Source organism: Pongo pygmaeus, chromosome 2 (genome assembly GCF_028885625.2).
Source record: "Pongo pygmaeus isolate AG05252 chromosome 2, NHGRI_mPonPyg2-v2.0_pri, whole genome shotgun sequence".
In the NCBI taxonomy this organism is placed as follows: domain Eukaryota; kingdom Metazoa; phylum Chordata; class Mammalia; order Primates; family Hominidae; genus Pongo; species Pongo pygmaeus.
Genome location: NC_085930.1, coordinates 193,763,332 through 193,833,350, shown reverse-complemented (window position 1 = coordinate 193,833,350; position 70,019 = coordinate 193,763,332). Strand labels below are relative to the sequence as shown.

Genomic DNA, 70,019 nt, shown 5'->3' with positions numbered 1-70,019 from the left:
ATTTCTGGGAACAAAATGAATCTTTCTATCCCTCTGAGCATAGCTAAGGGGTTACACAAGTCCATAAACACATACAGTGCAGTGGGCACAATGATAAATGACATGCAAGACACAGCAGTCATACTGAGAAAGGAATCCATTCAGTTGATGCGGGGCAGGGGTTCCGGGTGTCGAGAATAGTGGACACAGTCCATTATAGTGCAGTTGACAGACTCTTTGTCCTGGGGGTGGGAACAGGTCAGAGAAAGCCTCATACAATCTACGTGTGAGCAGAATGCTGCCAGATGAGTAGGAGTGCACCAGGCAAACTGCGTAGGAGTTGAGGGATTCTAGCTGCAGGACTCAACCCATGAAAAGCTATGTTTGTGCAGGTGAACAAATGGTTCAGTATTCCTAAAGGTGAAAGTTCAAGGGTAGGCAGTGTGTGAGATGAGTCCAGATCATTCAGGGGCCTGGAATTTCGATAACGGGGAGCCAATGAAAAGTTTTAATAGGAGACTAATTTAAATAAATACTCACTTTTAAGTGATTGTGGTGACAACGTGAAGGAATCTCAAAAGCATTTTGCTGACTAAAAGAATGCAAACTATATGATTCCATTTGTAAGAATTTCTATAGAAGAGGCAAAACTAACCTAGGGAAGAGATCAGAGGAGAGATTGCCCATGGGAAAGGGTATTGATTGAAAAGGATTCTAAGGAACATTCACGGATAATGGAAATTTTCTCTATCTTTATTGGGGTAGTGGCTACACGGATGCAATATATTTATTAAAATTCATCAGGCCGAGCACGGTGGCTCACACCTGTAATCCCAGCACTTTGGGAGGCTGAGGAGGGCAGATCACCTGAGATCAGGAGTTCAAGACCAGCCTGGCCAACATGGTGAAACCCCGTCTCTACTAAAAATACAAAAATTAGCTGGGGGTGGTGGCAGGTGTCTGCAGTCCCAGCTACTCAGGAGGCTGAGGCAGGAGAATCACTTGAACCCAGGATGGGGAGGTTGCAGTGATCTAAGATTGTGCCACTGCACTCCAGCCTGGGCGATGGAGTGAGACACCATCTGAAAAACAAAAAACAAAAAATCATCAAACTGTACACTTAAAATATGCACATCTTATTGTATTCAAGTAATGCCTCAATTTTTAAAAAGGTATCCTGGTAGATGGATGGTAGGAGAATCTAAAGGTGGGGAACAATTGAGAAGGCTGCAGGCATCACCCAGAAGGAGGACACCATGGCCTGGCTATAGCAGATGTTGGAGCAGAGTGGGGCAGGGCTGGAGGAAGGTGCTGGTACCATCAGGAATAAGGCTGCTTAAAGGGCTGGATATGGAGGTGGAGGCGGGAGGGCAAAAGAAGACTCAAGACAGCTCCTGGCTGCTGGCTTAGGTGACAGGCAGTCACTGAGACAGAGACCCCAAGAGGAGGTAGTTTGGGGGAAGAAAAAGTGAGCTCAGATGTGGCAACATTGAGTTTCTTTTTGTTTTTCCGAGATGGAGTCTTGCTCTGTCACCCAGGCTGGAGTGCAGTGGTACAATCTCGGCTCACTGCAACTTCTGCCTCCTGGGTTCAAGCGATTCTCCTGCCTCAGCCTCCTGAGTAGCTGGGATTACAGGCATCCGCTACCATGCCCAGCTAATTTTTGTATTTTTAGTAGAAATGGGGTTTCACCATGTTGGCCAGGCTGGTCTCGAACTGCTGACCTCAGGTGATCCTCCTGCCTCCTGGGATTACAGGCGTGAGCCACCGCGCCCGGCCACATCATTGAGTTTCCGGTGGAGATGTTCTTTATGCCCTTGGCTATGTGGATGCAGATTTCAGGAGAGACGGGCCAGGGAGAGTTTGGCCTTCAAATCTATGGAACTAGATGGGTCATCCAAAGGAAACAAACTAAATATGACAAGGTGGGAAGAAGCAGACAGGAAGCTGGGAACAGAGGCCTGGAGGATACTGACATCAGTGCTGGTCAGCAGAAAAGTTTCCAGTTCCAGAAACTAAGAAGGAAAGGCGAAATATGGGAGAAGTGCTGGGCTGGAGGACGTCGTCTGAGGCCGGAGGAAGAAAGGAGGTAAATAATGGGGAGTGGTCAGTTGTGTTCAATGCTCAAAAATGCCAGACAGGATGAGGCTCAGCAAGATGTGTGGATGGATCTGAGACCCGCACACATGGACGAAAGAGCCTGCATTCAAACTCACGTCTTGACCAGCGCACTTTCTATACATTCAAAACACTGGCTCCAAAGGAACATGGAAGACGCAGAAGAGGAATCTACAAAGGCCCTTCCTCATTTTTGTTCATTCAGTCAGTGCCCTTCATGAGGCTTCCAGGTTTAAATAAGTGATGGTTCAGCTGCACAGTGGAGTACTACGAAGCTGTTTGGAATAATGGGCTAGATATATACATACTTCTAAAAGATGTCTATGCTAACTGCCTATTTTGTAAAAGGAAATAATACATCTGGGAGGATATACATCGAAATGTTGACAAGGTTAACTCTGAATGATGGGATTATGCATTTTTTTTTTTTTTTTGAGATGGAGTTTCACTCTTGTTGCCCAGGCTGGAGTGCAGTGGCGCGATCTCAGCTCACTGCAACCTCCGCCTCCCGGGTTCAAGCGATTCTCCTGCCTCAGCCTCCCGAGTAGCTGGGATTACAGGCATGCGACACCACGCCTGGCTAATTTTGTATTTTTAGTAGAGACGGGGTTTCTCCATGTTGGTCAGGCTGGTCTCCAACTCCCGACCTCAGGTGATCTGCCCACCTTGGCCTCCCAAAGTGCTGGGATTACAGGCGTGAGCCACCGCGCCCTGCATATGCATGCTTTTTGAAGCGATTTTAACATTTTTACTACTCTGTATTTTCTAGTTTTTCTAGACGTAAGAAATTGAATCTATAATGTAGATGGTGCTTAGCTGGATGCTAGGGGGAAGAGAACAGGGCAGAGTCCAGGGAAGATTCAGAGCGTCCCTATTGTCATAGCCAAGGGGGAAGGGAAGGGACTGGGTCTGGAGCCTCCAGTCAGCACTGGCCAGGCTGGATGGAGAAAGCCTTCACTCAACAGGCAAGTTTGGAGCTGACAGCAGGTGGCTCTGGGAGCCCTGGGCGCCCCTGGGGAGGCACTGAAAGGGCCCTTCCCAGAGCCATCTTGACATGATCCATCCAGACCCGTGGAGGGTTGGAAAGACAACAGGCTTTCATGGGGTTTGGAGACTCTGTTTGCCTGACATGGCCAGTCCCAGACGACCCTCTCTGCATTTGCACATCCTGTTCTGCCTGGAATGCTCCTCTACATCCCCCCTCCTGGCAAACACATTCCTAAATGTAAAGACCCTGATGGAATATGGCTTTTGTGGAGCAGCCTCCTGCAGTACACCGGCAGAGCGCATCGCTCCCACACCACTGTCTACATGCCTTGCACTCACCACTTTCTACGTCATTAACCTGATTTCTGTGTATATTACTAGCTGGTGCACTGCACCAGGCCATTATTGACCTAATATTCAAGAAGGCTCATGTGCCCCGTGAGCCCAAGTGGGCAGGACCCCAGACTAACACAGAGGTTCTGGAGGGAATGAGGGAATGAGGGAGTCTGAGAATGAGCCAATGGATCTGTGAATGGAAGGAGCCCCTTATGGTAACCAAACACTCCCGGTAAGTGACCCCATCCACACTCCGGGCATCAGAGGCCAAATGCAGCTGCTGGTCCCCTCCCCATTCTGGTTGCCCGGTTTCTGAGGCCTTGGGGAGCAGGTCCTGACTCAGTTTGCTACTCACAAACTAAAGACACTGGAGGGCCGGGCACAGTGGCTCACACCTGTAATCCCACCACTTTGGGAGGCCGAGGCGGGCGGATCACTAAGACAGGAGATCGAGACCATCCTGGCTAACACGGTGAAACCCCGTCTGTACTAAAAATACAAAAAAAATTAGCCAGGCATGGTGGCGGGCGCCTGTAGTCCCAGCTACTTGGGAGGCTGAGGCAGGAAAATGGCATGAACTTGGGAGGCAGAGCTTGCAGTGAGCCGAGATTGCGCCACTGCACTCCAGCCTGGGTGACAGAACAAGACTCTGTTTCAAAAAAAAAAAAAAGACTGGGGAATGGAAGGGAGCACTGAGAAAAGCTAGCACCATCTGAGAGAAAGGAAGAAAAGCAGGAACTCAAACAAGATCCAGATATTGGCCCTTCCTGAAAGCGTTCTGCACCAGGCTTTGAGACTCAAGATGAAAAGCACAAAGACAAAGTTTAAGAACCATGGGGACTCTCTAAGGAGAATTGGACATTTCCACATAAGGCAACAAAATTAGGAGAAGAGAATGAAACTATCCCGATGCATAAAGCAGCTAAAAGGAACCCAGCGATTCCATGTTAGTTATGCAGAAAGCTTCCCGGAGAACTAAAATGATAACAGACAAGCCAAAGAAAGCGGAAATCAGGCCAGGTTCCAAAGGAGGGGTACACACAAAGAAATACAAAAAAAAAGGCTGTTGAGATAAAATCAGAAAACTTCTCCAGAAAAGAAATGGGATGTAACTTGCACGAGGCGGCAAAAGAATGAGAAAAACATTTGCTAACTATAATGGGCCAAAGAAAGGGGATAAGGGTATTGCTGGCACGTTTTTCGCTGGGGAGAGAAAGCTTATAAGCAACGACACTGAAAAAGCAGAGCCTTTTAATTTTTTCTTAGCCTAAAAAGGTCAGCTGTGATCTGAAAACTGAAAGAGGCACCACGTGGAATCACGAGCAGGCAGGAAGCCAGGGGGATAAGGAAAGAACTTGTGTATTCCCATCCACAGGCCCTGATGACTTACATGCTTAGGTACTTAAGAAATTGGCCCACGTTGGAATCCAATCACTAGCTCTCACTCTGAGGGGATTTATGGAGAACTGGTGAGGGGCCTGGAGACAAGAGACCCAGGCAGCCGGTCCCTGCCTCTTTCCAAACCTGGGGGAAAGCAGATGCCTCTGCAAGTGCTAGGCCCATCCACCAAACTGCTATAATAGAAAACTACTGGAACACGTCGTCAAAAAATCAATCTGCAAACACTAGGTCATAAGGAATTAGGTAATAACCAGCACTGCTTTCCAAAGAACACATTCTGTCAGAGTAATCCAATTTCCTTCTAGGACAGAATGATGGGCCTGGTAAATCAAGAACGGCAAGAGACACATAATCTTCCTCAACTTCAAGAGCAAGGCATTTCATTTCATCTTCCAGGAGAAGTCTCAAAAGAGAAACTGGAGAAATGAGGTCTATAGTTGGCCTTTCTGGGGTTGAGCAAATGAAAAGAGGTTGAAGGGTTAGCCCAAATGGCAGTTCTTTATGTTATAGGTAGCATGGATGGATTCGAATGGACAGAGGTTGGGGGGGGTGGGGTACTGTGCTGGCGGTGGTTAGACGTGTCAGGGGAGGTAAGGGGGCAGTGGTGGTAGAAATGGTGGTGATAATTGTCAGGAAGGTAGTGATACTGGTGGAGGTGGTGATGATGGCAGAGAGGGCAGTTGTTGGGTGAAGATGCCGGTAGTGATACTGGTGGGGGTAGTTGGTGATGGTAGGAAAGATGGAAGCAGTGGTTATGGTGGAGGTGGCAGTGGCGGTGCATAGTGATGACGGTGGAGCTAGAGGTGATGGTTGAGGTGGAGATGATGGTGATAGAGATGCTGATGATGGTGGGTATGGAGGTGGTGGTAATAGTGGAGACAGAGAGGGTGGTTGAGATGAAGATAGCGATGGTAGAGATGGAAACAGTGATGGTGGTAGAAACGGAAATGTGACAACAGTGGTGGTCGGTGGTGGTCATGGCAGCAGCAAGCAAACCCAGACTAGCGATGGTAAATCTGGGCTTCACAGCCCTCCTGCCTGGCATCTGTGATGGCCACTCACACTAGCCTGTTCTTTCCATGTCTTAGCTGAGAGAAGCGGGTACAAGATTTTGGGCCCAGCCTCGTTCTGGTGGTCACTATCCAGTTAGTCCTGGGGCAGTGATCCCCTCTCTGCCCACACAGGATGACTAGATATGGGCCCTGAGAGGCCTGTGTGAGGGAAGACTTTTCTCTAGACCCAAAGGGGTGAACCCAACCTGAGAGTCCCCCACAGCCAAGAAGAGAAGGCTCCTGGGGCTTGGTGGAGGCGGGCAGTCTGCCTAAGCCTGGAAGCTTCCGCCCCTATTAACTGAAGGCTATCGGAGCCCCGCCCCAACCCCCAAGAACTAGGGGGCTGGGAAGGGTGAGCTAAAGACCTCCCTCCAACTTGGCTTCCGTCAGGATGTGGCTGTTTCCTTGAGTGAAAATCAAATGAAAACGCCCCCTAGGTCTGTGGGCCTGTGGGCCTCAGTAGCCTTGGGGGCAGGAGAGATGGTGGGTTGCAGAGCCTGTGTTAGGCTTCATGGAGTGTGTGGTGGAAGAGGGGGTTGCCAACATGGGCTGGACCCCCCGAAACATTCCTGAGGCTGGGAGCTCAGCTCCAGATGGAAAAACATCTTGCCTACCTCCTTGTTCTCAGCAGGGCCCCCAGCTGGCTGTGTGATCTTGAGGAGGCCCTTGAGCCAATTCAGCCTCCTGACATTCCCCTATATCCTAAAGAGTTGGTTGGCTGAGATGATCTCTCAGGTGCTTCGGCTACAGGTCCAGTTCCCTAAATGTACGTCACATCCTGACTCTCCCCACAAGCCCGTCGCAGCCAGCCTGCTTCACCCACCCTCTCTGCCTGGAGGGCTGGACTCCTTGCCTGCTGTGGCCCCGGCTCAAGGCCTAGCTCAAAGCCAGTTCTGCTGCAAAGCCCCACTACACCCAGCAGGCAGAAGTGACCTCTTCCTCTGCTGGACCCCCATAGCCTTTATCTCCCCTCTGCCTTGAATTGTCAGACAGGAGGGTGCCACGTTTGGCACCTTCACCAGCTTGGCCTTGTTCATCTCCTACCCCTAGCAGCAGTCAGTACAGGCCTGACAGAGAGGATGCTGCAAAGTGGAAAAGAGTGAGCGAATTTTCACGTGGAGAAACTGAGGCACCAGTGGTCAAGTGGCCAAGGCTAGAACCCAGATCTCTGGGTCCCCAGCACCTTGGCAACCATGGCACTAGGGCTGAAAAGGCTCACACCCATCTAGTTCTTGCGTAGTGTCTCCCAAACCCGTATAATGAGCAAACCTCTTGAAAGGAAAAGCAATTCTCACAGATCCCATCTGTGAATTCCCAGAAGTTCACAGACCCATACTGGAGCAACGCCAACGTAAGGAACTGAAGTTCTAGTCTATGAAAATGTTTAACTGCAAAGAGTTCTGTCTCTATAACTGCTAAAATATTTTAACATCATTGAAATTTACATCCAAAATTTAAAACTCTTCAGAGCACTTAGGAACTCTGAAAGTAGATACCCCAGTTTGAGAAACACTGTCCTGGCTGAGAAACTCATTCACAGGAAGGTGTGAATGACTGATACATCCTTTTCACCATGTTGCTAGGTCCAAGGGCAATTTGCACTTTTACATATACCCTTAGAAAGAGCAATGCTTCCAGTATGGGCAACATGGCGAGACCTTTCTACAAAAAATTTACGAATTAGCCAGGTATGGTAGTGCATGCCCGTAGTCCCAGCTACTCCAGAGGCTGAGGTAGGAGGATTGCTTAAGCCCAGGAGTTCAAGGCTACAATGAGCTGTGATAGCACCACTGCATTCCACCCTCGGTGACAGAGTGAGACCCTGTCTCAAAAATTAAAAAAAGAAAGACAGCCAGGTGCAGTGGCTCACACCTGTAATCCCAGCACTTTGGGAGGCCAAGGCAGGTGGATCACGAGGGCAGGAGATTGAGATCATCCTGGCCAACATAGTGAAACCTCATCTTCTTGGGTCAGCCAGTAGGGTGACTTGGGGCTCTTCAAAAGTAGTTCTGTCCAGGATACCAACTCATGCTTTTCTTAAGCTGGAGGTGGATATGGAGCGGATGGGGGTGGAGAGAGGTTCTAGGTTCCAGTAACAAAAGGGATGGCTTCCCCAGACTCCCCTCCCAAACTGCCACTCTGCTTCCCAATCAGCCCTGCTGATAGAGGGGAGATGGTCTCTCCACAGCACTGCATACAGCCCACCGTTCCCCCTTGCCCCCACTTTCCCCCACCACACAGTGCACGGATGCTCCCTCCAGGCTGCACTGACATACACTCATCTCTACAGGAAAGAGGTGTTTTTGGGGGGATGACTGTTCTGTGATTGTGTGATTTCTCTTCTCATGTTGCAAAAGATCCTGTAGTGATATGCAAGGGGCAGGGGCTTTTGATTCATACAGATCTGAGTGCAAAGTCTGGCTCAACTTCTTTTTATGTGGGTGATCTTAGCCAAGGTGCTCAGCCTGTCTGAACCTCACTTTTCTCATCTATAAATTTAGGGTAGCACCTTCTATTTCAAGGCTTGTAAGCATTAGAAACAAAGAATTAAATGTTCTTGGTCCACTCTTAATTAATGGCAGTGGTAATTCTGTTGGCTAAGGAAGGCTGTGAAAAGCCACATGTAAAGTGGTTGGAAGTGTGGATTCTCAAGACCCTGGCCTGGGTCTGAATCCCAGCTTGGCCACTTTCTAGCTGTGTGACCTTGGGTAGGCAACTTAAGCCTATGCCTCCATGTCCTCATCTATGAAACGGGGATCATAATTACAGTTATCTCACAGAATTGTTAAAAGGATAAAATCACTCAAAACATTGAAACACTTAAAGCAGTATCTAGGCCAGGTGCAATGGCTCACTCCTGTAATCCCAGCATTTTGGGAGGCCGTGGCAGGCAAATTGTCTGAGCTGAGGAGTTCGCCACCAGCCTGGGCCACGTGGTGAAACCCCGTCTCTACCAAAATACAAAAAATTAGCTGGGGGTGGTGGCGTGCACCTGTAGTCCCAGCTACTCAGGAGGCTGAGACAAGAGAATTGCTTGAACCCAGGAGGCAGAGGTTGCAGTGAGTGGAGATTGCGCCACTGCACTCCAGCCTGGGTGACAGAGCAAGATTCTGTCTCAAAAAAAAAAAAAAAAAAAAAAGCAGTGTCTAATACACTAAGGCTCAAAAATATCAGTCATTCATTATCATCAATAGGCTGGGATGGATATGCCTATGGGATGGGGGAAGTGTGGCCACCACTGCCCAGTCCCACCTTTGCTAAGCTTAGTCTGGCATCCCGTTCCCTCCCATCTGCCACCTCCTCAAACTACTGACCTTCCTGTTTTCATTTAGCACCCAGGGCCAGCCTGTCCCACCGTGGTGACCCTCTCCTTCCCGGTTCTTTCAGGAAGCTGAACCCATTCCTCTGCCCTCCCTCAAAACTGCCATCTTCTGTCCCATGCAGCCTGTTAGCTTGTCCCTGCAGCCCGTGCGGAGCGGGCATCACTCAGTGTCTGGCTGACTGCCATGAGACTCTAGGTAGCCAGCCATCACCCCGAGCTAGTGGGGTCATGCGATCCTCCTTGGAGCATAAGAATGTGCACCAAGAAAGGAATTCGGCTGCCTCTGTTATCTACGGAGTCAGTTCTTCCTCAGAGCTGCCCTAAATCGCTGCTACTCGTCTTGAGCTCTTCTTCGCTTCTTCACAATGCTTTCTTCAGCTAGTGGACCTTTGGCAGAGCTGTAGAGACTCAGGGTAATACAAATGAAAACAAAAGTGAAAAACTCTTTTTCACTCAGTAGATTGCCCCCCACCCCAAACTTATCTATATGGAGAGAGCGAGAGAAAGAGAGAGACAGACAGACAGAGAGAGAGAGAGAATACCCAGTGGCAAGGGGGTCAGTGGGTGGGAACACTCATAGTTTAATGGAGGCAGAGGAAATTGATAGAGCATCTTTGGAGAGAGGTCTAGTACTATCTATAAGAATTTAAAACAAGCATACCATTAACCCATTGATGTCATTTTTAAGAATCTATCCTTTGGAAGTACTTGTGTCATTACAAAGATATTCTCGCAAGGATGTTCAGTGGGCATTACCTGTAATTCCAAGACTGGAAACAACATAAATGTTCAGTGGTAGAGGAATAGATAAATAAGAAATGAAATATTTATGCAAAGGAGTACTACACAACTTAAAAAAAATAGGCCTATATATATAAGCATGGAAATATTAAGAGAAAAATAGCATGTTACAGAATAAAATATATGGTTTGATCTCATTTGGCTTGGCAGGGCTGCAGCCTACCCTTTCCCCCTCTCCTCTCAGCTGGGTTGGGGGCTTCCTGCTAAGTTCAAGCTGGCTCAGGGCAGCCTGTACTCAGTTAAAAATGCCCAGCCCCTTCCTTCCAGCCAAATAGGTCAGTGCTCCCAGAATGGCCACACCCAGGGAGGGAAGGATTGCTAAGGCCCCAGGGTCAGGACTCTTGCCCAAAGGACCCCACAGGAAGCAGCCTCATTTTGGGAGCAGACAGACCTGGATTCAAACCATTCTTTCATCTCATTATCACTAGCTGAATGATCTTGGGCAAGGTTCTTTACTGCTCCAACCCTCAATTTCTCTGTCTGTAAAATGGAAATAACATAGACCACACTGGGTGGTGAGAATTCAGTGAGACCATGAATCCCAATCAATCTCAGTAAACGCTTTCCCTTTCCCATGAGCTCAAAGGTTTCTCTTACTTTGCTTTCAAATTCCTGTAACCCACCCTCAGTGGCAGCCCTGCTCATCAGCCCTTTCTGTCCAACCTACCCTACTCCTGCTTGGGTCTCCAAGGTGGATTCTTCCAGATCCACTCTTTTTTTTCTTTTCTTTTTTTTTTTTTTTTTGAGATGGAGTCTCACTCTGTCGCCCAGGCTGAAGTGCAGTGGCACGATCTCAGCTCACTGCAACCTCCGCCTCCTGGGTTCAAGCAATTCTCCTGCCTCAGCCTCCCAAGTAGCTGGCACTACAGGCGTGCGCCACCATGCCTGGCTAATTTTTGTATTTTTAATAGAGATGTGGTTTCTCCATGTTGGCCAGGCTGGTCTCTAACTCCTGACCTCAGGTGATCCGCCCATCTCGGCCTCCCAAAGTGCTGGGATTACAGGCATGAGCTACTGCACCTAGCCCAAATCTGCTCTTGGTTCTTTAGTCTGTGAACAACACTGAGGCCTCCTCCAATACTGAGCTGAGTTGAGTAAAGCCAATGGAGAGTGTTCCCTCTCTTCAAAATATCCTGAATTTCACCCTTCTTTCTTCTTCTCCTCTTCCACTACTTCCTCCTCTCCCCTTCCTCCTCCCCACTTCCAACCTGTCTCCTTTTACTTCTTCCAACCTGCACCCTGCCTGGCTCCCACCCACCAGGCCTTCTTCAGGACCTGACTCGATCAGTCATCTCCCTTTTCTCTCCTCGGCGTCTTCAACCCATCCCTCCCCTCCACCCCAACTCTATGATTAAGCTCAAGTCGGTCCCACCATAGAATACCCACTCCTCTACACGCCTCCCCATCCACCTCCCATTTTCTTTTACAGCGGAGCACCTCCTGACGCTCCCTCCAACAGCCGGAGGACCTCTGTTCGACCTCCCTCTACTGCCCACCCCCCACCTCTGGGCAACAGTGAAGACAGTCGCAGGCCCTTGGCAGTGTGCACCCGGCTCTCCTAGGACTCTGTCCCGCAACGCACACCTCCCGCAATTCTGTCCCCTCTCTATCCTCCAAGAGCCACCAGAGGGCTGGCTTTCCATCTTTTTGCTGACAGAGTGACTGAGCTTGGGAAGAAACTTGACCATGTTCTCTCTTTTTCAGAGGAGGAAACTGAAGCTCCTACACGTCCCTAAGTAGCTTCCCCAAGGCCACACAGCGGGTGAGCAGGAGAGCAAGGGTTGTCTTTTATCCTGGAATCAAGTGCTTCCGGAAGTTTCCCGCTCTCCGGAACTTCTTCCCTTCCAGTCCACACTTTCTCAGCCCCCAGAAAAGCCCAGCCAGGTGCATATTAGCATAAAAACGTCCCGTCCCTAATTAGTAGCTATTTCCTCTTGGGTGGGTCAGTGCCCTCGGCCCGCGTCTCTGCGTTTAGCCCCATCCTCCCCACACTCCGCCCAGGGCCCGGGAGTCTCCAAGCACCTTCCCCAAGGGGGGGCGGGAGGCGCCCCCCAGGCCAGACCCCCCACCCACCCTCGCCTGGCCCCGCCGGGACGCGCCCCTCCGGCCCCAATGCCCGCTGCCCCGAGCACGCAGCGCGCGCCTCCGGAGCGTGGGAGGGTTTGATTGACCTTGGCAAGGGGCGGCAGCGCTCTCAGAGACCTCGGCCTCTCGCGGTCGCCCCGGCGCGGGGGCTCCAGTTTCTGCAGCCACCATCTCGGTTCCTCGCCCAGCCAGGGCTCGGGGGAGGGGTGCTGGGATCGGCCCTGTCCGACCCCCGGCAGCAGCGCTGGGCTGCGGGAGACGAGATCTGATGAGAATGTCTTCCTGCACATGAAGCCTTCTCGGGGCTCTCGATCCGGCACCGTCAGCAAGCCCGGAGCACTGGGAACCAGGGCTGGGAGGCCACGCGGGGCGGGGGCGCAGCAGCCGCAGCGAGGCCTCGGCATCGTCCTCCGCTCCCCGCGGCCCGCCTTCCGCCTGCACCGAGGGTCAAGCCGGCTCGGAGTGGGAGGGTGGAGCCCACCTACCTCTGCCTCTCAGAAAGAGTGGCCGCTGTGCCCTCTGCGGCCCAGGTCCGACTACTGAACGTTTCCAAGCCACCTACCTCGCTTCTACCCCTTACCAGCTGGGAGAAACCCCCACTTCCCCAAAGCTCTAGAGGCGAGACCCTGGGTTCCTAGTCCGCTTTGTAGTCCTTGGACAATTGCTTCACCGTTTCCCCAAGTGTAAAACAGGACGTTAGGACCCTTTTCGTTTGGTTGTTGTGAGGATTCACAAAGCACCCGCCGCAGTGAGCCCAGGGTCTCACCCAGCATCAACTAAAGGTTTCAGGAGCTCTAGGACCCCTTTCCCCCTCAACCCATTGTTTGCAAATGTTGCCTATGTTGACATTTTTCTGCGAAAAGCCTTCACCCTTAGATGAGAGGGCTCAGCAATGGTGCGAGAGCTTCAAGTGTATTTGGAGGAGAAGGAGGTAGAATTTTGGAACACAGCTGTATCCTGGAAAAATCAGAGTCCAAGATTTTCCCCAGGAAAACAAAAAGTAAATGCCTCAATGAACACCATGTTTCAATATTGTTTAATAACTATTATTATGCCATTTTATAGATGATGGAACTGAGGTTCAAATGACTCCCTGGAGATGGCAGAACTGTTTAAACCGTGGAGTTAGCAGTTGAATCCAGCTCCTTTCATTCCAAACTGTGTGCTCTTTGCTGCTTTGCGCTGCCCTTGGACATGACTATTTTGTGCTATTTATAGTTTCTGAGCTTATCATTTTTTTTTCTTAGTATTGGTGAATTTTTTTTTAAGGGACTCCAGCCTGTTTTAACTGCGCTCAGGGAGGATAAAGAGGAAAGTGTGTCTCTGCACTTGTGCGGGGTTTCAAAATACCAGGCGGGGTGTTGAGGGAGTTGGGGATAGGTGGAGTGGCAGCGAAGGAGCCTCCAGGGAAGGCAAGATTCCACCAGCTGGAGTGGAGGGTGTCTAGGGAAGCCCCTGGGGATCCCCTCTGGCTCTAGCCATGGAGAGCCTTAAACACAGCTCTCCCACAGCTCCCACACCCAGGATCTGGAGTCAGCCCTCAAGTGCCCAGCCGCAGGCCTGCCCAACTCAGCGGGAAAGGATGCTTGGTCTGGAGGTGGCCCAGCAATAGGTCTGCTCCCCTGGGGGTATCTGCCTGGCAGCCAGGGTAGGACACACCTCTGGGAGGACAGACAGGCATTCAGAGATTGAGACAGGGAGAGACAAAGGTGGGGAGGAAGCACTAGAATGAGAGGGAGAGAGAGGAACACAGAGAGGGAACAAGGGAGCTATTCAGAGAGTCAGAGAGGGGAGGCCGCTAGGGAGAGAGAAAAGACAGAGAAAGAGGGGCGAAAAGAGAGACAGGCAGGCAAGGGGGTGGTGGGCAACAAAGGGAGGAGAGCAGGGGGAGAGAGAGGGAGGAGTGAGAAAGCTGGGCAGGAACGAGAGACAAAGCAGAGATGAAGAAGAAACGGGAGAAAGGGGAGAGACAGAGGTAAAAAAGAGAAGAGGAGAGGAAGAGAAAGGATGAAGAATAGAAAATGGGGGAGAGGGAGAGGAGAGAAGCCCAGGGGCCGGAAGACAGAGGCAGCGCCAAGAGCTGGAGAGAGGGAAAGAGTGAGGGGCGACGAGGAGGACCGAGGGGCTGTGGGTGGGACCGTGTGTAAGCCTTTTCTTTCTCCTTTTTGGGGTGGGCGGCGGATCTCCGCCGAGATAACCCAGTCAAGCCCCCTGCCCCCCGTCCCAGCGAGGGGCCGCAGCTGTATAAATACCGGGGGTGGGGGAGCTGGGCTGCCGCCCAGGGGTCAGCGACACCGGAGAAGGCTTTGCTGTCATTAGCTAATTGAGCCCCAGATGTTAAGAAAAGGTTACGTCCTCCTCCGGAGAGTTTTTCTTTTTAAACACTTTACACAGATTCCCCGGCCAAAATGGCCAGGATGGGCCCGCCGCCCCCAGCCTCCCCTCCCGCCCCCCTCCCGCGGGCCCCAGCCCCGGGGCTCCCCGAAGCCGCCAGCCGCGGCTGCTGCCCTGTAATCCAAGTGGCCTGCCCGGAGGCGCGGCCGCCAGGAGCGGCGGGGACCACCGGCGGCGGAGCCGGCCCCCAGCCCGGGCCGCAGACTGGGAGGTCAGCCCGGAGGGAGGGCGTTCGGGAGCGGGGTACCCCGGGGAGGGGGGCTCTCAGGCTCTTAATCCCCCTGAAGGTTGCAGATCAAAGGCGCTTGTACGAGGCCGAGGCGGGGCGGGTGGGTCGGGGGCTGGCTCGGGCCGCAGCCTTCCCCTTGCTCTGCGGGCTGGGGCTCCTGGGCCAAGGACCCCCAGACCGACAGCCCTCGGGAGGTGGCTCCGGCTGCGGCGAGGACTGTGGGCCTCTCTGGCTCGGGTTCGCCTGCGGGAAGGTGGCCAAGGCGCCCCCATGGGCCTTCGTGGAACTTCCCCCTACCCGGGGCGAGGGAAGGGTGTACGTGCCTGCCTCCCCCTACCCCAGAACAGAACGCTACAGTGCCAGGCACTTGACAGATATTCTTTCATTTAATCCTCACTGCGATCTAATGGGTTTTTTAAAAATTGTTATTATTATTAGCTCATAAACGAGGAAACAAGTTTCTAAGAGGTTAAAGCCGCTTGCCCAAGGACATACACCGCTAGAAAGTGGCAGAGCTAGAATTCTACCGGGCTCAAAGCCCCGCCCTTCCCACCTGGCTACCCCTGCAGCCCCTCCACTCTTCCCTCTTCTCTCCCACCCTCTTCGTCTGTCCTCTCAGGCTCCTTCAGTCCCACAAGAACAAGCCACCCACCTGTGGCCCTGGCGAGTGAGGCGGGGGTGGGGGGAGCAGGGCAGTGCCAAGGGCGCGGCCCATGTGGCAACAGCTACAGGCTAAATGTGAGGGATGGGGCTGGGCAAGCATGTGCCTGGGTTGAATCTGTGCTGAAAGAATGTTCGTATTCCCCCTCCCCAGAGGTGGGGCTCCCTGCTCAGAATAGAACCGAGCAAGTCAGAGCTAGAAGGGGCCTTCAAGACTGTGGGATCCAACCCTGTCTTTGAGATGAGGAAGCTGAGACAGGGAGAGGTAATGAGTCCTGCCCAAAGTCAGAGAACCAGTTGGTGAGAGCAGGAATGAGAGGCCAGGTGATCAGTGAGTGCCTGTGTGGTGCCAGGCACTGGGATAGCTGCCACACTGCAAGGTGGGCACTATCTTCTCCATTCTAGGGATGTGGAAACTGAGGCTTGGAGAAGCTAAGTGTGCCCAGGGTCTCTCAGGTAGAAAGTGGTAGAGCTGGTTTTGAACCCAGATCTTTCTGACTCCAAAACGCCTTCCCTTTCCACCATCCCAAGAACACTGGGCTAAGGAGTAGAGATTGGTTGAGAGAGGATCATGCGCTGAACAGCTCTAGAGGCAGGAGGGAAAGGGGATGCAGGCTGAGGAGCATCCCATTCTGCAACCTGAGTAATCAGGTCCCTTCTCCACGGCCTCGCTGAAATGGCCTAAATACTGGGGTCCTTCTGGAATCCCCTCTTGAGAGTATCGGTGGGAGGGGAGAAAGTGCTCTTCTGGGTTGCAAAAGTCTCCTGGGGTGGTGGCTCTTCTGGATTGCGAAAGTCTGGAGATACAAGAGAGGGCTTCATCCACAGGCTTCCTCTGATTCCTGACCTGCAGGAGGCCACAGTTCAGCTCCAGGAAGGTGAAGGGGCCTTACAGCTTAGCTCCTTCATCCCAGAACCATACCTGGCTTCCCAGGGGCCACCAAGAATGCAGTGTCCCTCCTCCCTGTCCCTACTGGATATGCCCTCCCAGCCCAGCTCCATCCACAGACTCCTGAAGCTTCATCCTCGTACTCCTCCCGTTTCCCAGCCTTCTCCCGTAGTCCTGTCTACCTCTTCTTAGCTTCCTGCTGACTCCATTACACTCATTTATCCATAAGTGCATTCAACACAATTTATCAGGGACCTGTACTATGCGTCAACGCTGTGCCGGGCACCGGGGATAAGCTGAAAGCCAACTGTCCTTTTCGAGCTTGCAGCCCTGGGAGAGGGCAGAATTAACCAAGAAAATATGTGTGTAAGTGTCTAATAACAAATTGGTAAGCGGTGTGAAGGAAAGTACCCGGTGCTTTGAGAAGTTACATCAGTAAGGACACTGTGTGTATGGGATGATTATTGAGACTACAGAGGCTAAACATTACTATTACTAATAATTACCCAAAGAATGCGGCCAAGGCACCCCACTTGCAATCGTGCCCACATGCCATCTGTGATTCCACGGTGGATCTTCAGCCTTCCCCCAACGGTGGACTGCCTAGTCTGTGCTGGAGGGCCCAGCTGATATGGGCGAAAGTGGGGTGATCTGATGGTGGCTTCAATGCCAACAGTCCCCTCCATTTCCTGAGGCAAGGTTTGGGCTGGCCTGGTCCAGAGGTGGTAAGGAGGCTGAGGGAGAGGTTGTTCACCCAGGTAGCAGAACAGGGCCCAGGCTTGGGACTAGGAGGACTGGGTGCTGGGAGGGGGTGCAGCTAGAATGAGGGAAGGTGTCATGCGCTCACCTCATGGGTATTTGGCATTGTCACTCAAGGAGAAATTACTCCCTGCTTTGCTTCCAACCAGATCCTCCCATCCACCCTCACACTGACACACATGCACTCTCTCTGGCCCTTGAGACAGGCCTGCCCAGTATGGTGAGCAGACCTTAGCATGGGAATCAGACAGCCTTGGGCCTAAGTCCCACTCCAGCCAGTTCCTGACCATGTGACCTCAGGCAAGGCTCCTGGTATCCCTGAGCCTCCTGTTCCTTTGTGTTCTTTGAGATGACATTAGCCTGTCATCTCCGTGTGTAGCTGTAAGCATTTGACGAATCCTGGATGGAAAGCACCAAATACAGTACCTGGCCCATGGCTGGCCATTAATAAATGACAGCTGTCACTCTGATTATATAACAGGATAATTAATATATAATGGTAATAAAAGAAACCTCACTCATGCCCTCTGGGCTTCCACCTGGTTCCCCACGCCTCTCTGGGAGGTCACTTCCACAGCCGACCTCTTGTGAAAGGGAGTTTTACAGATCTGTGAAAAATGTCTGGGCAGCCCCAGAACCTGTTGCGATAAAGGCAGGAGAGTCTGGGAGCCCCCCGTGTGTGCTGCTGGGCGTGCGGACAACGCCTCTTGATTTTGAACCCAAGGCCCTCTGAGCACAAGGCTAACATCTGTCCCACCATACTGGGTAGGGCCTGCTCCAGCTCTACAGTTTTCATAGGCTGGAGGGCTGAGCTAGAGAGGACTGGCCTAGCTGGGTCTTCTCAGCCAGCCGGGCACAGTCACAGCCACCACCACTGCTGCCGGTTCAGCCGCTGCAGGGCACAGAGCACACCTGGAACCCATTAGGCCCGGCCAGGAGCTTGTTCCCTCTCAGCATAAATAGAGTGAGTGGAGTTTGTTTTGACTACTTTAAATTGTGCAGATTTTAGAGCCTAAGAATTGGAAGCCCCCAGTGTCCTGATGGACAAACAGACCAAGAGACAGAGGGCCGAGGCAGCAGGAAGAGTCGAGTCCTGGCTAGTTCCTTGTCACCTTCCCTGCTTAGCTGGGCCTTTGGTCATGATCATCGCAGCCACTCTTCGTGGAGTGCGTGCTGTGCGCATGATGCTTGCTCGTGGGCCTTATCTTCCCAGCAACTATGCAAGGTAGAAATTACGGTCGCTGACTTCCAGATGAGGAGGGGCAATGACTTGCCCAAGGTCATTTGGCCTGTAAGTGGCAGGTCTGGATTCCATACCAGACCTGCCTGATGCCAAGGCCAGTGGGGGTCTTTCCAAGGGACCACCAAAGTGGGGTGGGGGAAAGAGCTCTGGGTCACTGTCAGGAACACAAGGCACACAGAGCTGATGTTGCTCAGACCCCGACCCCAGCCCAGAGGACGGGAGTCAACATCTGTGCTGGGCTCCTTCTCAACCAAGTTGCCAGCACCTGACCTCAACCGCCCCAGGCAGTGGTGCCCCCCAGGTCAGGGTCGGGTTGACCTTGGCAGGAGGGAGAGCCTGCGGGCCCTGGGCTGCTGCCAAGACCTCTTGAAATGAAAGGGAACCTTGTCCTGTCCCACACAGGGCTCATTCTCTGAGCACTCTCAAGCCAGCCCAGCCCTGTGGACCAAGGCCTGATCCCTCTGCGCCAGCTATTCATAGACTCACGGAAGAGCATCCGTTGCCAGGGGCAGGGCCCTTAGAAGTCCCCAAGCTCAGCCCCCAAAGTTTACACTTGTGGAAACTGAGGCCCAGGGAGAGGAGGGACTCCCTCAAGGCCACACGATGAGTTAATGGCAGAGCAGAGACTCAAACCCCATCCCTGGCTTCCTAGGCCTGGGCCTTTTCCCCAGGATCCTGGGCCTCACCCCAAACAGGCAGCCCTGCCCCACCCCCTCCCTCATGGAGACATCCACAGCGATGCTCCCTGACCCCCTCTTCACTCCCACAGAGGGACCAGCAATAAATGCTTGTTGGAGTCTCCACTTTGAACTCTTCAATCATCCCAGCTACCCCACCAAGAGGGGGCTGCCTTGGGAGGTCATGAGTACCCATCCCCTGGAGTGGCCAAGCAGAGTCTGGGTGCCATCTGTCATGGGGGTTGGAGAAGGGCTTTCTGCCCCTGGGAGAGGAGTGGGGATGCCACTGTCAGAGAAATGGTCGTCTCTCTGGACCCTTCCAGCTGGCCTGACTGGGCTCCTCAGAGCCCTGGGGCAACAGGTGAGACCTAGAAAGCTTGAGGCCCAGAGGCTCAGAGGCCCAAAGGGCCACCCCCGCATAATGTAGGGACTCCATCCTTGAGGGACTGGTATGCAGTGGGCAAGACAAATCTGGAAAGATTCTATTTGGGAAATTGCGCGCTGCCCACTCTCCTCCAGGGGCTTCTCATGCCTCTCACCATTGAAAGCCCACACCTGCAAACGATGGCAGTTCTGGTCAGCACAAGAGCCACCAGGCATGGTCTCTGATTCCATTGTCCCTTGCATCTTGGGGCATGGATCCTTGGGGCGGTATCAGTGCATGGAAATCCTGGAGGTAGACAGGATTTCCTGGGAAAGGAGACCCCAGCTAGAGGTTTCAAGGGGGATCAGACCAGACCAGCCAAATTCTCCCCAGCCTGTGCCCCAGGTTTGGCCCAGCCCAGTGGGTTTGTTCAAACTCAAGAGTAAGGACCTGGCCGGGTATGGTGGCTCACATCTGTAATCCCAGCACTTTGGGAGGCCAAGGCAGGTGGATCACCTGGGGTCAAGAGTTGGAATATAGCCTGGCCAACATGGTGAAACCACATCTCTACTGAAAACACAAAAATTAGCCAGGCACGGTGGCACGTGCCCAGCTATTCAGAAGGCTGAGGCAGGAAAATTGCTTGAACCCGGGAGGCAGAGGTTGCAGTGAGCCAAGATTGCGCCACTGCATCCAGCCTGGGCCACAGAGCAAGACTCTGTCTCACAAAAAAAATTAAAAAACAAAAAAAAAGAGTAGGGACCTGGAGTGGCCCGACCCGATGCCTCACCACACACCACCTAGGGATTTCTGTGAAGAGAGGACCTGAGGCCTGGAGAAGAAGGTGAGCCTTCGGGGATGGGAGCGGCAGGAGAGGTGGGGGAAGCGCAGGGCAGGGGAAGAGTTGGTTCAAAGTTATCAAATCTAGTTGTGAGAAAACATTATTACCCAGGAAATGAACACACTGCTGCCCTTCAGCCTCCCCTCGGAGGAACAGAACATACCAGAAGCGTCAGCCCCTTCTGCTGGTTGAAATATCTCAGTGTACCTGAATGAGGATCTGGCTGAAACCAGGTAAGGCCTGGGCTGAAGCAGGGACAGGAGGGCAGTACAAAGGAGTGGCGGGTGGCTCGGTCAACAGCCACAGGAACCTGGATGGGGAAGGAGCGAGGGGGCAGGAATGAGACATTGGGAGGGGAGACTAGAGGGGGCGGGCACAGGAAACGGCCCGTGATGGACCTTTGTGGGAGCAAGGACAGCAGCTGGTGAGACTCGGGGGTTGGAACAGCAGTGGCAGTTCATGTTCAAGTGCTCGTTGTTGGCGGCCCGGGGCTGGCTGCATCCTTCCTCCAGGGTGCAGACCTTGGTGATGGCCAGCCAAAGCACATCCTAGCCCTCACGTGGCCCCTGGGGCAGTGGCCAAGTGGGGCAGACACCAGCCATGGCAGGAAGGATGAGTGGGCGCAGGAGAAGCAGGCGTCTCAAGACTTTGGGAAATACTGAGGGAGTGGCTTGCAAGGGTTTCCTATGTCACCAGTTCGGGAGCTGCATCCACTTAATTAGCATCAGTAAAGGACAGAGGGGATCTCTGGATGCTGCAAACACACAAGAGGCAGACACAAAATAAACAATGGCCTTCCACTGAGAATCTGTGGGGCCAGGCACTTTACATACTGGCACTTCACTCACTGGCATAGGAGCCCTGCCAGGGAGCCAATATTATGCCCATTTCACGGATGCAGAAACTGAGGATCCGAGAAGTTCTACGACCTACCCATGGCCACAGTTACTAAATGATGGAGCCTAGACTTCTCACTGTTGTCCTACCAGCTCCAGAACAATATTCTTTCCTCGGCCAAGCATTGAGAGGGGCTGTGGTGTAGTGTCAGAGGATGCCAAAGTGAGGTGGGACCTCTGTAAACATCTACTTCAACCTCATGGCCCCCGCATCCTGCACCCTGGGGGATGGAGACCAAGGCCTGGAGAGGCGAAATAACTTGTCTGAAGTCACAGGGTTCCCCAGGAGTTGAACCAGGCCTCAATCCATGGCAATAAAAGTGTTCTGAATTGTAGACAAGTGGGCACCCCCCTTCCCCATAGATCTGTCACAGCTGTGAGGGCTGGGCTCCCATAGTTGTGAGGCCTAATTCTCAGACCCTTCCCCCACCACACACACACCTGTTGTTTTGGGGGGCTGGAGGCAGAACCCTCTGGGCAGGATGCTGCCCCTCGAATCAGCCTTTCCTCTCCTGAAGTCCATCTGATGGTCTGCGCCCCACCCCCACATTGGCCCCCAAGGGACCCTGGGTCTCTGGTTTTTGTCAGGCCTGAGACGTTGGTGGGATTGATTTATGAGAGGAGCCCCTACCCCCCCTCACCCTGAGCCCTTGGTCCTCCTCCCCCTTCTCCTCCTCTTCCTCTTCCCACTCCTCCTCCTCCGCCTGACTGCCTGCTCAGTTTTCCACAGAGTCAGGATTTCCCTGGGGCTGGGGGCTCCAAGCCAAGAACAACAGAAGACCGGTTCCCCCACCTCTCCTGCCCCTCCCATCCCCCTCCAGCTCACTCCCCCGCCACAGCAGGTCCCCCCTTCGTTGAGAGGAGGGGTTGAGAGTGGAGGTCCAGGTCCAGCCTGATCCTTAAGGAAGGGCCAGAAGGGAGTCCCCTCCCAGCAGGCGCCAGGGCTGGCCACCCACTCCATGGCCTGAGAAGCGTCTTTCTTCCAGGGCTCCCCTGGAAGTCCACGCTGGGGTGTGGAGACAACAGAGAGAATCCTGAGGGCTCGCTGGGGTGGGGTAGGGGTGTTGAGAGTAGTGAACAAGACTGAGACCCACACTCGGAGGGGCAGGTAGCAGATCCTGGGACTCCACGTGGTGGGGAGCAGAGAGGATTCTGGAAGCCTCCACTGGGGCTGGGAGGGGGAAGGGCAGAGGCCTCTGAGACCCCACACTGGAGGTGGGTAGGAAGTAAGGTCCCCTCTGGATGCTTAGTGGGCACAGAGAAGAATAAGAAGGGGAGGTCCCAACCAGTCTCTGGCTCCCTCTCCATGGGGCGAGACTTCAGTCTAAGGAAAGGCTATGGGGACAGAAAGTGGGAGTGCCTGTCGTGGAAACAAGGGCAGAAGCCTGCACGATGAGGGCAGTGTTCAAGGAACGGGATGCCAGACAGACCCCAGGATTGGGGTCGCAAGAGGGAAGGGTCGGGCAGGAAGCGGGAGGTCACGGCTTGTGTCTGAGTTCGGCTTCTGTCTGGCTCTGAGGCTTGATTTTGGCCCTTCAGTCTAGAAGAGGAGGCGTGGGGGCTGGGTGGCTAAGGAACCCTGTTTTCCTCCCTGAGAAGGGGCCCAGACACTCAGACCACTATAGGCAGACAGACAGAGCTTCTCCCTAGAAAGTACTCCCTGGGGCTCTGCCTGCAGCCTGCCAGCTGGACAGGAAGCTGGTCCTGGCCGAGGAGCCTACTGTCCTGCGCCTGGCCACTCCCCACTTAGTCAGTCCATCCCCAGCTGCCTCCACCGCTCCTCCATCAGCCCAGGCCTCCATCCCTCTCAGCGGCGTGAACCTGGCTGACCCTCCAAGGTTGCCTGTCTCACACAGCAGCTCCTTTGATGGGTCTCTGAAGGCCTCATTTTCTTCCATGCATACTCTTGCCTGGCCCCGCAGTGAACCCCTAGTGTCCACCCTCCCCAGTGTATGACCCAGGCCTATCCTCAGCTCTGACTAGGGAGGAGAGGCATTCCCCTAGCAACCCTACGAGAGGGTTCCAGACACCCCCCTAGTTAGGACAAGGAGTGAGAACCCATTTGTTAAGGCATGGGTTAAAGCCTCAGAGATTCACCCCTCCCTCTCTAGCCCCCAGCCCAGTTCATCCCCGGAGCTGCTGGCATGGGACTTAGAAGGGAAACAGAAAAGTGAGAATGAATACTTGCTGAGCTGGGGAGCCACAGGGCCTCCTCTGCTCCATAAAAGGGCAGGGACAGGACTGCGGCAGGGTCACAGCTGGGTGGCCCTGGAAGGTGTCAGCGATGGACTGGATCCCTTCGCTCCAGGACAGGCCAGAGGGTGGCTGGGGCGCCTGGCAGCTCCCTCCTAGGTCATGGCAGGCAGACCACAGAGTGGCAGGAAGAACAGGGATGATTGCCCCCTTTTTCCCATCACAGCCCAAGGCTAGGCTCCTCTTGGGGCCACACATCAGAGTCCTGTCCAACCCCTCCCCTGCTCAGCCAGGGCCCAACCTCCTCCACTCCCCGTGTACTCCCGGCCCCAGGCCAAATCTGGCCAATTTGTTCTGAGACAGGGTTCTGGTTTCATAGCCTCATTTGAATGATTTCCAACCAGAATTCCTGCCTCCTCCTTTGCAAAGCTCTGCCCTCCCCTCCCCCCAGCCTCCCTTCTGCCTGAGCTGCCGCCTCAGCCAAGGCTGGTGTGAAAGGAGAAGGGATGACCCACACACACACTTGAAATGACACCACTGTCCCCACCACTCCTTCCTGGGCACTTCAGCCTCTAGGCAACTTACAGCCCCCAAAGAGAGGCCCCTGAGGGCTGGCCACTCGCACTGTCTGCCTCAGGCTTGAGAACGTGGGAGCTCAGGCTCTGCTGGCCGCCCCTTCGAGTACCTCAGTCACCCTGCCTGTGCCAGGAGCAGATGATCTAGAGCTGAGCCCAGTGTCCAGCCTTGACCACGGGAGGGTTTAGCTGCCACAGCAGAGCTGATCACTATCCCAGGAGCCATGCCTGCCTGCCCCTTAACACATCCTCTATTCCTGCAGGAGCAGATAAGGCTCTGTTTCAGATCCCATAGCAAGGGTACGAAGAGGAAGCTGCTCTTTATGCGCAGGCAGAGCTGTGAAAAAAAAATTCCAGGCAGCCCCCAGGGTGCTGTTTCGTGCTTCCTAACACTCCTTGCCAACGGGCAGATCGTGCGGAGCTCCCGTTCCCCCACCTCTTTCCAGAGACTGGGTTGTGATCCACAGTTAGATCCCCATGGGGTAGGAGGTCTCTTTCTCCAGGCCCTTTGCCCAGAAGATAGACAGAACACATTTTCTCCTTTTGTTTACAAAAGAGGAGTATGAGGCCCAGAGATATTTAGCAAATTGTCTAAGGTCACACAGCAGGACCTGACCCACAGGCCCATGTGCCCACCACACTACACGGCAGGGTCTGGGCCATGGAGGGCACTCCTCCACCCAGGAGGCCTGGGCCTCCTCCCTGCTAGGGGCTGCTGAGCCACCATCTGCAAACCCCTCCCCTGGGAGGTGATGCTGGAGACGGGTCCAACAATCTGTTCTACATTCAGGTGTGTCATTTCCTGAGCCCTCTGGTGGGGGCTGGGGCTGGGTATGGCCCTGTTGGCACTGCTTCAGCATCTTCATTTTGCACACAGAGACCTGGGGCTCCTGGCGCAGAGCTGCACACTGAGCCAGGAGTCCTGCCGCTGAGTCAAACCGAACAGTACCTGGGTCCTCATGCCTCCAGAGCCTCTCACCTCCTCTCTCAGTCCCCATGGGGTCCCTGTCCTCAAGGCCCTCTCTCTAAGGTACCACTCTAGTCAAGAGTCAGACACCCTGGGTTCTATCCAGGCTTTAACCCTTACCAGACATGTGACCTTGGGTAAGTTACTTCCCTGAGCCTCAGTTTTCTTGTCTGTAAAACAGAGTGGCCGAGCGTGGTGGTTCACGCCTGTAATCCCAGCACTTTGGGAGGCCAAAGCGGGTTGATCGCTTGAGCTCAGCAGTTCGAGACCAGCCTGGGCAACATGATGAAACCCCGTCTCTACTAAAAATACAAAAAAAAAACAGAAAATAAAGTAAAATGGAGCAATAAAGTCATCCTTGCAGGATTGCTGTGAAGATGAAATTACATAAAAAGTCTAGTGTAAGACACAGTCTTTCTCCACCTATCCTATGTACAAGGTCAGTACAAGCCAGTTTAGGAGGAGGAAATGCCTCCAGCAGAGCCAAAAGTCCAGGTGTTGAATATTGTCAATATCTGCAAGACCCAAGGCAAGCTTCCCAGCCTCTGTTCTTCCATCTGAAAACATGTCAATGTGATGGAGAGAAAATGAAACAAGGGAGGTAAAAGAAAGTCGTGGGGAGGAAAAAGGTATAAATCCCAGTTCCTGGCTCCCTTTCATCCACATGCTCCACAGCGAGGTCCAGCTGTGGGAGAAGTCATGTTCCTGGGGATGGGCTGGGGGAGGAGTCCTCTCCCCATTTCCACCCAGGGCCATTCCGGGGTCTCCACGACTCATCCTCCACAACAAGCAGCTCTTCTTTGTTTCATACAGAGCTGGGTGCCCTGCCTGCTGGCACCTGGCCCAGAGAGGGAGGGTCGGGCTAGAGGGAGGGGCTCCAAGGCTAGCTCCTGCCCCCACCCGCACCCTGATGCTACTTCCTCCAGCTCTGGCCTTGGGAAATCTCCAAGGACCCGAGCCTGCGGGAGCAGGAAGCAGGACGGGGCTTCTCGAAGAGAACCCTATGAGGCTGTGCTAATGCCCAGAGGCCATGGGGACCCTAGACCATGATACCATCATCCCCGCACACCAAACTCACACTTCTTCCTAAACAGACACAAAGTGAAGCTTCCTTGGTTTATCTTCCCCTACCAAAAATGAAATCTACATATTTTATTATTTCTTGAAGGCATTTGTGCTTTCTTTGCAACATCTTGTTTTATTCTCTCAGTGACCATGTGAGGTAGATGTTGCTGGTTCATTTTACAAACGAGGAAAGTCAGAAAGGTTAAGTGAAATTGTCCAAGGTCACACAGCTCCTAGATAGTAGAACTGAACTGAAGGCCCGCAACTGGGCCTATCAGACTATGAATTAGGGATTGCCACCACTTCTCCAGATGCCTTTGGAGGTAGGTCCTATCTTTTAACTCAGCAAGTCCTCATTGCTTCCTGCCTGCCTGAATGCTACTTCCTAAAAACCACTTTTTTACTTGGGAATAGATATGGCTGTCCTAGCAGCCCCACAAAACACTCTTCCTTCCCCTGACACTTTCTGTCATGCCGATAAGTTTCCCACTCTAATCACAACCCTCCAAACCTGGCATCTGCTTTGGTCCTGGGGTTTCTGGATTAGGACTGTTAAAGAGATTATAACAGGGGAGAGAGGGAGACGCCATCCACACATCCATTAATCCATCCATTTACTCATCCACTCATTGATCGAACCATTCATTCATCTAGGGATCCTGCTATCTAGTCCTTCAATTATCCATCCATTCATTCATCTTTTCATCCATGTTCCCATTGTCTATCCATTCATCCATCCTACCATTCATTCATCTTTCCGTCCATCCATCTATTTATCTACTCATCTATTCATTCACCCATTCATCTACTTATCTTCTCATTTCTGCTTGGGTATTGATTTAGTTTTCATTTCTTCTTTCTTTTTTCATTATTCTTTCTACTTATCCGTTCTTCTATCTATTCATGTATTTCTCTGCCTACCCATCCATCCATCCACCCATTCATCCATGCATTCTCTCATCCACACACCTGCTTGTCTATTCTTTCATCCATCCTACCATTCATTCAACCCTCCATCCATTCACATGTCCATTTCCCTGTCCACTCACCTACCCATCATCCATTCAGCCAACTATTCATCATTCATACATAGTTTGTCTATCTACTCCTCTACTCATCCTTCCAATCATCTTCTGATCTGCCCATTCATTCACCCATCAACTTACCTACTTGTCCATATGTACATCAACATATACATATTTTACTCATCCATCCATCCAGGTACTATATCCTCACATCCATTATTTCATTCATCTATTAATTCATTTATGTTAAATGGAATAACCTAATAAGGTTCTTAGCACAGTGCCTGACACGGTAAGCGTTCAGTAATGGTAATTGTAGTTGTTCTTATTCTAAGATCTCGTTTGAGAAGCTGATGGTGTGGGAGTAGACAAACAGGAACATTTACAATGCGGTGTGGTGAAAGCTCTTGGAGAGGCATGAACAATGCCTGCATGAGCAGCCAGGAGGCATTCCCTCATACCTACCTCGGCTTCAACTCTTCTCTCCACAACTCTCCCAGGCAATCCTGCCCACTATCCATACTTCATCCCGGGCTTCCATGCTGTGCCTAGTGGCTCCAGATCAGATATTCAGTGGCTTATGGGGCATCTCTCCTGGCAAGCCTCAAACTGAACTCATTATTCTCCTTCGCACTTACCATTCCTTCTCCTGAACTTTCTGGATCCACAAGTGGTGCCAAAGTGTGCCCTACCGCCAGTCCCCAAAATCATCCACGCTCAGACATCTATTATCTCTCCCCTCCCGCACCCCATCAGTCACCAAGCACATTGCTACTTACCTTTGCAAGATCATTCACACCCGTCACCTGGGCAGCACCTCCTCCTCACCCCATCTCCAACCAGGACTTTCTTACCCTTCACCTAGACTGTGGCATCTTTCTCTGCCTTCCTGCCACTATCTCTACATCCTCCAGTCCCTCCCACACCTGCCTCACTCCTCTTCCCTAAACACTGTCCTCATGACGGCACTATCCTCAAAATCCATCAGTGACACCAAGAATATTCCTATATCACCCTGTCGCATTTCCTTCTCCTCCATTGGCCTGTGGGCTCCTTGAGGGGGCTCACTTATCTCCATTGCCTGGCAAAGAAGTCTCAGTGAGTGTTTGTTGAGAGGCTGCATTATTTCAGTACATTTGAAGGTGAGAAACTCCGCTGAGAATGGAAGAAGGTACAACTGGGGCCTTGAGTAGTGTAGAAAAGCCTGTACCAGCTGCTGTGGGGGAATGTTCCTGGAAATTAGCAAAACAAGAAAAAGATTATTCAGAGAGATGGTAGGGGGGATGTTTGGGAGTGGGAGTAATCCAGGTTGGGCTGGGAGAGAAGAGCATCTCAGAAGGTCCACAGGTGGGGAGAAGAAGGGGTTTGGGGACCAGATTTTGAAACTAGGCAGAGAGGAGGAATGGATGAGAGCCTGCAGTATCTGACTTGCAATCTTGGAGGAGATGGTTACGTGATGACCAGGCTCAAAGGGTAGCCCAATGTGCTGTCAGGAGGCCAACTAGGAATGGAGGAAGTCACGGCAGGTGAGAGGTCAGCATCGGGTAGGAAAGCCAAGAGGCTGGAGCCAAGAAGAATCTGGTCAGCCAGATACCAAGTTTCAGAAGCCGGAGTGTGAGCTGACCTGGGCTTGGAAAGGCCATGGGAGGTGAGGCTGGGAAGAAGGCAGGAGCAGGGAGTATAAAGGAAGACCTCTGTAACAGAGGGGGCTTCGAAAGGAAGTGTAGGGGATGTTTGGAGAACAATGGCCGGGAATGGTGCTGGGGTGGCTGTGGGGAAGGAGTGGCAGGGTGTGTGGGAGGCAGTGGTGTCTGGCCAAAGCCAACTCCAGTACCCCTCACATTCCTGCAGACACACCCTTTCTGGTCCCTTCAGGCAAGTGCCACCTTTCTTACCTGTCCCAAGTTCGGTGCCCCAGAAGGGAGAGGGATTCAGGGAGAGTTGACTCTTGCCTTTCTCCTTCTCTCTGCCAAGCCAGGACAAAGTAGGGAAGGAGGTCTCTTCAGCCCCCAGTAGTCAGGGTCAGGGCAGCCACCTCTGGGCTGATGTCACCGAAGGCCTCCAGCCAGATCCTGAGTCTGTTTTCATTCCTGCTTTATGAGATGGGAATAATGAATGAGAAACAGAGAGGGGCAGGGAGAGACGGTGGAGGGAGAGAGCCCCTCGTCTGTCTGCCCCACCCCCAAGCTAGAACCTGGGCTGTGCTCTTCACAAGTGCCTTCAGTGTCTGGGTGCCCAGCTTCCCTCCAATCTCTCTGCTCCCCTCTCTGAAAAAAGAGAAAGCTGAGGCAGCCCTTAAAATATGTGCAACTGAGGGGCAGGAGGGATCACTCCAAAGTGGACAGGAAGGGCCTGAGTGTGTCATCCAAGTGGAGCACTTCTGGGTTCCCCTGGACCCCCTTCCTAGGTATCCTGATGTAGGAGAAGAACACAGAACTGGGGACAGGGTAGATGGGATCTGGATTTTGTCTCTGTCAGGGACTGTCTGTGATCTTCAGCAAGTCATTTAACCTCTCTGAGCCTTTCCTTAGAGGCACAGAGTGCATCACGTATTCAGAAACCCTTGTGGACAGATGTGCCTTGCAGCAGGGAAGAAGTAGAACAAAGGGCTGAGGAAGTAGCAACATAGAGGGTGCCCGAGGAACTCTGTGGAACCAAGAACTGCTGAGGCCAGAAGCCCAAGACTGCTCCTCTGAGCTGTGAGAAGCGGGTGGCTCCCGCCTGGGGATGACTTATGGAAAAGGGAAGGCTTGGGCAATATCATATGTTCATGACCGTGTTCCTTCCTCATCCTCTGAGCTGGAAAGAGGGCCCCTGGCCTGCCCTGCTCTCATCAGCCCTAGGACCTCTGCATATACCACTCCCTTCTCTCTTCTTGCTAACTGCAGCAGAGCCACCAAGATTGAATTCAAGAATTGGGTTCAGCGGCTCACGTCTGTAATCCCAGCACTTTGGGAGGCCAAGGCAGGCGGATCACTTGAGGTCAGGAGTTCGAGACCAGCTTGGCCAACGTGGCGAAACTCTGTCTCTACTAAAAATACAAAAAAATTAGCCAGGCGCGGTGGCAGGCCCCTGTAATCCCAGCCACTTGGGAGGCTGAGGGAGGAGACTCGCTTGAATCCGGGAGGCAGAGGTTGCAGTGAGCTGAGGTTGCGCCACTGCACTCCAGCCTGGGTGACAGAGCGAGACTCCATCTCAAAGAGTGGAAAAAAAAAAAAAAGAATCACCTTCTTGGGCAGCCCTTTTTGACAGTATTTTGGCCTAGGTCCCTTCCTTACAGCACTTGGAATGCTTACCCAGGTATAGAACTTACCCTGTGGCACTTACCACATTGCATTCATTGGTTTATATATCAGGGACCCTCTCAGCTGTGCACACCTCCAGGGAGTGGGGGCTGTAAGCTGGTTTATCCCCACATCCCCAGCTCCTTACACTGGACCTGGTCTATAGAACTCCCCAGTTAAAGTATGTTGAATAAATGAATGAATGAGTGGGGGAGTGAATGAAGATATGCTCAGGGTCAGAGACTAAAAGGTTAAAAGGACCTGGAGGGTAATGGGGGGTCCCAGCTCCCTCTGCTGGGCATCAAATAACTGGTCAGAGAGCCCCCAGCCCTGCCCAAGACTAGCTGAGGTCCCTAGAACTGTGATTTAGTTCCACAACACTCAACTTGGTTTCTATAACATTTACCTCGACCTGTAATTAGATACAATTATCTGCATGTATATTTGAATCACATCCCTGTTCCCTATTAGACTTGAAGCTCTTTGAAGCATCGATCTTCTATGTTCTTGCTCATTGCAGTATCCCCAGTGCCCAGCACAGTGCCTGGCACACAGGAGTTCTCTAGTACACACTTGAAGAATGACTATCGGAGGGAAACAGTTCCATTTCCCCAAGCGGGCCCAGGATCAGTGTGCCGAGAAAAAGCCGGGAGCCTTGAGCCACACTTGCCCTCTCAACAATGAGCCACACTCCTGTGGCCTTCAAACGATCCCCAGCAGCCCTACCCCAGGAACTGATCCAGGGCCCGGGCTAGGCCTGCAGCAAAACATCCAGCAGCTCTACCCCAGGAACTGATCCAGGGCCCGGGCTAGGCCTGCAGCAAAACATCCAGCAGCCCTGTGGGTGGGGCCTCTTTCTCTGCCCCTGTAGCTTCCTCACCCTCTTCCCTTCCAGAGAGACCTGAACGGAGTTGGTGGATTTCTCCTAGCGCCTTGGTTTATTCCGTCCCTGCTATGTGCCAAGCACTGTTCAGCATTTTCCTACTTGCTTCTATATTTTCTTCAAACTTCATACAAATAAAAAATAGCTAACATTTTTGAGCACTTACTACAATCCTGGCACATACTTTACGTGTATTTACTGATTTGACAATCTCATGATATAGAAATGATAACTATATCTTTTTATAACTGAGAGCATTGAGGCAGAGAGGTATAGAAACAAAAGAGCTGGGCTTTGAACCCCGGTCTGCCGGTACATAAATAGGCAGCCCTTCCCATGGCACTATCCACATTTTCTGGGTTATAATCCAGGGTCTGGCCACTCAGGCTTAGGTCTAAGGACTGCTATCCAGGTCCCTCTCCCTCACCTGCTGTCCTGGGGACCTCTCCCTGTGCTCAGGGGCTGAGCACAGACTAAAGCACCTTTGCTCCCTAGCTGTTCCTATTCTCTGAGCTCAGGCATAGAGAGGGCAAGAGGTGGTTCCTTTGCGGCTATAACTGCCCCCCATGGGGCAAGTGGAATGAGGGAATCAAGGGGGAGCAGCCCGTTCCTAAGCCTCAACAACCCCTCACCCCCACCGACTTCCTTTTAGCCCTAACTTGGGAGATCTAATTTTCTGCCCCCAGGACGTGTGAAAGTAACCAACACTAGGCCTACTAAAATCTCATTCCCTCTCACTCCTTATCTGTCCCCAGAAGAGCCAGACAACTCCTGAGGCGCCTCTCTCTTCTGTCTCTTCCTCTGCTTTAATCATAGCCCTCCCTCCTTGCAATCCTGCTGGGGGGTCTGAGGACTCCTCCCGGCCCTTTCCAGTGAGACACAGGTTAGCTAGGTGAAGCGGTTCGGGTAGGAAGTGCGCTGGGGGCAGGAGGCGCCTTCCAGGAAGTGGATGGCTTTTCTTCCCTCTCTGCAACCCTTCCCCTACCCGTTCTGTCATGGGAGGCTCTCAGGGCGTGTGGACTTGGAAGGTGAGGCCTAGAGGGTCAAGTGACTGAGGACGAATGACCGTGAGTGAGGGAGTAAGGGCTGTGCTGTGGTGTAGCTTGGGTCAGTGAAATGTGCCCTTCAGCTGTTTCCGTGGGTAAGTGGCAGGAGAGGGCGCGCATGCAGGCGAGGATACCTGGATACAGGAGGAGCGAGGTATGTGTAGTGGCTGCATAAGGCACAGCCGACAGAGTACCTTACTTCCCCCAGACCTCTGGGCTCAAGACGTCCCTGGAGATCCTCGGCCTGGGGCGCACAGTCCAAGAGTTCCCCTGATTGTCTGGCTTCCAGGGCCCCTCCCGCCTTGGCGCTAAACGACCACGATCTTGCCCTCCCTGCGGACCCAGTAGAGAGCGATGTCACACTTATGCGGGTGGAGCCCCCACCCCAGCATCTCCGCGCCCTCCACCCAGACTCCCGCTATAAAGGTCAGGGCGACGGCACAGGATGGCGAGGGAGGCTTCGCAGGACTCACGGGCCACGGATCCCTCCCCATTCCCTAGCTTCGAGAGTAGGAAGTGGATTCTTGAGCAGGAGCTCCGCGCGCCCCCTCCACTTTATTTGCGCCTGCAGCCGGGGAATGCTGAGCGGCTGTGCAGGAGGCCACTCGGCACCGCGTTCCCTCCCCCGGCCGCCCGCCCGCCACACCTCGCCCCGTTGACAGCTGCGGCGCCTAGTCCAAGGGCCACCTCGGGCCCCCTCATCGCCCCCCTCCGCCCCCGCAGAGCCCCTTCCCCCAACTAGGGGAGGAAGGAGGCCTCGGCCGAGAGGCTGCTTCCCCTCCCCTCCCCTCCCCGAGTCCGCCCCGGGGAACGCAGAGAGTGTAGCCGTGCGGGGCGCCCCTCCCCCGGGCCGGCTGCGGCGGCGCGACTGGGCTCCGTGGGGGGAATACTAAGGAGCGGGCGTCGCCGAGCAGCCCCAGCGCGGGAGCGCGCGGTGAGGGACGGGGGCGGCCTGAGGAGCCCGCGCCGCCGCCAGCTGTGCCAGGGCCGCTCCCAGGCTCCTCCGATCGCCGCCGGCTTCCGGGGCCGGGACTGCGCCACGCAGCAGACCCTGCAACCTTCGCCCGCGGCCTCCTCCGCGCGGCCTCCCTGGGCCTTCACCCCAGAGCCTGAAATCACGGTCGCATGCTTCCAGGCCTGCGGCTCCGCCGACCCCTAGGTGCAGCCTCTCGCTTAGATTTCCCCTGGGAAGCTCTGCGCTGCCTGGACGCGTCCAGGGAGAGGTGCGGGGCCGCGACACGTGAACAGCTCATCTACATGGCGTGGTGTCTGTCCATGCCTCTGTGCCTACCCGGGGACCCTACCCAGGGTATGCAGGTCTCTCGGAAAGCACAAAGGTTTGCTGCCCAAGGATGCCTCCCGATACTGGGAACATGACTGTACTTCCCCCCTCCCCCGCCTGTTCCTGCGTCCGAAGGGCCTCTGAGGGCCCCCCACCACGCTTTCTCCTTTGACATTTCCAGAAGCTGTTTTCCTAACCCTCTCCCCGGTTCTTGTTATTTATCCTCTGAACCTTTCAAGTATGCAGGCAGTCTCTGGGTGGGAATCACAGCCGCGGGCCTCACTTACTGGCTCAGCGACTTTGGGCAAGTTACTTAACCTCTCCTTTTCCTCTTCTGTAAAAAGCAGTTAAAAATACTTCTTTGCCTGGCTGGGTTGTTGTGAGATTAAATAAGATCCGTGTATAAATGGAGCATTTAGCCCAGCGCCTGGGCATAGGAAGCCTCAGTGAGGAGCAGCCGAACTTCCGGGCCTCAGCCTCTGAACACCAGTGGCTCTCCTTCCCTTTGTCCTTGGTCATGTGACCCTGGGAACTGATCAACCCCCTCTACCCTCAGCTCCCTTAAAGACAAAGGCTGGGAACCGACTCAGTAAAACACCATCCAGACACAAGAGCCTGCCCCCCACCCAGGAAGGCCTCTGCCTTAGAAGGAAGGAGCTCTGGGGTAGTTTGTTCTCCATTGCCACTGACCCACTTCCAAGAAGTGTGTTAGATGTTCAAAGCAGTGAGGTCCAAGCACAAAGGGGAAACTGAGCCTGGATGGGCCCGGATCTCGTTTCCCAGTGCCTCCAGGGAGTTGTGAAGGGTTGGCAGCCAGGGACTGTGAACTCTGAATCGGGGAATCTTGCTTTGGGAGGAGGAATAAGAAGGGGCAAGAGAATCATCTTATTGCCTTTATTCTGCTGTCCGCCCAGCTGGCCCCATTGCAGGGCACAGGGCCAAGCTTTTACACGCTCACCCATGCTCTCTGTGCAGGCCAGTGCGTGCACACACACACACATGCGCACACACACACTCACACATCCCATCTCTGGCTCTGAGAGTCAGTCTCTGGGGGGCAAAGGGCAACTCCTCAGCCTGCCCCTGCCTGCCCTTTTATGACAGCACCAAGGGCGGGGGTGGGGACAGGGCCCTCAGCCCCCAGAACAAATCCCTGTGCAAACTGGAGGTGCCAGCTGGCTTCAGGATGGGGGTATCACATTTCCCCATTCCTGGAGTCCCCTCCTCCAGTTCCTGAGGGAGGGACTGCTCTCCGCCTACCTGGGGGGCCACACCCCTGCCAGGGCTGGGCCCTGTGGTACCCCGGCTTACCCCAACCTGACCCTGCCAGGACCTCCAGCACTGAAGAACAGACAAGTGTGAGGTTGTGGGGATCCCCTGCTGGACAGCAGGAAGGTCTGGGCCCTGAGGGGCTTGGGGAGGGGTCATCACCCCCTCTCCTAATCCATCTTCAATATGAAGAGGTTTGGGGCACACTTCCTGGGGAGGGAGCACAGGCCTGGAGAAGTCCCAGCTTGGGCCTTTCCCAAACTTCCAGCTTCTGGGCCACAGCCTAAGGCCAGGCATCCAAAAGTCCAAGAGTCCGAAAGTCCAGCCGGCTGCTTGGCATCCCTGCACGGTCCTCAGCGTCCCCGTGGGAGCCGGTGTCAGACCTGCACAGGCAGCGTCTGGTTCATCTGCAGCCGCATGTCCTGGATACTGCTCAGGATCTTCTTCTGGTGGCCGGCCAGGGTGACCCCAATACGGAGCAGGTCTCTGCAGATGGAGCAAAATCAGGATCAGTCCCTTGCCTTGTGCCCTCAACTCTGGGCCCAGCCTAGGGCCCCCTGCCCTGCTCCTCCAAATCTGAGGCACACTTACTCTGCCGTCATCTGGGCCACCAGGTCAAATGATGCAAACCCCGCACTGACGAAGCTCTCCTTGTACCGCCCCATCTTGATGGCATCCAGCCAATCACCAACGGTCGTGAAGGTTGTGTAATCTGGGACCGTGCGGTCCAGGAGGGGCTGTGACATGCTGTGGGAAGAAGAGAAGGACCTGGTGAGTCTTGAGGGCGGGAGATAGGGCTACTGGCTTGGTGGGAGCAGAAGCAGAGGTACTAACCCAGACTGAGCGCTGGCGATGACCTTGAGGCTGGCAGCATTGCGGATGAGCTTGTCTAGGGTATTGACAATCTGGGAGAATTTGGGCCTGAGGTTCCGGTCCCGCACCCAGCAGTCCAGCATGAGCTGGTGCAGTGCTGTGGGACAGTCCATGGGTGGTGGCAGCCGGTAATCCTGCTCCACGGCATTGATGACCTGGGCCGAGGGCAGGGAAACCCAGAGTGAGCCGCTGCCATGATCCCCAGCCAGCACCCACCTACCCAACCACTCTGGCTTAGCCTCACTCACATCCTGGTTGCTCATGTCCCAGTAGGGTCGCTCTCCATAGCTCATGACCTCCCACATGACAATTCCGTAGCTCCAGACATCACTAGCAGAAGTGAACTTCCGATAGGCTATGGCCTCCGGGGCAGTCCAGCGGATGGGGATCTTCCCTCCCTGGTGAGGGGGGCATAGGCCCTTCACCCTGTGACTCCAGGCTGCCCCCCAGGCCCGAGCCCCTGGCTGATAGGCCCCGCCCCCAGTCTCCCTCCCAGCGGCTTCCTGTACCAGGGAACTGGTGTAGGTAGGATCGGAGGGGTCATCCTCCAGGAAGCGGGAGAGGCCAAAGTCTGAGACTTTGCAGACCAGGTTGCTGTTGACAAGGATGTTGCGAGCAGCCAGGTCACGGTGCACATAGTTCATCTCGGACAGGTACTTCATGCCAGCAGCAATGCCCCGCAACATGCCCACCAGCTGGATGACCGTGAACTGCCCATCGTTGAGCTGCAGGCAACAAGCAGGCTCAGGTGAGCCCACTGCCCCCATCAGCCCATGGCCTGCCCACCTGCCTTCCCTCTCCGAGTACTCAGACTCCACCTCGTCTCTCCTGCAACCATGTCCAGAGTGCCCTGAGGGTAAGTGAGCTGCCCTACTATGTGTCAAGTATCTTGTAGACAACATCCCAATTAATCCCCATGACGACCCACTAGCTCTTACCACTCCCATTCTACAACCAGGCAGCTGAGACTCAGAGAGGTTAAGTCACTTGCCTGAGGTCACACAGGCAGTAAGGAACAGTCAAGATGTGAACTCCCATACTTATGGCTATGAAGGCCCTGCCATTTCCCTGCACCAAGCCACCTCAGTAAATGCTTATGGACTTGAATAGGGGCTATCTGACTTGTGGGAGGGGATGGTGAGCCCAATCCAACTCTCTGGGGGAGGGAGAGGGCCTGGGGGCTGGCTCTTACCCGGAGGAAGGAGTCCAGGGCGCAGTTTTCCATGAACTCAGTGAGGATCATAACTGGCCGACTTTTGGTGACCACGCCCTCGAGCCGGATTATATTGGGGTGATCAAACTGACCCATGATGGAGGCCTCACTTAGGAAGTCCCGCCGCTGCCTCTCGGTGTAGCCCACCTTCAGCGTCTTGATGGCCACAAACACCTCTCGGCGGCCAGGCTGTTTCAGTCGACCACGGCACACTTCTCCAAACTCCCCTGCAGGGCACAGGGCACAGGGCACAAGCTATGACTCACCCCTGTACCCAGCCCGCCTCAGCTTCTCATCTCTACTGTGCCCCGGGAGGCTCACCAGCTCCGATCACCTCCTCGATCTTGACGCAGGACACGTCGATCTCCTTGGCAAACTCCCGAACAGCCTCATTAGGGTCCTCGTAGGTAAAAGGGTCAATGTAAACCTTCATTCCAGGAGCAACTGGAGGGAGAAGAGGTGGGCGTGAGAGGGTAACAGTCAAGCCAGCCTCTCCCTGCGATGGGCACAGCTCCAGCAGGCTCCCTGCTGAGCCCAGCCCCATATTCCTCTGTGTTGCTGCCCTAACCCTCCAGCCCCCGTGAGAACTCCTGGTGACCATAAAGGCTAGACACCTAGGATTCTACTCCTAGTTTTTCTCTCTCATCTCTCATCACATCCAGACCTCTCTCAGATTCATCCCTCCCCCGGTTCCCACTGCCCCGACCTTGTCCAGGCCTTCAACACTCACACTATTCCAATCGCCTCCCAGCTGGGCTCTCTGCCCCTGGACTTTTCCCACTGAGCTATCCTGCATACCGCGCTGTCTTCCTGAAACAATCCTTTCATTGTATTACTCCCCAGCTTCAGAGCCTTTCCAATTACCTATGGTGGAGTCAAGTCCAAACTCCTCTGCCTGCCTTTCAGGACCCTCCAAGGGCTGGCCACAGCTACCCAGCCTGGCTTCCCAGCAGCTGTCAAACCAGTCTTCTCGCCGCCCCCACAGTTGGGCTCCTTCCCCACCCCACCCACTACCTTCCAGAGGCTCCTCTGGCCAGGAATGCTCCCCCTCACCTCCCAAAACCCTGCTCATCCCGCCTGGCTCAGCTCACGTCCACCTCCTCGAGGAAGCCTTCCTCTTCTCTAAACTCTTAGTGCCCTTTACAACAGGAGCACCCAGCTCAACCCTTAATTGTTCTCGAATTGTTTCCTGTGTGTATGCGTCTTGTCTTTCCCACAGGACTAACTGCCTTTAGGGGCAGGGGCCACATCTTAGTCATTTCTGGGGCTAGCAGGAGTGAGTAGGGGCCCAGGGTACCCGGAGTGAGATACGGGTCAGGAAATGCCACTTGACTGGAAGTGGGAGGGGGCATTCAGGGTTTATCTCTAAGGAATGAAGTCCCAGGCAGGGAGAAGGGTGTCTGCGAGCCCTGCAGGGGGCTGGGAGAGCTTGGGGAGAGCGGCGGGGACAAACTCACTGTACTGCTGCAGCTTCTCCGTGTACTCCGAATCAGAGCCGTGTCGCTGCTTCCTGTAGGGTGGCAGGGTGGAGGGCAGGCCTGAGACAAGTCATCTGCCTCCCTTTGTTCAGGGCACCCTTGGGCTCACAGAAGGGGCAGAGAGGATACAGGGGATGGCCTGGGGCCTAGTCCCACAGTTGGTGGTCACAGCAGTCTCTGGGTCTCTGAGCAAGGGGCTCAGTGGACTCAGTCCCTAGGGGACCTGCCCGGAGATTCAGGGAATGGGGTATGGAGAAAGGGCAGGATGAAGACACAGGCAGGGACGGGAGAGGGCTTCTCCAGCAACGGCTGGCCCCCGGAGGGCTAAGGCCCTGGGTCTGAGGGAGGTGGTGGCGGCTCATCTCTGTGACATGAGGCCTCTAGGATGCTAAAGGCAGTTCGAGTCGGCCCATGGAGCAACAGTGGGCCTGGGAGTACCTGAGGCAGACGATAGCGATGACCACGACAGCCACCACGACGACAAGCCCAGCTGTAGCGGAGCCCACGATGAGGGGAAGCTGCTCCTGGAGCTGCTGGGCCCCGGAGCCTGGAGATAGAGAAGGGGCTGCTGAGTGGAGGGACAGAGAGTGAGGGCCGCGATGGGGACAGGCGCAGGGGGCTACTAACCTCTCTCACTTGTGGTCTCAAACTCGGCAGGGCGGCTGTACTGCCCATAGCCGGCTACTGTGCGGGCACGGACCTGGACCACATAGCGGGCGTCGGGCCGAAGCCCGTCCAGCTGCACGGAGTTCATCTGGCTGGTCACTGTGGAGGCGATGCCCTCACTCTGCAATGCCAGGAGGGAGGGGGCATCCTCAGGTGGGTCCTGAGGCCAACCGGTCCCTATTCACACCCAGGCCTGACACATGCCCCCTCCATACCCAAGGCCTTGCTCCCAAGGGCCCCGTCATGATCCGGGGGTAATTTTCTCAGCCCAGCTCAGCCCAAGGCCTCCTCCTGCCCCTTGAGGTTCTGACCTTCTCAAAGTACTTCATCTCGTAGTCCAGAATGACTCCGTTGGGCCGCTCTGGGGGTGCCCAGGATAGGGTGAGGCTGCTGCCTGAGCTGCTGTGCAGGCGTAGTGTGGGCACTTCAGACGGGGCTGGGAAGAGCAGAGGGCTCACCAGGGGCTCCCTGGACCCTGGCATCCTTCCCAAAGACCCACTTCCCATGGGACCCCCAGTGGTCCCTTAGTAGGCCCTGGGACACCTCATCCAGGAGAAAGTGACCCAGGCCCTACCCTCCAGTGTCCCCTCCTCACCAGCCTGGTTTGTGGTGATATTCACAGCCGCATAACGAGGCGGCAGAGGGCTCTTGCCCGAGACACCGTTGACCGCCTGCACCTCAAAGGTGTAGCGTGTGTGGGCCAGCAGATGGCTGATGTGGACCCGGCGCTCCGTCAGGCCCAGCTGCCGAGGCACAAACTCCACGTTGTCATCACAGCGTGAGCAGGCTGAGGCCCCTCCAGCCCCATGGCACTTCTTGCAGATGACATTGTACAGGAGGTCATCCCGGCCACCCAGGTCCCGGGGCTCACTCCACTCAAGGATCAGTGAGGTTTCATTCACGTTGGAGATCACACCTCGGGGTGGAGATGGCACGGCTGTGAGGAACATGGAGGGAGAAGGTAGTGAGCTGGGGGCTCTAGGACCATCTCTCTGCCCAGAGTTCCTGCACACTCCAACCTGCTTTCTACCTCCTTGCCTTGCCTCTGCTTTGAGAAGCAGAATAACGTTCCTACATTTCTTCACCAGGCAGACTCCTATTTATCCTTCAATATCCAGCTTGTGATATCACTTCCTCTTGGAAGTCTTCCTTGATTCGTCCTTGCCCTATACTCTACATGTACATAAAACAATTCCTAGACAGCCTTCTAGCCCAGCTGTTAGTACATTACGGTCATTATCTGTTTTTACACCTATTTCTCCCACCAGGTTGTGAGCTCCTTTAGGACAATGACTGTATGTTATTCACCTCCTCGCCCTCGATACCCAGCAGAATGCCCGGCACACCAAAGGCCAGGGCAGAGAGGAAGTGGGGCACCAGGCCACCCTCAGGAGGTGAGGCCCCCTCCATGGTTAGAGTGGGGCTGGGGAGAGGCACCTCTACACAGAGGGAGGGGCAATGGACTAGAAGGCCAACTGCTAAGCTCCTAGCCAGTTCCTAAGCATGGCTAGGAACAGGTAGGTGCTTAGCAAGTGTTGGTGGAAGGGATGAGCCAGCTGACCTGGATTCTGGCTCAGGGGCAGTCACCTCCCACTTGTGCTATCTTGAGCACAACATCTAACTTCCCTGAGCCTCAGCTCCTTCTCTGGAAAATGGGGCTATTCATAGTGACTGCTTAGGCTTCCCAGGCTGGCCCCCCAGAGGGAAGGCCCGCAGAGGGAAAGAGAGGTCGCGCGTTCACTCACTGGTGCAGGCACTGTCCGCAGAGTCCGAGTCTGCACGGTAGAAGTTATTGTGGCAGGCGCAGATGCTGGCAGCTGGGGAGGTGGTACGGCTGTTGGGGGGACATGGGAGACAGGGCCCCTCTCCCTGCTTCGCCTTGTAGCTCCCAGGGGGACAGGCTGTGGGGGAGAAGAGGATGGATGGGGCTCACCTCCCTTCCCTGCAGACACCAGACCTCCACAGCTCCATGAGAACCTGGCTTCTCCCCAGCCTAGGTCTGGCCCCTCCACCTCCTAGACTGTGGGGGCAATGCTGGGATTGCCTAACTCCAGCTGCAGGTACAAAAGGCCCTATTGCCCCATGGAAACCCCACGTCAGCGGATTCCTCCCCGCCCCTGCCCCCCTCACCCCTACCCTGGGGCCTCATGGACGAAGACGTCAGCCCCATCACCTGGACAGCCTGGGCTTGTTGAGGCAGGGAAGACAGAGAAAGGCAGAGGAAGAGGCGGGGATGGGGAAGAGACCACCGGTGGGCTAGCATCACCCAGCACTGTGGAGATGCCCCACCTCTCCCTGAGGCTCCAGAGAAATCATTCCTGAGGACCCTGAAGGACACCCTAGAACACCCAGGAGACGGGGCCTTCACAGTGAAGCTCTCGCCCCACCCACCAGGCGCAGGCAGCAGCTCCTATCTGCCCTTGGGCAGGGATGGGGGCTGAGAACGGGTGAGAGGAGGAGAGAGAGAAAGCAGGCAGGAAGGCTGGGGTCACCTGGAGTTCAGAGGCCTCAAGTGTCCACAAGGGGACTCACCCCAGAGCAAGCCCAGGGCCTGAGCATCCCTTCTCCCCAGTCTCCCCTCCTGCCATCTACCCTTGGCCCCCTGGACACAGGCTCTGTGGATTTATGGTAGCCTTATCGTGTATTCTTCACACTGGAACATTTGCAAGTCAAAGGAGGCACTAGTAATAACTGTGTTAGGATAATGGGCATAAACCAAGACCCTCCTAGACACTAAAGTGGGTCACTGCCTCTCCATATGACTGCCTGTGGAGGGGGACACCCACAGGGGAGAATGCCCAGTGCTAGGGCTTGCCCTTTTCTGGGGTTTCATCTGCCCTCACGAAGGTGGTATTCCACCCTAGCTCTTTTGAGCTAGTGGGGGAGGGGGCAGAGGCCAGGCCAGCCTGGTTGCTATGGGAACCAGCATGCATTTCCTGCCGGGGACCTGCAGAGTGTTAGCCCCTCTTCAGGCTGTCAGGCTCATCAACCCCACCCCCTTTCTCCACTTAGGAAGAGGAAATCTCAGGACAGATTCCCATCGAGAAGTGGAGAGGGCCCGGGAAAGGCACTGTTCACCTTCCCATGACAACATGGCCTCGCAGCCAGCTTCATGCTGCCAAGCCCCTCACACCTAGGGCTGCCATAAGAGTCATCACCTACCCCTCAGAGCTGTAGGCTGCAAGCCCCAAGGAAGAGAATCGGGCAGAGGGAGCGAAAGACAGGGCCCTCAGCATGCCATCCCGCATGGCAGAGCACAGGAGGAGGCTTCTGTGCCAGCTTCCACGTTCCCTAGCTACAAGGCCTGTGCACAAAGCTTCTCCAAGACTCAGTTTCCTTATTGGTGAAATAGGGAGATGGCAGGAATCTACCTCACAAGGACTGGTGAGGCTCAGTGAGAGACCCCCTAGGTGGGCAATTTTGATAACTCCGAAGCCTAGTACATAAGTCTTGGCAAGCAATCGGAGGCAGGCCTCCTGAACTCCTCATGTATACAATAAGGGCAGAACAGCCCAGCTCTCATGGATCCCAGGGCTCTGGAGACTCATGGCCAACACTTAGCTGGTGGCTGTTCTCCCATGTGCCAGACACTGTTCTACGGGCAAAGCATTGCTCACATAAGAAGCCTCACTACAGCCCTATGAAGGAACCTCTATTATTGTCCTCATCTTGCACATAAGGAAACTGTGGTTCAAACAGTGAAGTAATTTGCCCAGGGCCAGGAGTGGTGGCTTACGCCTGTAATCCCAACACTTTGGGAGGCCGAGGCGGGTGGATCACTTGAGGTCAAGAGTTCGAGACCGGCCTGACCAACATGGTGAAACCCCATCTACTAAAAATACAAAATTAGCTGGGTGTGGTGGCACACGCCTGTAATCCCAACTACTCAGGAGGCTGAGATAGGAGAATTGCTTGAACCTGGGAGGTGGAGGTTGCAGCAAGCCAAGATCGCACCATTGCACTCCAGCCTAGGCAACAATTGTGAAACTCCATCTCGAAAAGCAAAAAAAGTAACTTGCCCAAGGTCATGTAAGCGGTAAGTGACAGAGTCAGGACTCAACTTCAGGGACTGGAACCCTAACCACTGTGCCATTTATATACTGCCTCCCAAGGGGCAGAGGAGAGCCCAGGGTAAAAAGCCATGCACAAGGTACCCACAGCCCCCGTGCCCTCGGTCCTGGGGCTGACCTTCTACTTTCAGGGTGAAGCATACACTCAGGCCGGGACAAAGCGAGCATCTCTGCCAGCCTCCTAAGCCTCTGACTGCGTTCTTCAGGTGCCTGCTTGCCAAGAATTCTGCATGCTTCTCTTCCTCTCTCTTTAATTTCATTTTTTCTCTTACTATCCTTGTGTCTCTCCTCATTTTCTCTCTCTTCTCCCTCCTTACACCACATTCTCTGCATCTGATCCCCACTCTTCCCTCTCCTGCCTCCACTGTGGACCTGCTCCCAGACCTCCTAGTCAGATAGCAAGCAGGGGCGGTGGGGCGGGGCGGTAGGTAGCTGTGGCCCAGGCCCTCCCCACAACCCTTTCCCCAGGACAGTCCCCACTCACGGCGGCACTGGGACTCCTTGGCAGCTGGCTCATGGCCGGTGGCACAGGTGCAGGCACCCACAGGCACCATCCATTCCCCATCGCCGTTGCAGTAGAGCTTGAGTGGCACCGACACCTCCACGGCGTTAGGGATGCAGGTGCCAGGAGCAATGACCAGTGAGGTGGGCTCCGCCCCAGTGAGGGTCTCGGGGAAGAGTGCGAAGCCTGCGGTGGTGGATGCACACTTCTTGTAGAAGGCACGCACGGAGATGAGCGACATGCAGGCGCCCTGGTCCTGGAAGGCCAGGTAGAAGCCAGCCTTGGAAAGTGGCCCAAAGCTGCGCACCTTGGTGTTGACACGGCCGGCATCGAGCCGCGAGAAGCTCTCATCGGGTGCGATGGTGTCCACTTTCACGTAGGGATTCTCCATCCAGAAGGGGGAGGAGGCTGAGGCCACATCGCTGTCAGCCTCGTAGTAGAAGAGGTTGAAGGTCTCCTTGCAGGAGCCAGGGATGTTGGGGATGCTGTTGCAGTCACGCACAGTGAACTTGAGTTCCACGTAGACCCGCTGCACATCCCGCCGCCAGATGAACCCCGTGCGAAGCCAGTTGTTCTGGCTTGACTCGCGCACATTACACACCTGGTATGTGCGGATGGGATTCATGGCCTCATCGTAGCCACTCACCTCTTCCCACTGTGCATGGACCAATGAAAAAGACAGAGTGAATGCCTGCATTTGCCAAGTGCTTCCCTCGTGCCCAGATCTGCTCTATTTACTTCACAGGGATGCTTCTATGGTGTGCAGTGGCTGAGAATACAGGCTATATGGGTTCAAATTCCAGCTCTCTGCCTGCTGTGTGATTATGGGTAAGTCACTTAACCGCCATGTGCCTCAGTTTCCCCATATGTAACATGGGGATAATAAAGATGTGTAAGGAATAATGACTTTAACTGAATAAAGCATTTAGGACAGGACTCGGAACTTGGTACGTACTGCAGGAACATCGGCTATATTTGTTATCTTTATACCTCAGTTTCGTCATCTGTAAAATGGGGCTGCTTGGAACTAAACGAGGCTGTGAGGAATTAAATCAGGCTAATAAATGTAATGGGCTTGTAACAGTGCAAGCACTTCTGGGATACTGGCTGTCACTATTAACTTCGCATTTAATCTTCACAACAACTCCATGAGGAGCCGCATCTGTTGTCCCGATGTTTAGAGAGGAGGAAGCCAAGGCTCACAGAAGGGAGTTTTGCCCAAGGTCACACAGTCAGGCCTGGTGGCTGCAGGACCTGTCGTGCCATCGTACTCCAGGGTTCTAGGGCTTACAGCAGCCATGAAAGCCATCTAGGGAGATTAATTAGAATATTTGAGAGAGGTCTGGCCTGCAGGAATTTAACAGTCAAGAAGTGGCCACCCAGAGGGGTAAACGGCCTTGCCCAAGGTCACACAGCAAGTTAAAGATCTGGAACTAAGGTTTCCAAGCCAGTGTTTTCTCCAGGGGCCTAGGGAGGAGGGAGATGGTGGGGGTGGACATGCAGAGGGCTGTTAGGAAGAGAGGGAGAGGGGAGCGGGAGCTGGGGGGCACAGGCAGGCAGAGGAGTGAGAGATAGAAATGCCCACAGAGAAGGACCATGAGATGCTTCAGAGGGTCATAAGTGAGGATGATGGGGATAGCACAGGAAGTGAGGGTGACAGGCAGAGGGCAGAGGCAGCCCTCCTCCAGGCCCTGGTGAGATGAGGGGGCAGAGGCTGGAAGTGGGAGGAGGCCTAATGGCAAACAACACTCAGGAGAATGATGGGAAAGTCTCACCCCACTTTCTGGATGAGATGTCCACGCCAACTCAGATGTAACCCATTTTGTGTCCATGAGGGTCTCTGGAGGGACAATGGAGAAAAAGGTCAGGTACTAATCTCAGGATGAGGAGACAGAAGAGATCACAGCTGAGCGAAGTGGCTCACAGCTGAGCAAAGTGGCTCACAACTGTAATCCCAGCACTTTGGGAGTCTGAGGCAGGGGGATCACTTGAGGTCAGGAGTTTGAGATCAGCCTGACCAACATGTTGAAACCCCATCTCTACTAAAAATACAAAATTAGCCAGGCTGGTGGTGCACGCCTGTAATCCCAGCTACTCAGGAGGCTGAGGCAGGAGAATCGCTTGAACCCGGGAGACGGAGGTTGCAGTGAGCCGAGATCGTGCTACTGCACTCTACCCTGGGCAACAGAGAGAGAAACTCTGTCTAAAAAAAAAAAAGGAAGAAAGAAAGAAGAGATGGCTCAGGAAAGGATTCCCACCAGGCTCCACTTTCCACAAGTCCTGAAAGCCCCCAGTTTCCCTACCCTAGAGGAGACCCTGCGGCCATCCCCAGAGATGTCACAGTCCCAAAGATGTCAGGTCGGGCAGGCTAGGGGTAGGTGCCCTGACCCCAGGCCTGGGTTAATGAGGCGAGAGCAGAGGCCGGTCCACACACCTACAGGCTCTGCTAATCTCCACACAAAGGAGCCGGCAGGGCCTTTATCCTGGAACAAAGGGCTGTGTGCTTCAGACCCTGGCCCTGGCCTCCCCTGACTCAGTTCCCAGCACAAAGGCCCAGCCCCACACAAGGCCCAGGGGAAGGGGAGGGCAGTGACAGGCCAGAGCCAGCTCCCACCCAGCACCTACAGGTGATGGGGCAGGGATGTGCTTTGAGGGTGGAGAGGGGACCACCAAAGCCCCAAACCAGCTCTTAGTTCAATTCTTCCTGCAATCCTTGGAAGAAGGTACTGTTGGTGTATCCCTTTTACAGAAGAGAATACTGATGCCCAGACAAAGAAAATACACTGCCTAAGGTAAAGTTGCTAGGACTTGGGGTGAGGGGACAAGGGTGGCTCAGGTTCAGGTGTATCTGACTCTATAATTAATCCCTTGCACTCTGACTGCAATATGCCCCTCTGTAAAGGAGGGATGAAAGAAAGCCTAGAAAACTGCCTATCATTTAAGTCCCAACAGAGCTGTTGCCTCCTCCAGGAAGCCTTCCGTGAACCTCCAAGTCAGGGTAAGATGCCCTCCTTTGTGCATCAAGGGCCAGGGGCTTTGTCATAGTACCCGGCCTGTGTTCTGAGCTGGTTTCTAGTCTTTTTCACCTTGTTTGGTCATAGGAGGGGCCCGTTAATATTTCTGACATACACTTGCTCCCTTAGGAACCTGGTTCTGGGCTCTGGCTGGATGTCACTACTCTCTGAAAGACAGTGTGACCCCCAGATTAGACCTGGGGCAGGAAAGGAAGGAAAGAGGTGCCAACCCCTTTCCTGTGGCCTGGAATGGGGCACGGTTGCCCCAGGACCTCCGGAGCCCTCTACATCATCCCCTCTGGGTGCCCAGGTGGGGAAAACCCAAACCCCGCGGCCACAGGCTTGCAGCCTTCAGTGGTTTCCTGGAGGCTGGGTCTGAGCCGAGGACGGCGGAGAACCCCGTGGGTGGACAAGGCAGCTGTGACCCCAGCCCCCCTCCCCCATGTCAGGCAAAGGGGCCGCAGGCAGCAGCCATTCACTGCAGGGAGGGAGGCTCCTCCCGCTGCCGCAGCCCCTGGTCCCCTGAGGGCCCGGCTGTAAGGGGAGCGATCCTGGCCTCTGGCAGACAGACAGACAGACAGACACAAACATTCGGCCGGGGGGGTACTCGAGGGAAGCCGAGATGCTCAGAAGCCGGGGCCCAGAGACTAGCGGGGAGGGAGGCGGGCGGCGCAGCGACTGGAGCGGGCGGGCGGTGGGCGGCGCGGAGCCGGAGGGATGTGCGGAGCCGGTTGGCGGGGATCAGACAGCCGGGATGGCCGGCGGCTGACTACAAAGACGGGCAGACCGAGAGACGCGGAGGCCCGAGGAGACAGAGACAGAGGGAGGTTGCCAGGCGGCCTCGTCCCCAGCCGGCAGCCCGAGTGTCCGTCCCGGGAGCCGGCCCAGCGAGCGCGCCCTGCCCCCGCAGCCGGTCCTCCCGCCGGTCCGCCCTCCGCCGCCCGCCGGACCAGGCCGGGGCTCCCGCCGCTCCCTCGCGCCGCCTCCCTCCTCCCTCTCCCTCACTTCCTTCTGCTCAGCCTGTGCCAAACCCATCTGGAACTGTTTAAACCCAAATATTCAGCCCCCTCCCCCTCCAGCCAGATTCCTCCACAGTTTAAAACAAGCCCTGCGCTGGCTCCGGGAGGAGGGAGCGGAGGGAGGGGACGGCGGAGAGGCGGCGGCGGGAGGGAGCGAGGGAGGCAGGGAGGCTCTTCATTTCTCTTTAATTTCTGGGGAGCGAGAGAGGGAGGGAGGGGATCGGCCCTTGGCCATCGCTCAGCCTTGGCCATCGCTCAATCTCGCCACATTTTTCCCATTAATGAAGAGAGGACTTGGGTTTCGAGTCATGTGTGCCTGAGGAAGGGCTCCGGTCACTCCGGTGGGGAGGGGGCCTCATGCTCTCGGTTTCCCCGTTTCTCAGGGTGAGAGGAGGAGCCTGTTCCCTTCAGCCTGCCCAGGCACAGAGGACAGGGCAAGGCCCTCCTCAGCCCTAGGGTGCCTGGTCCCATCCTTCGGCAGGAGGTGAGGGGGGTGTGGGGCGGTCATAGAACCCCTCTGTTCGTGGTATTGGGAGAAAGAGACCCAGCCCACCTTTTCTGTGCTGTGTGTGCGGCGTGTGCATGTGTGTGCACGTGTGTGTACGTGTGTTGTCCATACACACGTTGGGACGGGGGTATGCGGGGCAGCGGGTAAAGACAAAAGAGGAGTGAGTGAGCAAGTTCTCAACTCCCCCAGCTGCCTGCTGCACCCTATCCCTCGCCGCCCTGCCATGTATCTGCAGGAGGCAGAGGGGAGAAGAGGCTGGCCACCCTAGACACTGGGCTCTGTCAGGCAGGAAACCACAACTGCCAGGCAAAGTCACCAGGGAGGTAGGCACCAGGCCTGGGGTCTTTCGGGGACTGGAGCTTTGATGCTCAGGAGCAAAGCAGCACCTCTTTCAGGTTTCCACAGGGCCATGGAGAGCAGCCACGTGGCAGCAGCTGTGTGGCCCTCGCCCATGCACAAACACACAGATGCACGCGCAGCATCCAGTCCTCGGGGGGCTGGGCTCACTCCCCGCCACTGGGGCTAAAGAGTGACAACACATATGGTGGACAAAAACACACAAAGCCACAGCCACCCACAAACACACACCCAGCTTCACACAGAGCCATGGTCTGTCTTTCTCAGACACACGGATGCATATGGTACAAACAGATTAGTCTTCCTTAGACATTCATATACAGTGAATCTTTCTTACACAGAGATCTGGCTTGCCTTAGGCGGACCCACGCTTCCAGCCTACCTATGTGCAGATTTCCTGAAACATATGCGCACACAGAGGGCATGCACCCCCAACCCTGCAGTATGTTCTCCTTACACACCCAATTGCATATGCTATCACCAGCTGCAAGTCACACAGTCTTCGGTGTAAAGTGCAAACACAAACACCAGTTTCCCTGTATAGACTTGGCGACATGCTCTTAGTCACACAAACTACAATCAGCTGCAAAGTCACAGATGTCCAATGACACTGGAACATGCCACAGCCCCTGCAAAGGAGCATCCTGACATGGTGTAAGTATCAATATCTAGATTTGTGTAAAGCCTCACAGGTGCATCCTCCATGCACCTGCAACACACACACACACACACACACACACACACACACACACACACACACACACACACACACCCTGCAAGCATGGTTCTCTTTATGGGATGTCTTCCAGTGGGGTAGAGGAAGAGTTACTGGGAGAGGGCAGTACCCCTCATCCTGCCCCCAACACTCTGGTGCCTCTCACTCAGGCAGGGCAGCCACATGGGCCAGTCTTGCAAGGGAAGCAGAGGTGCTGGGGCAGCCTTAGACAGAGGTGTAGGGAAACAGCCCTAGCCCTGCTTCCTGTTGTCCTGGCTTGGGCAGGAGCTGTCAGTCAGGTCACGAGGCTGGGGTGGGGCAGGGGCATGATGATTCTGGGTGTGGCTGGGTGCGGCCTCCCCAGGTATAGCCCCTGCCCAAGTAACAAGCCACTTCCCTGCCAGCACAATGGCACCGTCTCCAGGGCCCCTGAGCCCTTGGTAGAGGGTAGCACCCTGAAGAGATTTGGCTTCAGAAGCTCTGGGCAAGGCTCTTCCGCTTGCAGGTCGAGGACCTTGAGCAGGGCATGAGGAGGACATCATGGGCACCCTGGCCTGAGGGAGGGGCACCAGCTGAGGGCCTACCACCTGCCCTGGTGAAGGGCCAGGCCCCATAGCACCCTGGGAACAAAAGTGTCATTGAGACCCAGAAAACAAACAAACAACAGAAAAAAACAAGACAAAACAAAAAACAGAAACACAAAACTAAAGACAGAAGCAGCAAGCCTTCTACCCAAATTCCAGACTAGGGACTTGGAGGTGGAAGGAAAGGTCAGCACCAGGGCTGGGCCCGCAGAGTGTGCAGCGGGGCAGGAGGGCAGGGGGCCAGGGTCTGCGCAAGGAGGAACACCCTGGAGCAGTGCTATGCCACCTGAGTTGGACACCCTCCTCCTCTTCATGGAGTCCCTTCCTCAGCCACCAAGCTGAAGGATCTGGCTCCCCTCCCATGGGTCAGGATGTGTACACATGTGTGCCAGCCTGTACCCACAGGGTGGTCAGCGTGAGGATCAAGGCGTCCTGGGGGGAGCCTGCCATGGGACTGGAGAAGATACATGTTGTGGGGGAGCCTAACTCACCCAGGGCCACCTCCTCCTTTCCTGCCACAGCCCCTTGGCCCCCATGTCTGGGATAGGGGGGAACATCTCAAAACAGAGAACACATTTTGTTTTTCATTCTTCCCCTCAGATCATGGAGGTTTATAATTAAATAAACCTGAGAGGGAGAAGAAGGGGAAAGAAGCCCAGGGAGGGGAGCCCAAACGCCTCAGCGCTCATCCATGCCCCCATCCCACTGGTGGCCCTGCCAGCAGCCAGAAGGATGGGTGCACAGCTAGCCCTTAACCTCAGCCCTTCAGCCCTTCCTTGTGATGCTGGCCACACTGGGTCTGGCCAGGAGGCTGGGGGCAGAAGGGAATAGGAGACCTGGCACCAGGGCTAGCCCTTGGGCAGGGGGTCTCTCCCACCCCATCAGGTGCCCAGCTGTATCCAGTCTCCCTCCACCCCTCACCCCCCCCAGCTGCCCAATCCCGACAAACCAGTTTGACTCAGCACAACAGGCAGGGCTACAATTTTCAAACTATGCAGGCCTGGTGATTCAGCCTCTTCATGCTGTTTAATTAGTGGAAGGCCGTGCGGCAGAGGCCTTGCCCACGGCAGCTTCGGCAGCTTCGGCTTCAGCTCGCAGCAGCCGCTGAGGCTACAGTGGCGGCAGCAGCAGCTGTGGCTAAAGACAGGGCAGTGCTGAGCAAACTGGTTCTTCCAAATACCTGCCGGCCCTCAGCAGCCGCTCAGAAGGCCAGCTCCTGACAGAAAGGGATGGGGTTTGGGGGTGCCAGAGGCAACTCAAACAAGTGAGCAAGCCCTCCAAATCCCGGCCCGCTGTCCCCTCTCAGTTCCCATGTTCTCAGGGGTCACTCCTGCTGCCCCTGTGGAGGAGGTGGGCTCTATGCTGTCTTGTTCCCTCAGGGACAGGTTCCACTGCAGTGACAACTCAGCTACCAAGGCTTGGCTAGAGGGGGACGTGCTGGCCCCACCTCCTGCGATCGGGTAACTGTTTCTCTTTTCTCAAAAGGATCTCTTCCCAGCAGGGATCTCTCCATCTTATCCCAGGTATAGGGGTGTTGGGGTTCAGACACCTTTCCTCATCGCAGGCCCCATTCCTAGTCTGTTCCCCATTGGACCCCACCCCCCGACCCGCTGATGGCCCTGAGGGGAGAATAATCTTGGCTTTGGGGAACTGGGAAACATTACTCAAAAGGCGAGTGGGCGACAAGGTGGCCCTGTCTCCCTGTGGCTGTGGGTAAAGCCCAGGGCAATTTGCACAGGGGAAGGGGACAATCAATCAGAGGGCAAGGGGAGGGCATGTTTTCAACCACGAGGACAAGCAAGGACCCAGGCTCCATCCACATGGAAAACTGATGACAGCCTTGGATGCAGAGTCTTGGTGACCCCCAAGTGTGCAGGAAGGGAAGAGGGACCAGGTGCTAGACAGCATCTAACTAGTGGGTGCATGAGAGGTAGCAGCCAGGGCTCAGGGACCCTGGGGCTAAATAAATGTCATGCCCCAGACACAGAGAGCCACAAGGCCAAGGGCAGACCAAATCCTGACGAAACCAAATGGTAGGTTGGATGGAGAAAGCTAGACCCCCCCACCTGTCAAGCTGGAGGGGCTGAAGAGATCTTCAGTGCTATGGAACCCACATATCCTGGTCACAGCCCAGGACCTCGAAGTCCACCCATCCACACGCCAAGCCCCAGAATACAGGAGGGAGGACAGGCAGAAAACAGCTACCCACTGGGCCAGCTCTCTCCCCATTCCTTCCCTCCCTGGAGCTGCAGGGAGATATGGGGGGGACAACCCCACCCCCGGCCCCCTGCACCAACCTTCCCTTTCATCTTTCCTCCCTCTAATCTCCCTCCAGCAGGATAAGGGCACACGCTCGTTTCACTCCTGAAGCTCCCCAAGGAGCAGACCCTAGGGTAACGATAATAATAACAGCTAATCCTTGAATAACAATGCCTATGTGCTAAGCACTTTGCACACATTAACAATTCAGTTCTCAGAAGAACTCTGTGAGGTCGGTGCCGTTCCTATCCTGTCTCCCAGTGAGGGAGAGGCAGAGGGTGAGTAGGTACAAGGTCTGCGCTGGGGTCAGCACCTTGCATTTGTTCCCTCACATTCTCCCACACACGAACTGGAGACCAGAGGGTCTGAGGTATTGCAAAAGTGAAGGAATTGGTGAAACCACCCTTGTAGGCACCGCTGCTTCCCAGAGGCATCCCATGCTGGCCTGGCCTCACAGCCAGGGAGTAGCCCTAGCTCCTACTTCACAGCGGAGGGGAGGTGAGCAGGCCGGGAATGGGGAACGAAAGGTCCTGCTGCCCCTTCTTCCCGGGCTGCCCCAGCACATCAGGACTTGGCCTTCTGGACAGCCCCCCAGCTGCTTGGCCTGGAGGCTTGGTAGCTTGGGCTCCTGCTAGGGCCTGGACTCCTGAGGGTCCAGTAGGTGATGAGGGTTGAAAGACAGAAAGGAAGGGAAGGGGGGAGGGAGAAGTGAGCCTCCTCAGGTAGCCCCTGTGCACCTGACCCAAACCACACCCCCACTCCACACTCAGCACCAGCACCCACCACACCCACAACAAAGGCCTTGTGGCCCGACACACACAGGTGACACACAGCCCCATAAGTGTATGAGTGTGTGTGCGCCAATGTCGCCTCTCCTGGGCTACGACACAGAGACCCAGACACAGATCTGGCAACTTGAACAGGCTCCCTGGCTCACACCCTCAAGGCAATCAACAACAAAGCCCCACACTGGGTTCTCACGCCTGCGATCCTATCACACACATGTGGGTGAGTGTGTGCGAGTGTGGGCGAGACCTCGGTGTGTCAGTCTGAATTTGCATGTGTCCACCCGTGGGACTCGATCTGTCAGCACAGCAGGCTCAGAGATGAAGGGGGTGGGGGATCATAGGAGGTCTTTATCCTGGAGAACATTAGAACGCACCAGAGGATGCCTTTCTCTCTGAACTGTGTTCTTTTTTCCTTCCAACCTTTAAGTTTACCGATTGTGAACATAAGAACAAGCCAAGTTCCACAGAATTCGTGTTTTCGTTCCTAAACTAAGAAAGTGACTAGATCTGTTAAAGATATCCAAAATAAGTACTGCCTTTATTCCAATTGCCCTCGAATTTCTGTGGCGTCCCTCCCTCCACTTTAGGGAAGGTTCTGACCCCCTCTCATTTAATGGCTCCGAAATTCTTGGAAACGGGGCGTGAGTGTGTGTGGGCCTCCCTATTGTTTGTGGCTGGTGTTGGGGCCTCTGTCCGCGGCAAGCTTGTGTCAAGTGGCATGTGTGTGAGCTCTCCTGCCAGCGCCAACAACGCGGGGCTGTTCATCCAAGTACAATCATTTGGAAGTTGGAGCTGCCCCCCACAGCAGTCTCGGCAGGTTTCACAGAACCCATTGAGAAGCCGGACCTTTTCCCACCGGCTACTGAGGAAGGCGCCGGGCTCTGCTGCTACCTGGGGCAAATCCCGCAACTTCAGGGGTTCAAATGGAGACCCAAGCCCTGCTAGAAGGCGGAGAGGGAGCCTCCCAAAAGGGTGCGGGGGCCCGCGCATACAGCACCTGGGTTGTAATTGGCGCCCGGTAAACCATAAACAATAACAGGCCCCCGCCTGTCCGCCCCCGCAGCGGTCCCCTGACAAAGCGGGGTGCTCGCACTCACACTCTCACAGTTAACTCCAACGGGCTCCTAATTAGCGCCCCCCAACCCGGAGAGTCCCGCTTCGCCCCCACCCGCCACAGCCCCGCGGCCCTTGCCTTGCCTGGGGGGTCGCCCACACGTCCTCGACTTCGGGGGGTGCCAGGAGCCCCGCTTCTCTGCAGTGAGTGTGGGGGACTCCCGCGAAAGCTCACGGCAGGGCCAGGACTTTCGGGGACGCTGGTCCCGAGTCTAGCTCCCCGCGATCCCCCAACCCGCGGGCTGCCTGCCTCCGAGCCAGGTCCAGCCTCCGAGGCGGCTCCGGGGGCGGCCTCCCCACCCCATCCCTGGGCCCCGGAGCGGGTGCCGGTGGCGGGGCCTCCTCCGACGTGGGCTCAACCCAGGTCGGACCCACGCTGCCAGCCCGCAGCCCCGCGACCCGGGGCACCTTATTCCCGGGAGCGCCCCCCGACGCCGCTCACCTTCCAGCGCCCGGCAGCCGGCGGGCAGCAGCAGCGGCAGCAGCAGCAGCTGAGGGAGCAGCGGCAGGAGCCCCGGCGGCGGCGACGGCGGCGGCGGCGGTTGGGCTCTGGCCATGGCCGGGGCAGCTCTAGGAGCCGAGCCGGGCCGCGCCGGGCCGGGCCGCGCCGGCGGGGCTGCAGGCACCCGAGAGAGGGTGCGCTCGGCGGGCTCCGGGGCAGGCTCGCGTCCGGTCCCAGGAGATCCAGGCGAGGAGGGAATGCAATCCAGGCGGGCGGCTCCGGGACCGAGGCGGTGCACCGAGCCCGGCGATCCTGGGGATGCGGACAGGTCGGTCCCGCGGGAATCTGGACGGACCGGTCCAGGAGGATCCGGGGCGCCGGGGAGCTCGGTGCCTGAGGACTTGGGGGGCGGGCCGGGGCAGGAGGGTGAAGGTGGTCGTGATTCGGGATGCACAGTAATCTGGCGGTCAGCTGCGGGCCCGACTGGGATCCGGGGCTTCGGGGACGCGCGCCGTCAGGGGTCCGAGCTGGGATCTTGCTGCGCCGCTCACGTACTCACTTCTGCTGTCCCCAGCGCCGGCGCGGCCGCTCTGGGCGAGAGGGGCGGGACGGCCTGCCTGCCCGTCAACGCCGAGGCCCCGCCCCTAGCGGCTGGCCACCCACTCACAGACCGCCAGGCCCGCTGGTTCGGCCTCGAGAGCACTCAGCTGGAGTTCAGTTGGCGGTGTCTCCGCCATGCCCACCCTCGGGGTCTCAGGGGCCCGGAGTGGGCGGGGCTAAAGAAAAGATGAATTAGATTGGGCGGAGCGATGCTGTCCATCAGAGGGAGAACCCCGCCCCCTGGCGCCCATTGGCGATTAGTAACCTAACCTGAGTCCGAGGAGGTGCCAACCAGCTAAGACGGACCGGGGGCGCCCCCATGTGGCCCGCGTCTGCCCTGCGACGCCCTCATGTGGCTGTAGTTTAGCGCTACCTGGGGGGACCCCCACCGCGATGTATCCTGCGACCAGGGACCCCCACCGCGATGTATCTGCGACCAGACCATCGTTTCTTCATTCTTTCATTGGGCTGCGTATTTAGTCATTCATTCAGCACATCTTTGTGAGCGCCCACAATGTGTCAGACTCTAGTACCTGCGGGTGCTACCGCAACGGACAAGACAGTGGCTTGTGTTACTAGCTTAGCAGTGGAGGACGTGGGATTAAGTCATCGCTGTAGAGTGTAAGGAGCTTTATTGCAGAGGAGGAAGAATTCCCCGAGCGTACGTGAGGGCGACGGCCAGTGTCCGGCCCTGAAGAACTGGCATTCAAGCTGAAATAGGAAGGATGAGCAGTGAGTGACGGATTGCGTGTTCCGGGGGAGTGGGGAGGGGAGCAAATACTCTTTGTGTGAAGACCTAGGGGCAAGAGAAACTGTGATTCACTGGAGGAATCCGAAAGAAGTTCAGAATAGCTTGAGTGTAAGAGGGACTGAAAGGAGTTCTTAGGAGTAGGTGTTGGGGGAAGGAGGAATTTTTTTGGACTCGTGATAAGGCCTTCCTGAGAGCTAGGGTTTGAAGTAGGGGCATGACCTTGGATGATCATGGCTGCTCTGGGGAGCATGCGTGGGCAGAGTCCATGGTAGCAGCAGGGAGACCAGTGAGGGGGCTGTGCAGTGCGCAGGCAGGGGAAGATGGTGGCTTGGGCTAGCGTGGTGGCCCTGAGGATGGAGAGAAGCTGGCAGGTGTGAAGTGTATGTAGGAGGTAGAGTCCACAGGAATTTGTGATTGGTTGGTGGAGAGATGTGGTAGGTGAGGACGTCAAGGAGAACAGTAGGTTTCTGGTTTGGGCAAATGGACTTCTGCCCCATTTATTCCACAAACATTTACAAAGTGCAATCAACACTCTGAAACAACAACTCGAACTTATTGAAAGTTATTTTATACAGCATCATTTTACAGAAAAAAAACTGACATCCAGAAAGGCTTAGTGACTTTCTCAAGTCACATAGCTAAAAAGTGGCAGAGATGGGATTTGAACCCAGGCATTCACAGCTTTTAAATACATTTCATCAGAAACCTACAGAGGACCTGGGTACTTGTTTAAAACTCAGAATTCTAAGCCACCCTTTCTTACCTCAAATCTTGGAACTCAGAATCTCTGGGGGTGGGGCCCAGGATTCTGCATTTTTAACAAGCAGGTGGTTCTGATGCACCTACATTCTGAGAATCACCATCATCGTGCAGCTCTCCCGTCCTAACTGGAGAAACCTCCCTCCATGGTCCCTCAGAGCCTTCCCCAGCTATCTTGATTTCTGCAGGCAGAGAGTGAGAAGTTAGATTCTGAATGACCTCAGAAGCAAGACAGGCACACTTAGTCCTCTCACCATGAAGTGCCCTAGCTCTAGTCCTGGAAGTTCCATGAAAGTGAATGAGGTCATAAATCCAGTGCTCAAGGGCATTTCTCTGAAAGAGGTCAGTCCTGCTGGTCAGAGACAGAGGCATTTGTGGGTACATGGGGCTGGGGTCCAGAACTGCCATGAGTCAGAGGCCTGGCTTCCAACCCCACACCACCCTCAGCATTTCTGCCACCGAGATCTGTTCTCAAGTCCTAGGGGCTTTCAGAAACATCACTCAGGGCTCCAGACCACAGAAGGGCTCTTGGAGATCATCTTGTACAACTCTCCCATTGTACAGCCGAAAAGCCTAAGGCTCAGAGATGTGTCCCCTTGCCCTGCAGTCCCCCATGCCCCGGAGTGCTGGCTGGGGTTGGACATGGAGATATTTCAGCAGGTGGCCTGGCAGCAACACATCCCCTAAAGCCCCGCTCGTTGTAAGGCGGATCTGTGAAGCCGCACTTCTGTTTGCTCAGCATCTGTGCCAGGCGAGGCCTCACCCTGGACAAACACAGCCAGCCAGGCGGCAGGCACCAAGCTCCTTTGTTCTTGGGTCTGATAGCAGAAGCAGCAGGGCCAGCAGGTAACGGAGGGCCCGTCCTCACCGGATGTTGGCACTGTGGTTCCCACGGGAATGCTTCCTGGAGAAGACTGGGGTACTGACTATAACAGCCCAGGGCAAGAAGGTGACCACCTGGCAAAAGAAGGACTTGGGAGGGGGCAGAAGGAAGGATGAAGACTGAAAGCTAGGCAAGATAAGGAGAGCTGGGATGCCTCATTTCTTTGGGGATACGTGGGCAGAAGGTCCTACCCCTCCTGTTTCCAGGCTGAGGCTGAGGTCCCAAGGAACCCAGGGAGGAGGCTCTGTCCTTTGATTTTGGCATAAAAGGGGAACATCCGGACCGAGGTTGATGTGTCTCTTTCTGAGCCCATCATTCTTTGCACATCTGAGTCTAGGAGGAAACTTGATGCAGAAGTAAGAGCTTGGGCTTTGGCATCAGAGAGACCTAAGTCCAAATCCTGGCTCAGCCATTTACCAGCTCTGGGACTTCTGATAAGAAGCCGAACCTTTCTGAGTCTAAATCTCCACATGAATGAAAGTGGGATGGTAATCATGCCATCCCTGCAGGGCTATTGTGATGCTCTGGCCAGGGAGCCAGGAGCACTGCAGGGGCCTGATAAATGGTCCTGTGATCATTAATACCCAGTCCTCATATCCACTCTGGAAACACTGTCTGTTTGGGGGCAACTAGAGGAATGTGTGTGGATTGAATTGGTGCTTAGTGCTCTCATGGCTCTAACCGACTTCAGATTCTCTTTTTAAAAAGATGATAAAGTATCTGTCCCTGGGTTCGTGGGTTCCTGGGTTAGGGATAGCTGCAAAAAAGACAAAACTGGGAGGAAGAGAGCCTTGGGCAGTAAGCAATGAGGGGATTGGTTCGATGAGTGCTTTGGGGGCTTCTGTAGATGATTAGGGGGAGGCTGCAGGAGAGAGTTGATGGTGACATGGCCAGGGTTGTAGCACAGTGGACCAAGCAATAGGGTGGCCAAAGATGTCATTTGCTGAGAAAGGAAGGGAAAGACTTGAGGAGGAGCAGGTTTTGTTGTGTGTGAAGCGGGGTGATGGGGAGGAGGACTGAGAGTGTCGTGCTGGACTGGCTAAGATGGGGAGGCCTGTCAGACATCCACATGCTCACACTGAGAAGGCAGCTGGCTTTCTCGCTGCTCCTACTCGCTCCACTGGCCCCCTTGCTTGCCCTCTAAACAGCCTCAACTCTGGTCTCTCTGTCTCTTGGAGAGTTTTTGCATTGGCTGTTCCCTCTGCCAGGACGCTCTTCCTCCAGCTCCTCACAAGGAGGCCTCCTTCTCGGTATCTAGGTCTCAGCCTAAATGTTGCCTGCTGGCTGCCTTGTTCTCCTCCCGCCTCTCCCACACCATCACTGCCTATCCCATTGCACTATTTTATTTTCCTTATACTTCTTAGGACTAGCTGGGATGATATTATTTAGTCATTTTTTCACATGTATATTGTTTGTCTCCCCTTCTAGAATGGAAACTTCCTGAGGGCAGGAGCTGCTCTTGTTTATCACTGAATCTCCAGTATAAGGACCAGTGCCCTACATGAAGGAGCCTCTCAATAACAATTTAGTAAATAATTAGTAATTACAGTAAATATGTGGTGGTCTTGCTGCCATTTCCTCTTCCCAAGCGTGTGGCAGACATTGCTAATAGATCACAGACTCTTTCCTCCACATGATGCTCCCGACAGCCCTTGCCAATCTATCAGAGTTGGGCATGAAGTTAAATCTACCTGACATCGCTGTAGTAGAGAAAGCTTCCATGCTCACTACCTGTGTGACCTTGTGTGAGTCTTTTAAACCTCATTGGGCCTCGATTCCCTCATGTGATGACTCATACAAGATGTAGGGGTAGACCTGCCACCCCTTTAATATCTGGGCCCCCAGTCTAGAGCCTGGATACTACTGTGCGGACATGCCCCATCCCCCAGACAGGGGCTCAGTGCCTGTCTTTGAGTTATAACCACTCTTGGGCTTTCCTCTCCTGCTTCCCTGTTTTCTCACCAGCCCCAGAAGCCAATGCTGAAGAGACCTTTGATATCTGGTCCAAAAAAACTCTCATTTTCAGATAAGGAAACTGAGCTAAGAAGAAACATCAATGGAGCCAGAAACTCAGCAAAGACCACTTGTCCACACTCAACACTTTAGTAGCAGCCATCCCTGTCCCCCAGCTCTGCCGGGGCACCTCTCAACACCTCCTCTCAGTAATGCGGAGATGGGGGCTGCAGCTCCTTATACCCGGGCACACTCCCAAACCCCAGGAGGTGAGCCACCTGGCCCCCCTCCAGGCCCCAGGCAGCTGGCGGGAGAAGGATGCCCTGTGGATTCCTGGCCCTCTTTCCCACTTCCGAGCTGCCCATTCAGAGGAGGTGAGAAAAGGGGCAGGCCTCTCCCTCCACCGTTGCTTTCGGAAATTGCCTCGGGGTTTTGGGGCCAGGGTGAGGCTCTTAGCTGTTCCAAAGCCAATTAATGCCCTGTTGGCAGCTTCTCGCCTTCATCTTCTTCCGCTCCAATATGTATCATCCCCTCTACTCTCTTGAAGCTGTTCTGCGGTCGGTACCCTCTCTGACAAGAGCTCAGTTCTGGCTTCCCTTAAGGAAGGGTGGAGGAGGAAATGGGTGAGTATTGACTAAACTTCTCTGTGATCTTAAATGAAGGTGCTTTAAACATCTCCCAGAGAGGGAACCGCTTCAGTTGCCTTTGAGCCTGCCTGCGCAGAGCCCTTGTTTGCAAACTGTCTTTTCTTGTGCAGAAGCCGTGCTTCCTTTTCTAGGAGCTATTTGGGGAAACGCTAATGTTTGCAGGAACAGAAAGCCAGCTCCCTGCTCAGGAGGACAGGGAGAATCCAGAGGGATTCAAAAAGCGCTAATTAAGGGCCAATATCCATAGACATTTGGGGAAAGTTAAAAAATGGAAAAGACGTGGGCTTTCATGTTTAATTAGGAAGGTGGGAACATCGGGGACTAAGGGAAATTTTTAGGAAGACAGATTTTAACTTGATATTTAATATTTCAGTCCATTTATTGAACGGTCATCATATGTCAGGTGCAGGAATGCAACTGTGAACCGCTAGATAACGTCCCTGTCCTCAGGGAGATCACAGTCACAGGGAGAAAGGTGAGTGTCAAGCATTTCCGGACAATCATAGGGTACCATGGGAACACAGGCACAGATGGGCCACCCAACCCATTGTGCCAAATACAACTCTGGGAGAGGGGTCAGGGAGGGTTTCCTCTGGAATAGACCCCGCACAGAAACGTGGCTGAGGCCTGGAGAATAGGAGGACTTGGGCAGGAGAGGATGGCGGAGAAGGCCGAGCGGCAGGGGTCTCAGCCCTAAACACGCACGGAGTCACCTGGGTAGATTTTTAGGAAGAAGGACGCCACCCGCAGAGATACTGGTCTGCAGTAGGCCCTGGGCACAGGTGTGTTTCCAAAGCCCCCAAGGTGGTTCTGACGCTGGGGGGAAGGGGAAGGGAAGTCTCGAGAACCACTGCATCATGAGGTACGTGTTGGAGACAGGGACAGTCAGGTGGGGTCAGCAGCAGCCACAGCGCACAGGGCTTTATTAGCTGTGTTAGGAGTTTCCAGTTCAGCCCAAGGGAGACACAAACTCCTTGATGGGTTTTAAGGTTTTAAGCAGAGGCCTCAGTCAGTCACAATGCTTTATAAAACAAAACCTTTTAGGAAAATCTCAGTTACCTCTTTCTTCTCCCTCCATCTCCCACTACTGATGCAGAAGATCCCTGGATAGAGGTTCACTCGGGGCCACCAGGGCCAACTGGACCTTCAAGGTCTCCTGGCTCATCTCCTTCCCAAAGGAGGCCTCCTCGGGGCTTCTCCTTTCCTCTGCAGAGCTAAGGCCTTTGCCAGGCCCTGCCCGGTGTCTCTGGGCAGCACGGGGAATGGCCATCTGAATGTCAGGCCCCTTCTCCCCTTTTGTCCCCACTCTGCCCAGGTCCTAGGTCTGGCCAGGATCCCCCTGGGTTTCTTTTTTTTTTTAGTTTTTTGAGATGGAGTTTTGCTCTTGTCAGCCAGGCTGGAGTGCCGTGGCGCAATCTCGGCTCACTGCAACCTCTGCCTCCCAGATTCAAGCGATTCTCCTGCTTCTGCCTCCCGAGTAGCTGGGACTACAGGGGCACGCACCACCATACCTGGCTAATTTTTGTTTTTTTAGTAGAGATAGGTCTTCACTATGTTGGCCAGGCTGGTCTCAAACTCCTGACCTCAAGTGATCCCCCCGCCTCGGCCCCCCAAAGTGCTGGTATTACAGGCTCGAACAACCACACCTGGCCACTCCCTGGGTTTCTTTCCCAGAGCAGCCAGAAGTGGCTGGCACATGACCTGGCCCAGCGCGCAGTACAAATGAGGCAATTCCTTTACCCTGGTTTCTGAAGCTGCCCCTCCTGGGCCAGGCCTAACAGCCTTTTCCTTCAGAATGCCTTTTGTCGGGCCTGTCTGGTTCCCTCCTGCTACACACAGAATCTTCGCTGCACCTCCTGCCACCGGCAGGAAGGAGAACACCACAGTGAAAGGAAGAAGGCCTTAGAGACGGACTTGGGTTCGAGTCCTTGACCCCATTTCCCATTAGCTTTGTGAACTCCAGCAAGTCACCTATCTCTCTCATTCTCAGTTTCCTCATTTGTAAAATAATGGCACCAACCTTATTGGACAACTGCGAAGAATGAGTGAGAGAAACATGTAGAAGCCTGAATGGAGTACCTAGCACATAGCAGGTCTTCAGGCAATGGTAGCACCATTTACTATCATTCATTACTGTTAATTATTGTTACTCGTGCTGGGTGCTTTGCCAATGATAGGATTTCTTTGAGCTTGTGTCCCCTTTTGTAAAACAAGATGTGCCACCCAGCTTGTAGGGCTGATGTGAATTCCAGCATGTAGGCAGTTTCAGAGACTTTTAAAGACATTTTATTAGATCTGGAGGCTACTCATGGGCCAAGAAAATGCTCAATATCCAACAGACCCGGCAGACGTTCCGACCTGCGCTTAGTTTTTATTTTTATTTTTTGAGACTGAGTCTCGCTCTGTTACCCAGGCTGGAGTGCAGTGGTGTGATCTCAGATCACTGCAACCTCAGCCTCCCGATTTCAAGCGATTGTTGTGCCTCAGCCTCCCAAGTAGCTGGGATTACAGGCACCCAGCACCACGCTCAGATCATTTTTGTATTTTCAGTAGAGATGGGGTTTCACCATGTTGGCCAGGCCGGTCTCGAACTCCTGACCTCAAGTAATCCTCCTCCTCAGCCCCTCAAAGTGCTGCGATTACAGGTGTGAGCTGCCGCACCCAGCCCAACCTGTGCTTTGGTTGCAGAGGTTTATACCACTGCCTGGCTGGCAGATTGACAAAGAAGTCTTCTAAATGCATGAGGATGAAGCCTGGGAACTGCTGTAACAGGGTCCATCGTCTGCCACATGGCGCCATGGGAGCAAAGCCCTAGATCCATATGGTATCTGAATGGTCTAGTACTAGATCTCCCCAGGGACAGACGCTTGTAAGTGATCATGACTCTAGAGTCGAAGCTCTGCTCTGTGCATCTCTTTCCTCCTTTCCTTCATCCACTGAGCAGGGGTTAAACAAGGGAAAGGGTCTATTCAGTGGGATTTCATCAGAGGACCTGGGAATGGCCAAATCTTGGCCTCCAGTGATCCCTCTTTTCATAAAGTTTCCAAGGCTGTGAGGGTAAAAATAAACGAGAAACCAAAGTGCCTGTTTGTTACAAGTTTGGGTGACTGTGTGATTCCCCAAGGCAGGCTGCTTTTGGCATGGGGTGGGCCATGTGCTTCAGCCTCACAGCCCAGATTGGGTCTTACCAAGGGCTGCAGCCCAAATGAGGATCCCTGCCAAGTGCCCAGGCACTCTGTGGGAAGACAAGAGAGAGAAGATGCCAGCTTGCAAGAGAGCCCAGGCTGTCTTCCTAACCCGGTGGGCCTGATGAAGGAAGCTGAAGAAGGACCACAGAAATGTGGGTCAGTTTCATACACTGATTGTGATTCTGTCCCTGTCTACGCCTTGGAAACTCACAGTCAATCCACATCCCTGGAAAAGGTGGGGCACAGGAAGAGAGTGAGAGGGGGAGTTTCTCCACCTCCTACAAGGATACAACAGTGAGCATGGTGGGCATGGTCCCTGTTTTCAGGGAGCTTACAGTGCAGCAGGGGCGATCGTCACGGACATAATTTTGTTATTGCAAAGTAAGAAGTCCCGTGCTGGAAAAGTGTGGGAGCCTGTGAAAGCATGCTTGGGGGGCCAGGCAAGGCTGTGCCGAGGAACGGCTGTGGACACTGAAATGTTAAGAATGACTTACCCTGGCCGGGCGTGGTGGCTCACGCCTGTAATCCCAGCACTTTGGGAGGCTGAGGCGGACGGATCACCTGAGGTCGAGACCAGGCTGGCCAATATGGTGAAACCCCGCCCCTATAAAAATACAAAAATTAGCTGGGCTTGGTGGCAGGCACCTGTAATCCCAGCTACTTGGGAGGCTGAGGCAGAAGAATTGCTTGAACTAGGCAGGCGAAGGTTGCAGTGAGCCGAGATTGAGCCATTGTACTCAAGCCTGAGTGACAATAGCAAAACTCGTCTAAAAAAAAAAAAAAAAAAAGACTTACCTGGGTAAGGCAAAGCCGGGGGAGTGGACAGGGAAGGAAGAGGCAGACAGAATCAGACTCATGCAAGGAAAGAATGAGCTACTGATGCTTTCTCACCTGAGAAGGCTTCCCTGCCCCTAAATGCCATGATGCCCAGGCTCCGTCCTCAGGCCTTTGCCAGCCTCACACTATACCACGCCATTGGGGGATACCAGCTCCACCTGTGGCTCTTTCCCATGCTCCACAACCCATGGACCCACTAAACACTGGGCATTTCCACTTGGGTGTCCTGCAGGCAGCTCAAACCCAACATTTCCAAAATGAAACTCCTCTCTCTCCCACCTCCACTGCCACTGCTTCCTCCTCCTGAGCTTTGCACCTCAGTGAAGGACAGTTCCATCCACCTACTGCCCAAACCAGAAGCCTGAGGCCAATGTAGACCCCACTCCTTTTTCCCTTCCCAGTCCTATGGGTTCTCAATCGTGACAGATTTCTTCTCACACTCTCTGGCATCTACTGATTCATGTCCTCCTGTCATCCTATCTACTGTCTTGGGACAGGCTAGTCCTTTCCTCTCTTGCCTGTTTGACTGTAGTGACCTTCTAACAGGTCCCCAAACTCTTAACCACTATGTTATTCTGTTAAATTACGATTTGTGATCAAATGAGGTGTCCCCACCAGGCACCCATTGTGATTGGGTGGGGAGCAAACACAGTGATTAAGAATGCAGTGCTGCAGTCAAGCTAGTTGGGCTGAAGTTCTGTCACTCACTGTCACTGTGATGTTGACAAGTCCTGCCCCCTCCCTAAGCCTGTCTCGTCACCTGGAAAATGGAGCTAGTGGTGCCTGAGAGCTGTTGGTTTTGTCTGTCCACAGTATACTTCCCTCCTTCTCACCCTTCCTTTGAGTGAGTGGCCCCTCCTCAGCTCCGCATGGTGGGGTGGTCAATCACAGAACCTGATCCCTGATCCCAGGGGCAGGCACCGGCCCGCGTTAGTCCTGGGAACTGGACTCCCAGGGCAGTCACAGGGACTGAAGGGGGTTGGTCCTGGGTTGGCAGAGCAGCAGGCTTTGGTCCTGCCCCAGTCTATCCCGAAAGCGGCTGTTCGTCTTTTCCTTCAACAGTCCCGTGTCCTTCTAACACTTTCTCTCTCTGCCTCCCTTTATCTCCTCAGTCTCTCGTCTTCTGTTTCCCTCCCACCCTTTCTGTCTTTCTGTGCTTAATTTAGGGCCTGTTTCTGATTCTAAATCCTAAAATCCACAAAACAGCACTGTTGGCAGGAGGCAATGGGGCAGTGCCCAGGGAGTCTGGTTCCCAGAATGTTAGCTACTGCTGTGAGGGCCACCACTCGGTCATCCCGGAGCCAGCCTGATGGGAGGGGGCCCTCTGTGGGGCCGCTTAGTGGACCACGGACCCCCAGCAGATGAGCAGGGGTTGGCTGCTGACTCCCGGTCCCGCACAGGACCTGGCCTCTGGGTGTCCCCAGTGAGGGTCCATTTGCTGCCACCTCATGCTCAGAGCCTGCAGATCAACCACTCGCGGTCCTTTCTGAGGCAGTGGTCTGTGTAAACCTGCCTGGCCCAAGCTCCTCAGCCCATGGTTGTTGGAGATTTCAGTCGTTCCTCTCACGGGAGCCCTCCAGGTCTCCAGGTCAGAATCTGTCCTCCTAGAGGTCCCTCAAGCTCCAATGATTTTCTCCTGGATGTCTGTTGTTTTTTTCTCTTCAGGGCCACCTCAATCGCCCCACTTTGGGGAACTGCTGTACCCTCACTCCAGTCATGGCATTCTAGTGGGCTCTCTAGTCACTGTACTCCACCTTGTGGCCACACAGGTGATCAAGGGACGGGGGAGAGACTGTGGAGCTGCCTTCATTTCCAGAGCTGCAATGTTGCCAGTTGGGTTGCTGGTGACCATCTTCCCCAACATGGAGAACATTCATCTACAGTAACAGAAAAGAAAAGAAACAGGGAAGAATTCAGGAGCAAAAAGAGACAAGACAATATCATCTGAATTCCTCCATCCAGTCTGCTTCTGGGCCCAACCACTTCCAGGTGAAAGACTGACTCCGTTCTTCATTTCACAAGCTTTTACTGAGCTCCCAGTGCAGGAAGGAGAATGCAGAAGAGTAAGGTAGTGTCACCGTCCTTGGGGGAGTGATTGTGCTGTGACAGACATGTACATGTGCATGGATGCAGATACACATATGCACACACTCATGGGGGTAACATGGGGGCACAAAAGCAAAAGTGTGTAACTCTCATCTGGGCGAACATCTGGGAGGCGGTGACTCCACAAAGACTTCATGGAGTTGGTGGCCCCAGAGGAGTCTTGAAGCTCCATTGGCAAGAGCAATCCTCAATGGGCCTGCCCTTCCAAGTAAGAGCCTAGGTTTCCAAAGCTGCTTAGTTGGAAATCCTTTGTGGACCTATTGCTAAGAATAAGCCCTTGTCACATGAGCACACTGCCGAGCTGAAGGCCTTCTCTCAGAGGTGGCACAATACGGGAAGGGAACCATCGAATGCGGATGCCCTGAGCTGTCACCCCCACAGACTCCCATTGTGTCCCATCATTTCCTCCGGAAGTTTCGATGTTGGAAGGCCGCCCTGACCTATCTCTTCAGGTTGAACAAATGGCCCAATTATCTGTGTACGATCCCAGATTGTCTTGAGCTGAATGGATGGGAATGGGGGGGCGGCTGTCTTGAAAAGAAAATGCCAGAGGGAGTCCAGCCATCCACAAGCTGTTAGCTGGAGCCGATTGCCCACAAAGGATCCCTTTGTTATTCCAGGAGGTGTTGTCACAAGAGCTTGGCCACAGCTCTCGAAGCACATCCAGGAACTGTTCTAGTGAGAGCGCTGGCAGGGAGCTCTGTCTGGTGGCCTGGAACAGATTCTAATCTTGAGGAGACTGGGAGGGGTAACACCCGCCAACCTGCTCAGCACCACCTGCCCCGGGAGCCGGCCGTCCCATGGGCAGTGACCAGGGAGCATGGCCAGCACTCCGCAGTGATGTGGCCAGAGCTTCTCAAGGAAAGGGCTTGTGAATTTCTGGCTAGCTTCTTCTCTGAAAGCTTCCAGGGGCTCCTGCTTCCATCTTAAACAATTGCGAGACAATAGCAGAAACAATGGCAAGTGTTCCCCTGTGGTTTGTATAATAGGCTCTCCATCATTCAGTCATCCCCACGTTGGCCACAGCAGAGTATCTGTGGATAGGAAATTGATGTGAATTTCCACCCTCCTACAGTAGGTGGCCATATAAATTATCTTTCAAGCCTGAACACCTTGAAGAGTCAAAGGTGGTGCTATTAATAATTACACTGGGACAACTGGCCCGAATTGGGACCACTCTGGGCAAATCTAGGAGTTTGGGCTCCCTACTTAGTCCTTTAAACAAAAGGTCAAGACGAAAGGATGATGCCTTGAGGCAGATTGTTGGTGGAGATGGCCAAGAAACCTTTCCAAAGGCCTCTTTTGCTTCATGTCTTTCACTCCATGTTTTGCAACAGGATGTTCTGAATCAATATTGGCTCAGCTTGCCTCAGTGACCTCCATCCAGGCTTTGCCGAGGATGTCACAGCCAAGAACATGGTCTAGCTGTGGTTCTCTGTGCAACTCTTCTCCCAAAAGGTTGTTAGGGACGGTATAAAGAATATAGGCTTGTGGCCAGGTGCAGTGGCTCATGCCTGTAATCCCAGCACTTTGGGAGGCTGACGCAGATGGATCACCTGAGATCAGGAGTTTGAGACCGGCCTGGCCAACATGGTGAAATCCCGTCTCTACTAAAAAAAATAAATAAATACAAAAATTAGCAGGGCATGGTGGTGGGTACCTGTAATCCTAGCTACTTGGGAGGCTGAGGCAGGAGAATCGTTTGAACCCAGGAGACAGAGGTTGCAGTGAGCCGAGACCGTACCACTGCACTCCAGCCTGGAAGACAGAGCAAGACTCTGTCTCAAAAAAAAAAAAAAAAAAAGAATGTAGGCTTGTACATGTGAAATATGGCGATACTAAGTGTGAGTGAGGGCACAGAGCAACAGAAACTGGCACACGCTGGCATGAGGGTAACCTGCACGACAGACGGGAAAAGCACCATACCCTCAGCCCAGTAACCACCCCGGGTGTACACCCTTGGGAAAGTCTCACACATGTGCAGGATATCAGAACAAAAATGGTTGTAGCAGCATTACCTATAACAGTAAAAAATGGGAAGCAAGGCCGGACGCGGTGGTTCACGCCTGTAATCCCAGCACTTTGGGAGGCCGAGGCGGGCAGATCACGAGGTCAGGAGATCAAGACCATCCTGGCTAACACAGTGAAACCCCGTCTCTACTAAAAATACAAAAAATTAGCCAGGTGTGGTGGCGGGCACCTGTAGTCCCAGCTACTTGGGAGGCTGAGGCAGGAGAATGGCGTGAACCCCAGAGGCGGAGCTTGCAGTGAGCCAAGATTGCACCACTGCACCCCAGCCTGGGAGACAGCAAGACTCTGTCTCAAAAAAACAAAAACAAAAACAAAAAAAAAACGGGAAGCAACCTGAAACTTCATCAGCAGAGTCATGGATTTTGAAAAGCAGTAACAATACACAAATTAAAGATATATGTATTCACATGGATAAATGTCACAGACAATTTTAAGAGACAAAAACAAGATGCAGGAGGAGGATTTCTTTCCTATGATGCTGTCTCTACAAGGCTGAAAAACATACCCTCAGATGCAATGTACTGGGTATGGAATCTTGCATGTATGGCAAAGGCATATAGACATAGATGAAAATGATCAACACAAATTCAGGACAGTGGTTGGAGGGGAGAGAGGTGAAGAGGAGCAGGAGGGAATACAGACAGCTATACTCTAATAGTTTCCTTTTCCTTTTTCCTTTTTTTTTTTTTTTGAGATGGAGTTTTGTTCTTGTTGCCCAGGCTGGAGTGCAATGGCACAATCTTGGCTCACTGCAACCTCCACCTCCCGGGTTCAAGCGATTCTCCTGCCTCAGCCTCCCAAGTAGCTGGGATTACAGACATGCGCCACCACGCCTAGCTAATTTTTTGTATTTTTAGTAGAGACAGGGTTTCATCATGGCCAGGCTGGTCTTGAACTCCTGACATCAGGTGATCCGCCCGCCTCGGCCTCCCAGAGTGCTGGGATTACAAGCATGAGCCACGGTGCCTGGCCAATAGTTTCCTTTTTCACTTGGGCAGTGGATATGCAAGACTCATTCCAGGCTTTTGTATGAGCTAGGTCTGCATTCTAGTTCCGGTCCAGTCCTTCACTTCACATGGCCTTAGACAGACTATGTAACCATTTCCTTCTCTGTAATGGGGGTACTCAGTTCCCATTTCATAGGGTGGCTGTAAAAATCCTTTCATGTTTTGTAAGGATTTATTTTGTTGCCTACATAAAGGTGTGATCTTGGCTCCTTCTGCAATAAACCCTGACAGCAGGTGCTCTGCAAAGGAAGACGACTGAGCGGGTGCCACAGCTGTACTGGTGGCCTGGTGTACTGGGGTGCAGCTAGGCCTGGTGATGTGACCATTTGCAAAGACACCCCCAGCCCCGCCCTGGTGTTCTATGGTCAGGTGCACTGCTCAAGCTATTTCTCCTTGTTTCCCTTTCTCTCCCTCCCTCCTTCTGTTTTTTTTCTCCTGCTCATTCACAGGACTAGAGAGGCAGATACATGGCCACCAAGCTGTTAAGTGGCAAAACTGGGATTTGAATCCAGGTGTCTCAGAGATGAAGCACTTCCCAACTAAGCCAGGGGCCCACGACTTTAGTCACCTTACAACTACCTGGGAATCTTTAAGAAACATCAAAGCCACCGGGTGTGGTGGCTCAAGCCTGTAATCCCAGCACTTTGAGAGGCCGAGGTGGGCGGATCACGAGGTCAGGAGATCGAGACCATCCTGGCTAACACGGTGAAACCCGTCTCTACTAAAAATACAAAAAATTAGCCAGGCCTGGTGGCAGGCACCTGTAGTCTCAGCTACTCAGGAGGCTGAGGCAGGAGAATGGCATGAACCCGGGAAGCAGAGCTTGCAGTGAGCTGAGATTGTGCCACTGCACTCAAGCCTGGGGAACAGAGCGAGACTCTGTCTCAAAACAAAAAACAAACAAACAAACAAAGAAAAAAAGAAACCCCAAAGCCTGGGCCCTGCCCTCACAATCTCTGGATGCTCTGACCCTGTGGGTGTGGGAGTTTTCAGATCTCCCTGGGTAATGGTGATGCCCAGCCAGGGTTGAGCTC

General features: G+C 54.3%; 1 protein-coding gene across 2 annotated transcripts; it reads right to left on the bottom strand.

The window, feature by feature from the left end:
* Positions 1-34,233: 34,233 nt before the first annotated feature.
* EPHB3 (EPH receptor B3) lies at positions 34,234-54,815 on the bottom strand. Of its 2 annotated transcripts, none has more exons than XM_054481038.2 (16): positions 54,224-54,815; positions 45,200-45,264; positions 43,407-44,079; positions 40,598-40,753; positions 39,448-39,789; positions 39,164-39,288; positions 38,814-38,973; positions 38,625-38,733; positions 38,166-38,218; positions 37,030-37,152; positions 36,688-36,935; positions 36,005-36,220; positions 35,744-35,893; positions 35,457-35,650; positions 35,214-35,369; positions 34,234-35,108 (listed from the first exon to the last, which is right to left on the bottom strand). In XM_054481038.2, exons 1-16 carry the CDS (start codon positions 54,336-54,338, stop codon positions 35,000-35,002), a joined length of 2,994 nt encoding a protein of 997 aa, XP_054337013.1. In that variant the 5' UTR covers positions 54,339-54,815; the 3' UTR covers positions 34,234-34,999. The 2 variants fall into 2 exon arrangements, with proteins under 2 accessions (XP_054337013.1, XP_063518552.1); XM_063662482.1 differs by lacking the exon at positions 54,224-54,815 and adding an exon at positions 47,028-47,046.
* Positions 54,816-70,019: the final 15,204 nt, after the last annotated feature.

Excerpts from the sequence above, each read along its gene's own strand:
- EPHB3 (XM_054481038.2), bottom strand. The coding sequence starts at position 54,338 with ATGGCCAGAGCCCAACCGCCGCCGCCGCCGTCGCCGCCGCCGGGGCTC. Across the intron at positions 45,265-54,223 it reads CGGCTGCCGGGCGCTGGAAG|AGACCCTCATGGACACAAAA; the intron begins GTGAGCGGCGTC and ends TTGTCCCTCCAG. Across the intron at positions 35,109-35,213 it reads GTGGCCCAGATGACGGCAGA|AGACCTGCTCCGTATTGGGG; the intron begins GTAAGTGTGCCT and ends CTCCATCTGCAG.